The sequence below is a fragment of the Triticum dicoccoides genome, chromosome 7B, assembly GCF_002162155.2.
Source record: "Triticum dicoccoides isolate Atlit2015 ecotype Zavitan chromosome 7B, WEW_v2.0, whole genome shotgun sequence".
Classification (NCBI taxonomy): domain Eukaryota; kingdom Viridiplantae; phylum Streptophyta; class Magnoliopsida; order Poales; family Poaceae; genus Triticum; species Triticum dicoccoides.
This window is the reverse complement of record NC_041393.1, coordinates 400,144,072-400,216,160: the sequence shown is the minus strand read 5'-3', so window position 1 is coordinate 400,216,160 and position 72,089 is coordinate 400,144,072. Positions and strand designations below refer to the sequence as shown.

Here is a 72,089-nt window from a genome sequence, read left to right as displayed (position 1 = left end):
CCTCAGAAGGAACGAGATGAAGCACACCCTCTCCCCTTGGTTGGGATTGGGGAAATTCTCTGCCAATGCACCATTGCCCATAGAAGTTAATCATGCCCGTACGGAGACTAGATCCACGGGGGAAGATATCCTTGTGTCTGGCGACGATTGAGCTGAAGATGGGATACAGAACAACTTTGCCAATGCCCCTCTTGAGGGCCATGAGGACGTGAGGAGGAGCCATTGACACTAGCCATGGTTTGAGATTTTTTCATGGTTTGCTCTATTGCTCTTGGGACGAAGTGGGATGGCGTTTTGGAGATCTAACCTCGTTATATAAGCACAGCCCGTGCCTACTAAAAATATTAAAATATAAAGGTATGGACCGTTTGCATTCGCTCAGACGCGTGGAAATCGAGGCGATGGCAGGAAGGAATCATAAAGACTGGACGCAGAAGCTGATGTTGGACTATCGTCAAGCCGGAGTATGCTCAAGAACCCCTTGCAAAGCCAAAGACATATATCCGCATACTACATCGTCATTTAAGGCAAGTTCGGGGGCTACTGAGGGGGTCCTGGATTCGGGGGTCCTCATGTGTCCGGCCCAAGAGTATGGGCCGGGGTGGATGGGCCGTACAAGATCAAGCTGAAGATTATTCCGTGTCCGGATGGGACTTCTCCATACGTAAACGGCAAGATTAGAGTCCGGATGTTTCCTTCCCTTATGAACCGACCTTTTACAAACCCTAGGCCTCTCCGATGTGTATATAAACTGGAGGGGTTAGTCCGTATATGCTATCTTCATTACCGTCATCGGAATACTCATAGGCTAGACATCTAGGGTTTAGCCATTATGATCTCTAGGTAGATCAACTCTCGTAATCTTCATACTCTTCGAATATAATCAAGCAGGAGTAGGGTTTTACCTCCTTTAAGAGGGCCCGAACCTGGGTAAACACTGTGTCCCATGGTCCCCTATTACCATTGATCCTTAGACGCACAGCTTGGGCCCCCCTACCCAAGATCTACTGGTTTTGACACCGAAAGTTCCCAAGCGTAAAGTAAAGGTTATGACTCCATTTGGAGTTTTTGTATGATTACTTGTAAGCTTTTTCTTTTTGCAGTTTGGGACTGGGCATCCCTATTACTGCCCTTTTCTCGTGCGATGGTGAGTGAATAAACACTCATCCCGAGAATAACCCGCTTAGCATGGAAGATACCGACTACCTCTTGTCGTTTCATGAACGATCCAGGCACACAAAAAGGATATTTATTTGAAGTTTTTAGAGATGGTACATGCAAATTTACTTAGGACGACAGGGTAATACCGCATATAGGTAGGTATGCTGGACTCATCTGGAATAACTTGGGTTTATGGTTTTTGATGCACAAGCAGAATTCCCACTTAGTACAGGTGAAGGCTAGCAAATAGGTTGACAATCGGCCAGCTAGAGAGCAACAACGGTCATGAACATGCATTATGCATAAGTAACATTTGACACTAGCATGAGTAGGATATGAACAACATGAACATAAATATTATAGAGGCTATGTTGGTTTTGATTCAATTACATGCATGAACATGTGACAAGTCAGGCCACTCGAACATTCAGAGGAGGATACCATATCATCATACTACATCACAATCATTTTAACGCGATGTTGATATCCAAGATAAATCATTATCCACCCCTAGCTACTTATGCATGGCATGAGAAACTATAATCTCTAACTGTCATTGCAAACATGTTTAATCATAATGGGCTTAATCATGGATACTAGGTTAAAAATATTTACAAAAATAGAACAAGTTGAGTTCATACCCGTTTCTCTCTACCATGGCCAGTTCATCAAATATCGTCATTATTGACATTCACTTGCGCGACCGAACGATGTGAAAATAATAAAAGTGCAAGAGTGCCATGGAGTAAGCTGGAATCTGCAAACATTTTATTCAACATGAGAAGTCAAGGCAATATGGGCTCTTTGTTAGATCAACAATAATGCAAATGAGAACCACTCAACATTTTCATCGTGGTCTTCTCCTCGGTATGACTCAATAAGAAGAAAAGAAATGCAGAGAAACACACTGAAATATTTTTGGAGTTTTTGGTTTTCTTGAACAAGCAAATAAAAGGGAAAAGCAAAAACGACAAAAACTATTTACACGGGAAAGCTCCCAACAAGCAAAAGAAGAACAGGGAAATCTTTTGGGGTTTTCTTTTTAGTGCTACAACTAACTATCTAGAAAGAAAATCAAAAAGAAGCAGGAGATATTTTTATATTTTCTCAAGTTTTTCAAACACACAAGAAGAAAGCGAGAAAATAAATTTAACATGGATAATACAATGAAAACGTGCGAACACAAACAACTGGAATGAAATGTGAGAACATGAATATAATGTCGGTGGAAATACGTGCTCCCCCAAGCTTAGGCTTTTGGCCTAACTTGGTAATAAGCCAGTAGTCAAAGAAACCATGGGGTCCCATGTCGAACTGCTAAGGAGCGGGCACCTGTGGATACCACATTTGAGGCTCCTCCTCTACTGCAGCCGGGTATTCCGGTAGGCGATGATCTCCACGGGCATAATCTTGTATCCACCCCTGGCAATAGGATCAAACAAAGCAGGTGCAGGCATTGGAATAATATCACGAGTTCTCACACTGAAAACCAGGTTATACGGAATAGGATGTTAGGGTAATCGGCAGCAATAAACTAGTGGTGTTCCATAGCATCTCGATCTAGGTAAACCTTGGGCAAAGGATAATCATGCAGGCGTATCTGAACGTTAAAGCGAGCAGCCAAGTGAGTAGCGTAAATACCACCATGAATTTTATGCTTTGATTTATTAATGTGAAGGCGACGTGCCACAATAGCTCCCAAGCTATAAGTGTTGTCGCCTTCAAGTGCACGACATAAAACAGCAAGGTCTGGGGCACTAAGTGCAACCACCTTCTCTCTAGCAAGCAAGCATTTTGCAAGGAAAAGAGTAAAATAATGAACAACGGGAAAATGCAAGCCAGCGACGGTGATACTCGACACCCCTCTCTCATCACCCACTGTCAGAGTATGATAAAAGCCTTCAAACTCTATCGGCCTAGGCTCCACCAAACCACCGTCAAAAGGAAGCAGGCAGATTTCACAAAATTCAGTAAGTGGTATCTGATGGGGTTCAACATATATATTAAAATGCGCTTTAGGGGGATTATTCCTAGGAAGGAAAGTAAAACTTTGCACAAAGGAGATTCCGAGGAGATGATGCTATTCACATTCAGCTGCGATGAAGTCGGTGAGGCCGGCATTAGCAGCATATTGTGCAAACTCTTGAAGGATTTCGGCCCCTTCCATGAACGGGGTATGCGGCCATTCGCACGGCCGTACTTCCACTCTTCTCCGGGTATGGAGATCACTGTCATATGACTCCCCAATCACTCCCTTGGAGTTCTTCTTGGAAGCAAACGTCATAAAGATACTCATGTTTTTTCTATGAACAAAAATTCTGAAATTTTTAGTCCACAAAATTTTCTCAATAGAACTTTACAAAATTGGCAGCAAATACTCATAGGGATACATAGAGGCCATAGCAATCATTCAAAGTACTTAGAACTCTAAGAACTTAAAATGCAAGCTCATCTACAACAGCACCAAAAGTAGCTAATTATTCAAAATATAAGCCATTGATAACCCACAAGTATAGGGGATCGCAACAATTTTCGAGGGTAGAGTACTCAACCCAAATTTATAGATTCAATAAAAGGGGAGCCAAAGAATATTTGCAATTATTAGCAGCTAAGTTATCAGTTCAACCACACCTGGAGAATAATTATCTGCAACAAAGTGATTAGTAGCACAGTAATATGATAGTTTTGATGATAGTAGCAGCAGCAATAGTAACGGTAATAGTGATAGTAGTGAATTTGTAGCAGTAACGATAGCAGTAGCAGCAGTAGTAACTTAGCAAGAAAAATATAAGATAAATTTGTAGGCATTGGATCGTTAATTTTTTGGATGATATTCATCATGAGACAGTCATAACGTAGGGCGATACGGCACTAGCTCCAGTTCATAAATATAATGTATGCATGTATTCCGTAAATAGTCATACGTGCTTATGAAAAGAACGTGCATGACATCTTTTGTCCTACCCTCCCGAGGCAGCGGGGTCCTATTGGAAACCAAGGGATATGAAGGCCTCCTTTTAATAGAGATCCGGAACAAAGCATTAACACATGGTGAATACATGAACTCCTCAAACTACGGTCAGTACCGGGAGTGGTCCCGACTATTGTCACTCCGGGGTTGCCGGATCATAAAATGTAGTATGTGACTATAACTTGCAAGATCGAATCTAGAACATGGATATAATGGTGATAACATAAACGGTTCAGATCTGAAATCATGGCACCTGGACCCAAAGTGACAAGAATTAAGCATGGCAAAGTCATAGCAACATCAATCTCAGAACATAGTGAATACTAGGGATCAGGCCCTAACAAAACTAACTCGATTACATGATGAATCTGATCCAACTCCTCACCGGCCAGCGAGCCTACGAAGGAATTACTCACTCCCAGTGGGGAGCATCATGGAATTGGTGATGAAGATGTGTTGGTGATGACGAAGATCGAAGACCCCCTCTCCAAAGTCCCAAACGAACTCCACATCTGGCCTCCAGATGAAGAACAAGAAACGGCGGTGGCTCCATCTCGTGAAACGCGGTAATTCTTTCTCCCCAATTTTTTTCTGGAAATATGTGATTTTATAGCGTCGGTTTCAGGGTTATCGGGGCCACCAGATGGGGACAACCCACCTGGGCGCGCCTGGGGGTGCAGGCGCGCCCTGGTGGGTTGTGGCCACCCAGGTGCCCCCTCAGGTGGCTCTTGGCTCCAGAAATTCTCTTTACTGATATAAAAAATCCTCGCAAAGTTTCGTTCCATTCCTAGAACTTTTATTTCTGCACAAAAACAACACCATGGTAGTTCTGCTGAAAACAGCGTCAGTCCGGGTTAGTACTCAAATCATGCAAATTAGAGTCCAAAACAAGAGGAAAAGCATTAGGAAAAGTAGATACGGCGGAGATGTATCAACTCCCCCAAGCTTAAACCGTTGCTCGTCCTCAAGCATTTCAGTTGATAAACTGAAAGTGAAAAAAGAAAAACTTTTACGAACTCTTTTGCTCTTGTTTCATGAATAAGCTTAAATAGCACCCAGGTTTTCTGCAAAGATTATAACTAACCATGTCGAAAATAACTCTTAAAAATTATATTAACTCATATCAATGACATAATCAACTAGAGAGCAATAATAAGATTTCTCAAACAGCAACATGTTGTCAAAACAACCATGATATAATATGACAACAGTGGTATCTCGCTAGCCCTTTCTGAGACCGCAAAACATAAATGCAGAGCACCCCCAAAGTTCAAGCAGTGACTAAACATTGTAATTCATGGTAGAAAATATCCAGTCATGATGCACCCAACATTAGCTATACACAATGCATCAGCATGACAGCAGTGTTCTCATGTTCTGGCGCTTATTTGAGAAGGTGATGACACAACATAAAATTAAGTAGATAGTCCCTTCGTAGAGGGAAGTAGTGATTTGCAGAGGTGCCAGAGCTCAAGTTTTTAAAACAAAGGTAAATGAAATTTTGAGACGTGCACCCTTCTCATTTACTTCACGACTATCAGTTATCAATATCTCCCATGCTAAACACGCTAGTGGGGATTCCCAAGCAGAAAGGTAAAGGTTATGACTCCATTGGGAGTTTTTGTTTGATTACTTGAGAGACTGATTCTTTTGCAGTTTGGGACTAGGCATCCCTATTACCGCCCTTTTCTCATGCGATTGCGAGTGAATAAACACTCGACCTAAGAATAACACGCTTAGCATGGAAGATACCGACTCCCTCCTATCGTTCCATGAATGATCCAGGCACACAAAAAGGATATTTATTTGAAGTTTTCAGAGGTGTCACATGCAAATTTACTTAGGACGACAGGGCAATACCACATACAGGTAAGTATGGTGGACTCATCTGGAATAACTTGGGTTTCATGTTTTTGATGTACAAGCAGAGTTCCCACTTAGTACAGGCGAAGGCTGGCAAATAGGTTGAGAAGCGGCCAGCTAGAGAGCAACAACGGTCATGAACATGCGTTATGCATAAGTAACATTGGATACTATCATGAGTAGGATATTAACACCATGAACATAAATATTATAGAGGCTATGTTGGTTTTGATTCTACTACATGCATGAGCATGTGCCAAGTCAAGCCACTCGAACATTCAGAGGAGGATACCATATCATCATACTACATCACAATCATTTTAATGCAATGTTAACACCCAAGATAAATCATTATCCACTCCTAGCTACTTAAGCATGGCATGAAACTATAATCTCTAATTGTCATTGCCAACATGTTTGATCATAATAGGCTGAATCATGGATACTAGATTAAACATATTTACAAAAATAGAACAAGTCGACTTCATACCCGTTTCTCTCTGGCACGACCAGTTCATCTAATATCGTCATTATTGCCTTTCACTTTCACAACCGAATGATTTAAAAATAATAATAGTGCAAGAGTGTCGTGGACTAAGATGGAATCTGCAAACATTTTATTCAACAGGAGAAGACAAAGTAATATGGACTCTTTATTAGATCAACATAATGCAAATGAGAGCCACTCAACATTTTCATCGTGGTCTTCTCCTCGGTACGACTCAATAAAAAGAACAGAAATTCAGAGAAACATACTGAAATATTTTCGGAGTTTTTTTGTTTTTTCATAAACAAGCAAATGAAAAGAGAAAAGCAAAAATGAGAAAAACTATTTACACGGGAAAGCTCCCAACAAGTAAAATAAGAACAAGGAAATCTTTTTAGGTTTTCTTTTTAGTGCTAAAACAATTTAAACTAGGAATAAAAATCAAAAATAAGCAAGAAACATATTTTTGGATTTTCTCAAAGTTTTTCAAACACACAAGAAGAAAGCGAGAGAGAAAAATTAACATGGATGATACAATGAAAAAGTGTGGACACCGACAACTGGAATGAAATGTGTGAACATGAATGTAATGTCGGTGGAATACGTACTCCCCCAAACTTAGGCTTCTGGCCTAACTTGGTAATCACCAGTAAAAACCGTGAGGTCCAATGTTGAAGTGCTGGGGAGTGACACCAGAGGGGCCCACTGCTGAGGCTCCTCCTATGCTGCAGCCAGGTTGTACCGGTAAGCGACAATGTCCTCAGGCATAATCATGTATCCGCCCCTGGCAACATGATCAAATAAAGCAGGTGCATGCAAGGGAATAATATCACGAGTTTTCACACTGAGAACCAAGTTGTAAGGCCTATCAATATTAGGGTAATCGGTAGCAATGAACTGGTGGTCCTCCATAGCTGCTCTATCTAAGTAAGTTTTGGGCAAAGGTTTTTTTTACCAGTGAAAACAACAGGAGAGCCTCCTACTGTTGTTTTTTCCTTTATTTATTGATCATGATGGCGTATCTGCACATCAAAGTGAGTCGCCAAACGAGTAGCGTAAATGCCCCCATGTATTTTACTCTTAGATCTGTTAAGGTGAAGGTGACGTGCCACAATAGCTCCCAAGCTATAAGTGTTGTCGCCATAAAGTGTGCGATGCAAAATAGCAAAGTCTGGGGCGCTAAGTGCACCCACCTTCTCTCTAGCTAGCAAGCACTTTGCAATAAATATAGCAAAATAATACACGACAGGAAACTGCAAGCTAACAGCGATGTTGCTCGATACTCCTCTCTCATCCCGCACTGTCAGAGTATGGTAAAAACCTTCAAACTCTGAGGTCTTAGGTTCTACCAAATCACCATCAGAAGGAAGCATGCATATGTCACAAAATTTAGTAAGTGGGATCTGGCAGGTTTCAGCATATAAATTAAACTGCAGCTCAGGGGGATTATTCCTAGAATGAAAATGAAAGTTTTGCACAAAGGAATTTGTGAGGAGATATACTGTTCACATCCAACTATGGTGAAGTCGGTGATGCCGGCATTAGCGGCATATTGCGTGAACTCTTGAAGGATCCCGACCCCTTCCATGAATGGATTATGCGGCCACTCACACGACTGTAGCTCCGCCAACCTCCGTGTATGGAGATCGTTGTCAGAAGACTCCCCAATAACCCCCTTGGAGTTCTTCTTGGAAGAAAACTTCCTAAAGAAACTCATCTTTTTCCTATGAACAAAATTCTGAGATCTTTAATCCACAAAAAATTTCTCAACAAAACTTCACAAAAATGATAGCAACTACGCATAGGGTTGGATAGAGGCCATAGCAAGCATTCAAACTAGTTAGAACTCTAAGAATTCAACATGCGAGCTCATCTATAGCGGCACCAAGAGTAGCTAATTATTCAAAATATAAACCACTAGAGCAAAAACTAATTGGACACATGGAGGAGTCACATACCAACCAACAAATCCCGAAAACAGTTTCGAAAATGGAGCTTCGAGCAAAGAGATTGAAATCCGCGGTTTTGGGAGCAAGAACACGAGAGAGAGTGCAATGGTGATTTTTTTGGGTGAATGGAGTAATGGGGGAAGAAGAAGTAAGTGAGGGGGGCCACATGGGGACCACAACCCACCAGGGCGTGTCTGGGGGTCCTAGTGCGCCCATGTGGGTTGGGCCCACCTGGTGCACCTCCCTCTGATATTATTTGCACCAGAAAATCAGAAATATTCAGAAACAAATTGTGTTAAATTTTCAAGGCATTATGAGAACTTTTATTTTTGGGTCATTTTTATTGCACGAAAAACTCAGAAAGCAGACAAAGCATGGCATTTTATTTTATTTAACTAAGAAAAATAGAAAACAAAAGTAGGGACAGAAGGTAGTGCTCACTAAATTCATTAACTTCATACCTCTCAAAAATGATCCATTAATAAGGTTGATCAAGTCTTATTAACAACCACTTTCGATTGTCATGAAACTGAAGAACTTTCATAAATCACTAAGTTACCTCAATTGGGATATGGATGTCCCCAACTATAAGCATTTTATATTTCTTTTTGATAGTAGGTAGATGTGGCTGAAAACTTCCAATAGTGATTGTCGGAGATTTTTCAATAACATTAATACCATTCACTTGGAATTGTTTCTTCGGAAAGTGCACCGTATGCTCATTACCATTGATATGAAAAGTGACCTTGCTTTTATTGCAATCAATACAAACCCTGCAGTATTCAAGAAGGGTCTAACAAGGATAATCGACATGTTGTCGTCCTTGGGCAGCTCAAGTATAACAAAGTCAGTCAAAATAGTAACATTAGCATCAACAACGGGCACATCCTCACAAATACCGATAGGTATGGTAGTTGATTTGTCAACCATTTGCAAATATATTTCAATAGGAGTGAGTTTATTCAAATCAAGTCTTTTATATAAAGAGAAAGGCATAACACTAACACCAGCTCCCAAATCACATAAAGAAGTTTTCACATAGTTTCTTTTAACGGAGCAAGGTATAGCTGGTATTCCCGGATCTCCAAGTTTTTTAGGTACTCCATCTTTAAAAGTATAATTAGCAAGAATAGTGGAGATTTCAGCTTTGGGTATTTTACTCTTATTGGTGATGATGTCTTTCATGTACTTTGCATAAGGAGGCATTTTTAAGATATCAGTCAAGCGAGTTCGCAGAAAGACTGACCTCAGCATTTCAGCAAAGCGCTCAAATTCTTCATCATCTTTCTTTTTAGTTCACTTAGGTAGAAAGGGCATAGGCTTTTGAACCCATGGTTCTCTTTCCTTACCATGTTTTCTAGCAACAAAGTCTCTTTTCTCATATCTTTTACTCTTGGGTTGTGGGTTATCAAGATCAACAGCTAGTTCTATCTCAACATCATTATCTGGTTCTTTATCATTAGTTTGAGTGTCTTCATGAACCTCATCATTATCTTTTTCATTATCAGAAGGTAAATGTTCATTACCAGATTGAGTTTCAGCATCAGAGATAGAAACTTCATTATCATTATCAGGAGGTTTTTCTATTTCAGGTTCACTAGAGACATGCAAAGTCCTATTATTTTTCTTCTTTTTTTTAGAAGGACTAGGTGCATTAGTGTTAACTCTTTGAGAGTCTTGTTCAATTCTCTTTGGATGTCCCTGGGGATAAAGTGGTTCCTGAGTCATTTTACCTCCTCTAGTTGCTACTCTAACAACAAAGTCACTTATATTATTGTTCATTTCATCAAGTAACTCCCTTTGAGATTTAGCAACTTGTTCTAATTGAGTTTGAACCATAGATGCATGCTTTCCTACACCTCTGACATCATTTGAGATTCTAAATAACAAGTCACTCAAGCGAGCAATCATATCAGAATTGTATTTCAATGGTTGCATAACATTTGCATTGAAGTGATCTTGCTTTCTAATGTAATTATCAAACTCATAAAGCATTGACTAGGATGTTTATTATGAGGACCATCACTATCATTGAATTTCATTAAACATTTTACCTCTACCACCTTAGGCGGTGGTGGTGCTTCAAGCCCATGTATTCTTTCGATAGGTGGTAAATTTTTACATCCTCGGCTTTAATACCTTTTTCCTTCATAGATTTCTTTGCCTCTTGCATATCTTCAGGACTGAGATATAAGATACCCCTCTTCTTCGGAGTGGTTTTAATAGGTTCTTCAGGAGGAGTCCAATCATCATAATTTTTCAATATGTTATTCAATAATTCTTCAGCTTGCCCAATAGTCCGTTCCCTCAAAACACAACCAGCACAACTATCTAGGAAATCCCTAGAAGCATCAGTTAGTCCATTATAGAAGATATCAAGTATTTCATTTTTCTTAAGAGGATGATCAGGCAAAGCATTAAGAAATTGGAGAAGCCTCCCCAAGCTTGTGGGAGACTCTCTTCTTCAATTTGCACAAAGTTAAATATTTCCTGCAAGGCAGCCTGTTTCTTATGAGCAGTGAAATATTTTTCAGAGAAGTAATAAATCATATCCTGGGGACTACGCACACAACCAGGAGTAAGAGTATTGTACCAAGCTTTAGCATCACCCTTTAATGAGAACAGAAATAACTTGAGAATATAGTAATAGCAAATCTTCTCATCATGAGCAAAAAGGATGGCTATGTCATTCAACTTAGTAAGATGTGCCACAACAATTTCAGTTTCATAACCATGGAAAGGATCAGATTCAACCAAAGTAATTAACTCTGGGTCGACAGAGAATTCATAATCCTTATCATCAATAAAGATAGGTGAAGTAGCAAACTCAGGATCACATTTCATTTTAGCATTCAGAGATCTTTCTTTATACTTGCATAGTAATTTCTCTAGATCATCTCTATCCTTACAAGCAAGAATATCTCTAGTTGCCTCCTCACTCACTGTATAACCTTCCGGTACCTTTGGCAATTATATATAGGAGGACTAGTTCTAGTAGGTGTTTCAAGATCTTCAGCTTCAAGTTCATCATCAGATTCAACAATATTATGTTGTGTTACTCTAGCAATTTGTTTATCAAGAAATTCACCTAGTGGCACATCATCATCAAGCAAGGTACTAGCATCATCATGAGTAGCATTCATAACAGAAGTAGCATCATCAATAACTTGCGACATATCAGAATTAATAGCATGTGGTGGTGTTTCAAGTATACTTATAACAAAATGTGAATCTAAACCGGAGCTGGATAGCAGTTCCTTACCTCCCCTCATCTTTGAGGGAAAAATCTTAGTCTTAGCATCCTTGAGATTCTTCATAGTGACAATATGATAATAATCCCAAGTGACTCAACAAATATAGCTATGCTCCCCGGCAATGGCGCCAGAAAAAGGTCTTGATAACCCACAAGTATAGGGGATCGCAATAGTTTTTGAGGGTAGAGTATTCAACCCAAATTTATAGATTCGACACAAGGGGAGACAAACAATATTTGTAAGTATTAGCAGCTGAGTTGTCAATTCAACGGGACCTGGAGATTAATTATCTGCAGCAAAGTTATTAGTAGCACAGTAATATGATAGTTTTGATGATAGTACCAGCAACAATAGTAACGGTAACAGTGATAGTAGTGATTTTGTAGCAGTAGCAGCAGTAGTAACTTAGCAAGAACAATATAAGATAAGTTCGTAGGCATTGGATCGGTAATTTGTTGGATGATATTCATCATGAGACAGTCATAACCTAGGGTGATATGGCACTAGCTCCAGTTCATAAATATAATGTAGCCATGTATTTCGTAAATAGTCATACGTGCTTATGAAAAGAACTTGCATGACATCTTTTGTCCTACCCTCCTGTGGCAGTGGGGTCCTATTGGAAACTAAGGGATATTAAGGCCTCCTTTTAATAGAGAACCAGAACAAATCATTAACACACGGTGAATACATGAACTCCTCAAACTACGGTCGTCACCGGGAGTGGTCTTGACTATTGTCACTCCGGGGTTGCCGGATCATAACACGTAGTATGTGACTATAACTTGCAAGATCGGATCTAGAACATGGATATAATTGTGATAACATAAATGGTTCAGATATAAAATCATGGCACTCGGGCCCAAAGTGACAAGCATTAAGCATGGCAAAGTCATAGCAACATCAATCTCAGAACATAGTGGATACTAGGGATCATGCCCTAACAAAACTAACTCGATTACATGATGAATCTCATCCAAGTCCTCACCGACCAGCGAGCCTACGATGGAATTACTCACTCCTGGTGGGGAGCATCATGGAATTGGCGATGGAGATGTGTTGGTGATGACGAACATCGAAGATCCCCCTCTCCGGAGCCCCAAATGGACTCCAGATCCAGCCTCCCGATGAAGAACAGGAGACGGTGGCGGCTCCATCTCGTGAAACGTGATAATTCTTTCTCCTCGATTTTTTTCTGGAAATATGTGATTTTATAGCGTCGGTTTCAGGGTCATCGGGGCCACCAAGTGGGCACAACTCACCTGGGTGCGTCGGGGGGCAGGCATTCCCTGGTGGGTTGTGCCCACCCAGGTGCCCCCCTTAGGTGGCTCTTGGCTCTAGAAATTCTCATATATTGCATAAAAAATCCTCGTAAATTTTCGTTCCATTCCGAGAACTTTTATTTCTGCACAAAAACAACACCATGTAGTTCTGCTGAAAACAGCATCAGTCCGGGGTTAGTTAGAGTCCAAAACAAGAGGAAAAGCATTAGGAAAAGTAGATACGTTGGAGACTAGTAGTGTTGATTACATCTTGTAGTTGATTACTATATGGTGGAAGATTATATGTTCAGATCCATTATGCTATTTAATACCCCTATGATCTTGAGCATGTTTATCAATTGTGAGTAGTTACTTTTGTTCTTGGGGTCACGGGATAAATCATGTTGCAAGTAATCATGTGAACTTGATATGTGTTCAATATTTTGATAGTATGTATGTTGTGATTCCCTTAGTTGTGTCATGTGAATGTCGACTACATGACACTTCACCATATTTGGGCCTAACGGAATACATTATGGAGTAGTTATTAGATGGTGGGTTGCAAGAGTGATAGAAGCTTAAACCCTAGTTTATGTGCTATTCCGTAAGGGACCGATTGGATCCAAAAGTTTAATGCTATGGTTAGAATTTATTCTTAATACTTTTCTCGTAGTTGCGGATGCTTGCGAGGGGGGTAATCATAAGTAGGAGGTTTGTTCAAGTAAGAACAAGACCTAAGCACCGGTCCACCCACATATCAAATTATCAGAGTAGCGAACATGAATCGAATCAACATGATGAAAGTGACTAGATGAAATTTCCGTGTACCCTCAAGAACGCTTTGCTTATTATAAGAGACCGTTTTGGCATGTCCTTTGCCTCAAATGGATTGGGCTGCCTTGCTGCACTTTGTTACCATTATCGTTACTTGCTCGTTACAAATTATCTTGCTATCAAACTACTCTGTTACTTACAATTTTAGCACTTGCAGACATTACCTTGCTGAAAACCACTTGTCATTTTCTTCTTCTCCTCGTTGGGTTTGAAACTCTTACTTATCGAAAAGGCTACAATTTATCCCATATAATTGTGGGTCATCAAGGCCATTTTCTGGCGTCGTTGCCGGGGAGTGAAGCGCTCTTGGTAAGTGGAAATTGGTAAGGAAAATTTATTACTACATGCTAAAATTTATTGTCAATTGTTACTATGGAGAACAATCCTTTTGAGGGGTTTGTTCGGGGTATCTTCACCTCGACCGGAACCACAATTAGTTACCCCTCAACCTACTGCACCTACCAAAAATATTCAATATGAAATTCCTTCGGGTATGATAGAACAACTGCTAGCTAATCCTTATGGAGGAGACGGAACCGAACATCCTGATATGCATTTGACATATGTGGAAGAAATTTGTGGATTATTTAAGCTTGAAGGTTTACCCGGAGATGAAGTTAAGAAGAAGGTTTTCCCTTTATCTTTGAAGGGAAAAGCATTGGCATGGTATAGGCTATGCGATGGTATTGGATCTTGGAACTGGAATTGATTGAAATTGGAGTTTCACCAAAAAAAATATCCTATGCATCTAGTTCATCATGATCGGAATTATATATATAATTTTTGGCCTTGTGAAGGAGAAAGTTTCGCTCTAGCTTGGGGAGGCTTAAGTCAATGTTATATTCATGACCCAATCATGAGCTCTCAAGAGAAATTATTATTCAGAATTTTTATGCTCGGCTTTCTCATAATGATCGTTCCATGCTTGATACTTCTCGTGCTGGTTCTTTTATAAGAAGACTATTGAATTTTGGTAGGATCGCTTAGAAAGAATTAAACGCAACTCTGAAGATTGGGAACTCGGCAAAGGTAAAGAGTCAGGTATTAAGCTTGAGTTTGATTGTGTTAATCTTTTATGAATACCGATGCTTTTCAAAAGTTTAGCACTAAATATGACTTGACTCTGAGATAGTAGCCTCCTTTTGTGAATCATTTGCTACTCATGTTGATCTCCCTAAAGAAAAGTGGTTTAAATATCACCCACCTATTAAAGAAGAAATTAAAGAACCGATACTAGTTAAAGAGGAAACTATTATTTATAATGTTGATCTAGTTGTTCCTACTGCTTATATTGAGAAACCACCTTTCCCTATTAGGATCAAGGAGCATGCTAAAGTTTCAACCGTGGTCAACAAAAGCTATATTAGAACACCTAAACTAGCTGAACAAATCAAGGTAGAACCTAGTGTTGGTATGGTTAAAGATCTCCTGGAAGAAAATGTAGATGGGCATGTTATTTACTTCTGTGAAGAAGCTGCTAGAATTGCCAAACCCAATAAAAAGGATAAACATAGACCTGTTGTTGGCATGCCCGTTGTCTCAGTTAAAATAGGAGATCACTGTTATCATGGTTTATGTGACATAGGTGCTAGTGTGAGTGTTATTCCCTTTACCTCATATCAAGAAATTATGAATGACATAACACCCACTGAAATAGAAGACATAGATGTTACTATTAAACTTGCTAATAGAGATACTATAGCACCAATTGGAATTGTTAGAGATGTTGAAGTCTTGTGTGGGAAAATAAAATATCCTACTGATTTTCTTGTTCTAGGTTCCCCACAAGATGAGTCCCATTATCTTTGTAGACCTTTCTTGAACACCATTAATGCTAAAATAGATTGTGAGAAACAAGTTGTCGGTGTTAGTTTTGGTGATGAGTCTCATGAGTTTAATTTTTTCAAGTTTAGTAGAAAACCTCATAAAAATAATTGCCTAGTAAGGATGAAATAATTGGTCTTGCTTCTATTGTTGTGCCTCCTACTGATCCACTAGAACAATATCTGCTAGACCATGAAAATGATTTACATATGCATAAAAGAAATGAAATAGATAATATTTTCTTTAAACAATGTCCTCTGCTTAAACACAATTTGCCTATTGAAACTCTAGGAGGTCCTCCTCCACCTAAAGGTGATCCTGTGTTTGAATTAAAACAATTGCCAATCACTTTGAAATATGCTTATCTAGATGAGAAGAAGATATATCCTATTATTATTAGTGCTAACCTTTCAGAACATGAAGAAGAAAGATTATTGAAAGTTCTAAGGAAGCACCGAGCTGCTATTGGATATACTCTTGATGATTTAAAGGTCATTAGTCCCACTCTATGTTAGCACAAGATTAATATGGAACCTGATGCTAAACCCGTTGTTGATCACCAACGTCGGTTAAATCTGAAGATGAAAGAAGTGGTAAGAATGGAAATATTAAAGCTTCTGGAAGCAGGTATAATCTATCCTATAGCTGACAGTAGATGGGTAAGTCATGTTCATTGTGTCCCTATGAAGGGAGGTATTACTGTTGTTCCTAATTATAAGAATGAACTTATTCCACAGAGAATTGTTACAGGCTATAGAATGGTAGTTGATTTTAGGAAATTAAACAAAGCAACTAGAAAATATCATTAACCTCTGCCTTTTATTTATCAAATGCTAGAAATATTATCTAAGCACACACATTTTTGCTTCCTTGATGGATATTCTGGTTTTTCACAAATACATGTGTCTCAACCTGATCAAGAAAATACCACTTTCACTTGTCCCTTTGGAACTTATGCTTATAGACGTATGCCTATTGGTTTATGCAATGCACCGGCTACCTTTCAAAGATGTATGACTGTTATATTCTCTGACTTTTGTGAAAAGATTGTTGAAGTTTTCATGGATGACTTTTCCGTTTATGGGAAGTCTTTTGATGATTGTTTAAGCAATCTTGATCGAGTTTTACAGAGATGCTAGCAAACAAATCTTGTCTTGAATTGGGAGAAGTGCCACTTTATGGTCAATGAAGGTATTGTCTTGGGTCATAAAATTTCTGAAAGAGGTATTGAAGTGGACAAAGCTAAGGTTGGTGAAATTGAGAAAATGCCATGTCCTAAAGATATCAAAGGTATTCGTAGTTTCTTAGGTCATGCTGGTTTCTATAGGAGATTTATCAAAGACTTTTCTAAAATTTCTAGGCCTCTTACAAATCTTTTGCAAAAGGATGTTCCTTTTATTTTTGATGATGATTGTTTAGAAGCCTTTGAAACACTCAAGAAAGCCTTAATTTCTGCACCTATTGTTCAACCACCTGATTGGAACTTGCCTTTTGAAATTATGTGTGATGCTAGTGACTATGCTGCTGGTGTTGTTCTAGGACAAAGAGTTGATAAGAAACTAAATGTTATTCATTATGCTTGTAGAACTCTAGATAGTGCTCAAAGAAATTATGCTACTACTGAAAAATAATTCCTAGCAGTGGTGCTTGCTTGTGATAAATTTAGATCTTACATTGTTGATTCAAAAGTAATTGTTCACACCGACCATGCAGCTATAAAATATCTTATGGAAAAGAAAGATGCTAAACCTAGATTCATTTGTTGGGTTCTCTTGCTACAAGAATTTGATTTACATATCACTGATAGAAAGGGAGCAGAGAACCCCATAGCTGATAACTTGTCTAGGTCGGAGAATGTCCTTGATGACCCACTACCTATTGATGATAGTTTTCCTAATGAGCAGTTAGATGCAATAAATGTTTCGCATAACACTCCTTGGTATGTGGACTATGCTAATTACATTGTTGCTAAATATTTACCACCTAGCTTTACATATCAACAAAAGAAAAAATTCTTCTATGATTTAAGACATTACTTCTGGGATGACCCACATATTTATAAAGGAGTAGATGGTATTATTAGACGTTGTGTACCAGAGCATGAACAGGGACAAATCCTACGAAAATGTCGCTCCCAAGCTTACGGAGGGCATCATGCGGGAGACATAATTGCTCACAAGGTATTGCAGTCTGAGTTTTATTGGCCTACTCTTTTCAAGGATGCTCGTAAGCTTGTCTTATGTTGTGATGAATGTCAAAGAATAGGTAATATCGGTAAGCATCAAGAAATGCCTATGAATTATTCACTTGTTGTTGAACCATTTGATGTTTGAGGTTTTGATTACATGGGACCTTTTCCTTCCTTTAACGGGTATACACATATTTTGGTTGTTGTTGATTATGTTACTAAGTGGGTAGAAGCTATTCCAACTAGTAGTGTTGATCACAACACCTCTATTAAAATGCTTAAGGAAGTTATTTTCCCAAGGTTTGGAGTCCCTAGATATTTAATGGTTGATGGTGGTTCACACTTTATTGATGGTGCTTTCTGTCAAATGCTTGCCAAGTATGATGTTAACCATAGAATTGCATCACCCTATCATCCTCAGTCTAGTTGTCAAGTTGAACTTAGCAATAGAGAAATAAAATTAATTTTGCAAAAGACTGTCAATAAGTCCCGGAAGAATTGGTCTAAGAAATTAGATGATGCACTTTGGGCTTATAGAACAGCATATAAAAATCCTATGGGTATGTCTCCTTATAAAATGGTTTATGGAAAAGCTTGTCCTTCGCCTCTTGAGTTAGAACATAAAGATTATTGGGCAATCAAAGAACTAAACTATGATTTTAAACTTGCCGGTGAAAAGAGGTTATTTGATATTAGCTCATTAGATGAATGGAGAGCCCAAGCTTATGGAAATGCCAAGTTATTTAAAGAAAAAGTTAAAAGATGACATGATAAAAGAATCCAAAAGCGTGAGTTCGAAGTTGGAGAATATGTTCTTTTGTATAACTCTCGTTTCAGATTCTTTGTAGAAAAACTCCTCTCCAAATGGGAAGGACCCTATGTTCAAGGAGGTTTATCGGTCTGGAGCTATCAAAATAAATAATGCCGAAGGTACTAACCCGAAGGTTGTTAATGGGCAACGAATAAAACATTATATCTCAGGTACGCCCATTAATGTTAAAAGAAATATTATCCAACTATGATACCGGAAGAACACATAAAGGAAATCTTTTGGAACACTCCAGAATCGTGAAAAAGAGTAGGTACATGATACGGTAAGTAAACGGACTCCAAAAAATCCGCATAAATATTTTTTGTCAGTTTTGGAATATTTAAAAAATTAGGAAAGTAAGAAACAACCAAGAAGGTCACCCTGGTGGGACAAGACACCAGGGCGCGCCTGGCTTGCCAGGCGCGCCTAGGTGGGTTGTGCCCACCTCGGGTACCTTCCGGACTCCGTTTTTCTTCTGTTTGCTTATTTCCCAAGATAAAAAAGATCTTTATATACCCCCCGAACCTATTGACCACCGTATCGCAGAGAAATCTTTTGTTTTCTTTTCCTTGTTGTTTCCTGACAGATCCCATCTACCATGGCCGCTTCAAGCTCCTCCAAGGACAAGTCTTCAAGAACGTCATCAACCCATATTTGCGGGAGGTGGTGCAACACCCTCAGGTCATCCAGATGCACGACGGGGTGCTTCACATCCGGGATGTGCAAGGTCCCAACGGGGCAAGAACCGTGGAGGCCAGGCTTGAAGCTATGGACCAGGAGGTCTTCCGGTGCAAGGGGATGGTGGAGCGTGGACTCAATGCCAATCACCTCATGATCACGGACCTTACCCGTGATCTCAAGGTGGATGGCAAGTCCATGAAGGATATCGTCTTCACCCTCAACGAGCAAATCAACTTCCTCCAAAGCCAGATCTACGATCTCCAAAACCAAGTCTTTGAATATGAGGCGAGGTTTAAAGGTATGAGTTTTGCTGCCAGTTGCAGGACACGCGAGACTCATTCTTCCTCTTATGATGGTGGACCTCTGCCATGGAAACCCGAAGATAGGATCGCCTCTACTTCACCACCACCACCTTATTCATCACCAAAGGAAAATTGAGTATCGAGTATGGGCACTCCCCTTGGCTTTCGCCGAGCTTGGGGGACGTGCCCCGGTATTGTATCACCCCCACTATCTTTTTCCTTTACTTATCTTAGTTCGATCCATAGTTATATTTTGCTTTAGATGAATAAAAGTTTAGTTCAATCCTTTCTTTTCGAGAGTTTGCTTAGCGATATATCCTTGTAATCATGTGCGAGATATATAATAAAGTTTAGTTTGAGTTTTTGCTTTCTTTACTTTCATGTTCCAATAAAAAGAAAGGAAATAAATGAAAAAGATCATATGCTAATCTTATGGTGGGTAACGACACCACATAAGGAGAAGTATAAGTAAAAAATTTATTAGAGGTTGACAAACATAGCATTGGTTAATGATGCAACTCATGAAAGAATTAATAAGGGAAGAGAAGATTCACATGCAAATACACTATCCTATAAATCTTCTGTGATTGTGAGCCCCCATCAAAATATTATATGCCAAAACTATTGACGTTGGACAAGGAAGACAACGTAATGATTTATGTTTGTTCATATTCACATAGAAGTTATATTGTCATAGATCCTTCAACATGTGGTGCTTGCCCCTCATCTTTGCTAGCCAAAAATTCCGCACTAAGTAGAGATACTACTTGTGCATCCAAAAACCCTTAAACCCAAATCTTATTTTTGAGAGTCCACCATACCTACCTAAGGATTGAGTAAGATTCTTCAAGTAAGTTGTCATTGGTGCAATTAGGCAATAAAAATTGCTTCTAAAAGTGTAAGAGAAAATTGAGCATTGTAAGGACTTGTGATAGTAAAGAATAAAAGTGATAGACTGCATAATAAAGGTTGCTATCACAAGGGGCAATATAACATGACATTCTTTTACGTTAAGGGGTTGAGCATACAAACAAATAAGGGCATGGCAACCTCTGCTTCCCTCTGCGAAGGGCCTATCTTTTACTTTTATGTATTTACTTTTATGCAAGAGTCAAAGTTTTTCTCTCTGTTCCTTTTTATTTTTTCTCCTTTGGCAAGCATCATGCGGTGAGGAAAGATCTAGGCACATATGTCCAGTTGAATATGAGTAGCATAAGTTATTATTGTTGACATCACCCTTGAGGTGAATACGTTGGAAGGCGAAACTATAAGCCCCTATCTTTTTCTATATGTCCGGTTGAAACATTTTGCTCATGTGTATGCGATGAGTGTTAGTAATCATAGAAGACTATATGATGGTTGAGTATGTGGACTTGCCTAAAGGCTCCGATACGTGATCCTTCCTAAAAAGACGATGAAATTGCAGTTTCAATGTTGACTAAGAACATAGTTTCTTGGTTTCCAATAGAGTTTATGCTTTATACTTCAATAGTGTGATGAATTGTTACTTATTCATGAGAAGTTTATGATAGAAGTTCTATGATAAAGGTTTTATGTTAAAGTTTGTTGATGTTATAATAATTCACATGATGCTTCTATGTCCGTATTTTGTTTTTATCGACACCTCTCTCTCTACGCATGTGGACATGTTTTTTGATTTCGGTTTTCGCTTGAGGACAAGCGAGGTCAAACTTGGGGAGTTGATACGTCCATTTTGCATCATGTTTACCTACTGTTATTTATAATGTTTTTATGCATAATAATGTTTTTTGGAGTAATTCTAATGCCTTTTCTCTCATAATTTGCAAGGTACACGCAAAGAGGGGGAATTTCAGCAGCTGGAAATCTGGAGCTGGAAAAGCTACATCAGGCCACCTATTCTGCACAACTCCAAATGGGCTGAAACTTCACAAGGATTTTTTATGGAATAAATAAGAAATATTAGAGCAAATAACCACCGGAGGGGGGCCAGCTGGTGAGCACAAGACACCAGGGCGCGCCTGACCCCCCAGGCGCGCCCTTGTGGGTTGTGCTCAGCCTGGCCCACCTCCGGCGTCCATCTTCTGGTATATAAGTCATTGACCTAGAAAAATAAGGAGAGGACTTTCAGGACGAGCGTTGCTGTCTCGAGGCGGAACTTGGACAGGAGCACTTTTGCCCTCCGGCGGAGCGATTCCGCCGGGGGAACTTCCCTCCCGGAGGGGGAAATCATCGTCATCATCATCAACAACAACTCTCCCATCTTGGGAGGGCAATCTCCATCAACATCTTCAACATCACCATCTCCTCTCAAACCCTAGTTCATCTCTTGTGTTCAATCTTTGTACCGAAACTATAGATTGGTGCTTGTGGGGTGACTAGTAGTGTTGATTACATCTTGTAGTTGATTACTATATGGTGGAAGATTATATGTTCAGATCCATTATGCTATTTAATACCCCTCTGATCTTGAGCATGTTTATCACTTGTGAGTAGTTACTTTTGTTCTTGAGGTCACGGGAGAAATCATGTTGCAAGTAATCATGTGAACTTGATATGTGTTCGATATTTTGATAGTATGTATGTTGTGATTCTCTTAGTGGTGTCACGTGAACGTCGACTACATGACACTTCACCATATTTGGGCCTAAGGGAATGCATTGTGGAGTAGTTATTAGATGATGGGTTGCGAGAGTGACAGAATCTTAAACCCTAGTTTATGCGATATTCCGTAAGGGACCGATTGGATCTAAAAGTTTAATGCTATGGTTAAAATTTATTCTTAATACTTTTCTCGTAGTTGTGGATGCTTGTGAGGGGGTTAATCATAAGTAGGAGATTTGTTCAAGTAAGAACAACACCTAAGCACCGGTCCACCCACATATCAAATTATCAAAGTAGCGAACACGAACCGAATCAACATGATGAAGGTGACTAGATGAAATTCCCGTGTACCCTCAAGAACGCTTTGCTTATTATAAGAGACCGTTTTGGCCTGTCCTTTGCCTCAAAAGGATCGGGCTACCTTGCTGCACTTTTGTTACCATTATCGTTACTTGCTCGTTACGAATTATCTTGCTATCAAACTACTTTGTTACTTACAATTTTAGCACTTGCAGACATTACCTTCCTAAAAACCACTTGTCATTTTCTTCTGCTCCTTGTTGGGTTTGACACTCTTACTTGTCGAAAAGGCTACAATTGATCCCATATACTTGTGGGTCATCAGACGCCCAGGACGAAGAGCATCTCATGGTCCTCGCCGCCCTGGCTAGCCTGCTCGCGAGCAATGCAAAGCCGCGGCGAGTTGGCTCGGTGTTGGGCCCACTGAAGGCAAAGCAGAGGCATCTACTGGAAGGCTATTGCTTGCTCTACTCTGACTACTTCACCAACGCTCCATTGCACGACGACAAAGTATTTCGGCGCTGTTATCAGATGAGCCGAAAGCTCTTCCTCAGGATTGTGAATTCCATCTGTGAGTTCGACAGCTACTTCAAGTGCAAGGATTGCACCGACACACTTGGATTCACCTCACTCTGGAACTGCACAACTACTATGAGGATGCTTGCATACAAAGCTCCTGGTGATTAACTGGAAGACTATAGACGCATGGCCGAGTCCACAACCATTGAGTGTTTCTACAAGTTCTGCAGGGTAGTGGTGGCAGTGTTTGGACCGCAATACTTGCGATCACCCAATGCTGAAGACACTGCTCGGATCCTAGCACGGAATGTAGGAAGAGGATTTCCTATTGGAAATGGAAAAACTGTCAATTTGCTTGGCAGGGGATGTACAAAGGAGTCAAAGGTGGTTGCGGTGTGGTACTTGAGGCAGTGGACACACACGACCTCTGGATTTGGCACTCCTTCTTCAGTATGCCAGGAACTCACAATGACATCAACGTACTGCACTGCTCCCTTGTCTTTGCCAAACTTGTTGAAGATCATTCCCCTCCAGTGAACTTCGAGGTCAGTGGACCACACTACAACAAGGGATACTACCTAGCAGATGACATCAATCCAAGATGATCCACATTTGTGAAGACTATCTCGAGCCCTGTGTCAGGAGGCAAGAACTCCCACTTTGCCAAGTGTCAGGAGGCTTGCAGGAAGGATGTCGAGCGGGCATTTGGTATGCTCCAATCTTGATTTGTTGTTGTCCGGCACCCTGCTCAGACCTGATCGAAAGATCAAATGTGGAGATCATGACTTGATGTGTCATCTTGCACAACATGATCATTGAGAGCGAGCAGGAAGAGCCAGTGTTTGACACCGAACCATATTACAGGCAGGGTCCTCTTGCAAAGTTGATCACCAGCTACCGGCAATCTGGACTGCTTTCCTCAATATGCATCAGGAGATCTGAGACCCACAGGTGCATCAACAACTGCAGCAGGATCTGGTGGAGCACCTATGGAGGCTCAAGGGCAATGCCTAGCTCGACGTGTGATGAAATATGTGTTTTTATTTGTTGAACTATTTAGTTTGTATTAAAATATTTGTTGAACTATTTGATTTCTATTGATTTTTTATGATGAATTATGTGATAAAAAATAGCTTCTGTTGAATTTGCGTCGAAGCACGCAAAATATAGACTGAAATAGGTCAATTTGTGTCGATAGTAGGCCAATTTCCGCTGAAAATGGGCTGAAAAGTGAGTCAATTTGCGTGGATAATGAGCCGAAATCGGCGCCTGAGGGCGGCCACTGGGAACCCGATTACCCCTGATTTTTCAGTCGGGGCGCCCCCATACCGGAGCTATTTCAAGCCCCTGATGACCGAACTAACAGGAGATGCTGTTACCGAAAAAGGCTTTCGCCCCGCTTTATAAATAAAGCAAACCGCCACAAGACATACAACCAAAGCAGGTTCACACACACACACCACCCAAGTCTCACCACAAAGTACATAGGCTCTGCTGAGGGCACAACTCAACAAGCCCAAAAGAAAGAGAAAAAACAAATCCCTCCAAGCGCAGGGAGTCTAGTCAGGCTCCGGCGGAGGCGGCGGGGGCGGCGGCGATAGGCGGACGGCCATCGAGCGGAGGTCGGCGATGAAGGCTGAGATGGCGTCCCGATCCGGGGGGCAGCTAAGCGGCCGCCAAAGCTGCAAGAAACCCGAGAGTTTGTAGAGAGCGTCAGTAGCGCGACGAAGAGGAGTACGCTGGATCACAAGCTTATTGCGAACGGTCCAAAGAGTCCAGGCAAGAACCCCAACCTCCAGCCACCTAATGTGGCGAGAGGACGTGGGGGACAATTGGAGTTTAGCAAATAAGTCCGGGAAATTGGTGTGGCACCAACTTCCACCGACAATCTCGCGAAAGCAGCTCCAGAGAAACTGTGCGGAGACGCAAGTGAAGAAGATGTGGTTGGAGTCTTCCGGGACATCACAGAGGGGGCAGATACCAGTGCCCGGGCCATTGCGCTTGCAAACCTCCACACCAGACGGGACCCGTCCACGAATCCACTACCACATGAAGATGCGAATCTTCAGGGGGACGCGGACGGACCACACCATCAATAGGGAAAGGGGGGCGGAGGAGGGGGCAATGGCCAAGTATAGCGACTTGGTTGAGAACTGGCCCGATGGTTCCAAGCGCTAGCGCACAAGGTCCTGACCCCCATCCACCAACGGCTCATGCAGAGCAACGCAGTTGAGCAACTCACGCCAGGCGGCGGATTCTGCCGGCCCAAAGGGCCGACGGAAAGCAAGGCGCCCTAAGTCAAGAAGGGCCCTATCAACAGAGATCATAGGGTCGATGAAGATAGAGAAGAGGGCGGGGAAGCGGGCCGCAAATGGGGAGTCGTCGGCCCAGCGATCAAACCAGAATAGCGTCGAGAGGCCGGACCCCACCGAGATGGAGGTACCAATGCGGAGTACCGGGAGAAGCTGGAGGAGAGACTGCCAGAACTGAGATCCGCCTGATTTCTGGCAGAAGGCTAGGGGTTGACCTCGCAGGTATTTATTCCGGATAATGTCCAGCCAGAGGCCACCATGACCCTGCGCGATGTGCCACAGCCACCGGGATAGAAGGGCAATATTCATCCGTTTAGAGCACATGATGCCCAAGCCACCCTGCTCCCTAGGCTTGCAGATGTCAGGCCAGCTGACCATGTGATACTTCTGCTTGCCATGCTCGCCAGCCCAGTAGAATCGGGACTGAATTTTGGCGATCTCCTTATGGAGAGATTCATGGAGGCTGTAGAAACTCATAAGAAACAAGAGGAGGCTGGAGAGAGATGAGTTGATAAGAATAGTCCGGGCTGCCTTAGAAAGCCACCTCCCCTGCCAGGGCTCGCACCGGGACTGGAGCTTGGACACGGAGGGCCGCAGGTCCGCGGCAGAGAGACGCAGTCACTAATGGGCGTCCCAAGGTAGGTAGTGGGGAAAGAGCCCAGGCGGCAATTAAGTCTGTTGGCAATGGCCATAGACTCAGAGGGGGAATATCCCATCACCATAACGTCGCTCTTGTCGAAGTTGATCTTGAGGCCCGACATCTGTTGGAAGCAAAGAAGGAGGAACTTGAGGTTGGCGTTGTCCATCTCCGAGCCTTCGATCATGATGATCGTGTCATCAGCATACTGGAGGATGGAGATCCCCGAGCCCCCAGAGAGGTGGGGGGTAATCCCTCGGATGTGGCCAGCGGCTTTTGCCTTATCCAGAATGGAGGCCAAAGCGTCCACAACCATATTGAAGAGAAACGGGGAGAAGGGGTCGCCTTGGCGCACCCCACATAGGGTAGGGAAGAAGGGGCCGATCTCGCCGTTGATGTTGACCGCCGTGCGACCGCAAGAGACCATTTGCATGACTCTTGTGATCCATCGGTCGTCAAAGCCCTTCCGAAGAAGGACTTCCCTAAGGAAGGTCCAGCTAACCGTGTCGTAGGCTTTATGGAAATCGATCTTCAGAAAAACCGCCTTTAGGCGTTTGACTCGGACCTCATGAAGAACCTCATGAAGCACCAGGACACCATCCAGGATGTACCGCCCCTTAATGAAGGCCGACTGGTTAGGGTGGGTAATCCGATCAGCAAGCAGGGTCACCCTATTGGCGTACCCCTTGGCCAGGATCCGGAAGATCACGTTAATGACCGTGATCGGGCGGAACTGGCGGATGTCAGCCGCCCCAGGCACCTTGGGGATGAGGGAGATGGTCCCGAAGTTGAGGCGACCTAGGTCGATAGATCCCACAAAGAATTCATCAAAGATGGCCATGACCTCTGGTTTAATCACGTTCCAGAAGGTCTAGAAGAAAATGACCGGAAGACCGTCCGGGCCCGACGCGGAGGAGGGATTCATACCCTTGATGGCCTCCCAGACCTCCTGCTCAGAGAAGGGAGCCGTCAGGGACACGTTCTCCGCGTCAGAAACTAGTTGGGCGCCAGCCCAACAATCGGGGGCGAGAGATATGCCGCTCCTAGGGGCGGGAGAGAAGAGGGACCGATAGAAACCGTCGACATGGGACCGGATGTCACGGGGATCCTGAAGGAGGGTTTCCCCATCCCACAGGCAGGGGATGGTGTTGCGTCTACGGCGGCCGTTGGCAATCGCCTGGAAGTAAGCAGTATTCGCGTCCCCCTTCAGGACCCAACGCTAGGCGCCCCGAAGGCGCCAATATGCTTCCTCATCGGTGTAAATCACAGAGAGCTGGTCCTCGAGGTCATAGGCGGGAAAGCCACTCGTCCGGGGAGAGACCCACCGCGTCAGCCCGAAAGTCGAGGGCCTGGATCGCGGTAAGCACCGCCTTCTTACGCTCCCTGGCGTCACGGCCCAGGTTGGCCCCCCAACCCTTCATAAATTGCCTGCCACGTTTCACACAAAAGTGCCATGTGTCAATAGCAGAAGGGGGCGAGGGTGGGGGTGGGCCCGAGCCTCGGTCCACCGTGCGCAAACGGCGTCGGTAAAACCCGCCTGGGATAGCCAGAAAGTCTCGAAGCGGAAACAAGGGGGGATCGGCGGATGTTCGTCCGCGGAGGAGAGAAGCAGGGGGACATGGTCCGAACCAATCCGGGTGATGGCACGGAGAGAGGCTAGGGGGCAACGGAGGTTCCATTCCGGGGAAACTAGGACCCTGTCCAAGACGGACTGGGTCGGGGAGGCTTGTCGGTTGGTCCAGGTAAACCGGGCCCCAATCCGATCAATCTCCCGGAGGGCGAGGTCGGCAATGAAGTCATTAAACAATTGCATCCGGGCAAAGCATACATTGCCATTGCTCTTGTCTTCCGCAACGCGCAGCAGGTTGAAGTCGCCACCTACTACCACGGGGAGGGAGGCTGCCGAGATCTTCCGGTGGAGCTCCTCCAGGAAGGAGGCCGACCTATTATGGTCGGCCGGCCCATAGACAATGATGATCTCCCACTTGAAGTTGAGCGACCTCTCGAATAACTCCATGCTGACGAAGAATTCGCCCCTATCCATGCTGCCCACCTCAAAGGTGGCATCCTTCACACCTAAGAGGATGCCACCCGAGTGGCACGCGCTCCCACTAGAAGGGAGCCAGTGCCACGCAAAGAGGTGAGAGCTCAACCGGTCAAGCTCAGGAAGCGCGAAATCGCGACGCATGGTCTCTTGCACAGCCACAATGTCGATGTGCTCATCCCGCATGTACTCCACTAACTGGCGGCGACGGCCATCATGGCCGAAGCCGCGGATGTTCCAGAAGAGGGCCCGCATTAAGGAGCCATGGGGGGGCTGCTTGACCCAGAACACGAGAAGCGCTTAGCGCGTGAAGGGCCGCCGTACGGGAGCGGGTGCGGCCCCGAATCTCCGGCACGGCCACAGGGGGAGGAGGGACCGTCGGCTGCGGCAAGGGCGGAGAAGGGGATCCCCCAGCCGGAGAGGCGACTGGGGGGACGAGGAGGGCCGCCCGGGCCTCCGCGAGCTTACCATCGAGAACCTCACGAGCTCTGATGGCCGCGATCTGGGCAAGAGGGGGACCAACTTCCCCTCGAAAAATGATCGCGGAGTCGGAGGCCACTTTGACGAGGTGGCCCAGCGACACAGACTCAAGCGCAGAGAAAAAACAAGACGAAGCAGAGGGGGGAAATGGAGGGCGCACCTGGCTCCAAGTTACGGGCGGCCGCGCGAAGCTCCGCCCGCTCGGGGATGGGCAACGCCGGGCTGCCCTCAGGGTGAGCAGCATCCAGCCGAGCACTCCGGCGGGATGCCATCACCGGAGAGGAGGACGACCGACCACGACGGGAGTAGGCGGCGGAGCGGGAAGGGGGGGCTGGGCCGCCAAAGGCGTGATGATCCGAGCCGCCCCCACCCCAGGAGATGGCGAAGGAGAGGACAACAGACCCGGCCCAGCACAGCCGAGGAAGAGCTGGGCAGGGTGTGACGGCGCGGCCGGGGGGGGGAGGGGCGATGGGACGGCAACCGGGGCGACCCGAGGAGACGACGGGGCCCGACCCGAGGAGATGTGTTAGAGTTGCCGAAACCGTGGGGCTCACCCGCCCACGCTCCGGCGGCCGCCCACGATTTCCCCCTCCTCCCACACCGGGCAGCGTCTCTCGCTCCGACCGCCTTTATTTCGCCAATGACGCCGGCTCTCCCCTCCTACACGCCGATTCCTTTCCACCATGGCTGCGCCGGCGCCGCCAACCACAAGCTCCAAGCCGCCCCTCCCCCCGCGCCTCGCCGTGCCGCTCGCCCTCGCGCTCCTCCTCGCTCTCGCATTCGTTGTCGACTTCCTCTCCTATTCCTCCGCCATCAGCCCGCCCGTTTCCTCCTCTTCCAAGACGGTAGCTGACCACCCTCCTTGCCCAACGCTACTTGCGTTCTCATCGACGTTGCCTTGACATGGACGCGCGCCACCGTTCTCTCTCGTGTGCAGGTAAAGGAGGGTAATAATAATGACGATACGAAGCTTCGCAATGGATCACCGACGGTGAGGCACCTCAACGCGACGTTCTCAGACCTGCCGGCGCCGCACTGGGACTGGGAGGAGATGCCGCCGGCGCCCGTGCCCCGGCTTGACGGGGCGTCCGTGCAGATCGGGGACCTCCTCTACGTCGTCGCAGGGTACGGGAGCCTCGACCATGTGAGTAACTCAACTCACTCACTTCGTGCAGACTGCAGAGTTGTTGCCTCGTTGTTCCTTAACCTTTGTTCTTATATATAGCGAGTAGGATTTCACACTTGAGAACTGAGATGAGATGATTATTCGTACTCCTAGCCGCCGCTGGTAAATTCTCAGCACTGCCCTGTTATGGATGAAGCAAGCAAATCATATAGCTGAGCAATCTCATATCCTGCGACCGCACTACTCTGGAGTAGAATTCTAACGCAGGATATTACGAAGGACTGTTAACAACTTACCATTGCAAGTATTAGCTGTAAATTAATTTGATCTACTTTAGACTTTTGCTGAAAACTGCTACTACCAGTAGTGTAAAGGTTAAAATAGTAGCTGACTAACTGTATGTTTGGATTTGAATCACAAGTTTACAACTGATGCTTCAGCAGAAGTAAAGCAAGTCTGATTATTTTTTGTTTGGCAAATGGTTACCACGGCCACAGGCTGCACGAACCCCATTTTGTGATATTTTGCTTTGCTTCACGCCATTTCAGGTCCATTCTCATGTGGATGTGTACAATTTCACTTCTAACACATGGACTGGAAGGTTTGTTATGCCCAAGAAGATGTCAAATTCACATTTAGGGATGGCCTCAGATGGGAGATACATCTATGCAGTGTCTGGACAATTTGGTCCACAGTGTCGGCCAGCTGTGAGCCGTAATTTTGTTCTAGACACAAAGTTAAGGAAGTGGGACGAATTGCCTCATTTACCTGTTCCTAGGTATGCATTTCAGCCTATAATTACCTGTTCAGTAGACTCAAAATCGGTGCATATGCGTTGCTGTAATATTCGTTTTGGCTGCTATCAATATCTATATGTTCCTTCTGACTTTATTCTGTTCAAGCATTGCTTATCCAGTTTACTGTTTATCACACACAAGAGGCAAGACAGTTGCATAATCCAATAGTGGCAATCATGTTCGTTTGTAATTTAGTGCCATGCTAATGTCACAACTGATATTGGCTCATATCCCGTGAGTCAAATTGTACTACTGTATTCTTAGCTTGATATTGTTAACAGTTTGTTCAGACATACTCCAAGAACCTCATTCAATATGCTCCATTGGCCCTGTTTTGACTGCAGCTATAATGCTGGAGCTATGAAATGGTCCATGCTTATACTATATGCTGCTATAACTATCAAGATCCAAAGCTTACTCTATAACATGCTGTAGGTATGCACCAGCTACTCAACTTTGGCGTGGGCGGCTTCATGTGATGGGTGGTGGCAAAGAAGACCGCCATGAACCTGGATTAGAGCACTAGAGCCTTGCTGTGAAGGATGGCAAAGCATTGGAGAATGAGTGGCGAGCTGAAATACCGATACCACGTGGTAGACCTCATAGGTGAATTTGTGTGGCTATTGTGATGCGTTATTTATATGCAATTGCCCATTGAGATATTCACCTCTTTCTAAGATTTCTAAGAATAAAAATAGGTGTCCTGTGCTTGAAGACTAAATATCCATTGATTTGTAGTACTATTGGCACCCTCTCCGTGGATAGGGGATACTTCTTAGAATTATTTTCAGATGAACAAATATGTCGATAATTTCTTACATCCATCTTTTGGCAGGGCATGTGTTGTTGCTAATGACAAACTCTTTGTAATTGGTGGTCAAGAGGGAGACTTCATGCCTAAACCAGGGTCACCTATTTTTAAATGCGCAAGGAGGCATGAGGTATGTATGTGCATGCAATAAACATCAAACCTTGAAATATAAGAGTGCTTCCTGTACACGACATTTCTCTATTTTGCAACCAAGATATGCATTTGTCCATGCTTAGTAACGTATAATATAAAGCATACACAGGAAAGTTAAATACTCATACGTTTTCTCTAACAAAAAAGTTGCTGCACCTAGTAAATGTGCTTTCTTGCATTCAGGCTTTAACCTATAACTGATAAAGTCTTGATTCACGGTCTGTCGGTAAAGTTTTTACCAGAAGCATGATTATGTTAGATATTGTTTTGCAGGTTGTTTATGGTGATGTGTATATGCTAGACAATGAAGCTAAATGGAAGCAGCTGTCTCCAATGCCAAAGCCAGATTCCCACATAGAATTTGCATGGGTCGTTGTTAATAACTCCATAGTAATTGTTGGTGGAACTACCGAGAAGCACCCTATCACCAAAAAGATGATTCTTGTTGGTGAAGTCTTCCGGTTTGATTTGGAAACATTGGTGTGTTCTACTATCTTATATGTAAATTATTTTGCTTGTTCATATTAGCTATGTTATGATTATTTTCCTCTGAATATTAGGACATTACTAAGTGGCTTAACATATGCTGTGCCATTTTTGCAGAAATGGTCAGTCATTGGTCGTATGCCTTTCCGGATCAAGACAGCCCTAGCTGGTTACTGGGATGGGTGGCTCTATTTCACTTCTGGGCAGAGGGATAGGGGACCTGATAATCCAACTCCTAAGAAAGTTGTTGGTTCTGTGTGGAGAACGAAACTGCACGTCTAATGTCCAATGTTTGAACAGAGGTTTCTGTATATTCTTAACCGGTATGTGCTGCCGTTTTCGAGCAGCTAGAGTTCCTACCAGCTACTTTTCTCGTGTATTTCCTTTGCCTAACTTGTATTCTGCTTCACCATTGCGAATACTGTAATCCTATCTTGAGTATGACTACAAATCTAAATTTCTAGGAAACTGGCTTCAAATTTGGCAGAGGATTTTAGCCTTGTAAGCAGTGCTGCCCTATGCAGAAGTTCCTTGTAGATCATATATGTGTACCTGTCTCCATTTTCTAATTGCTATGGCGTTCCAGCAGTCCTTGCAAACTTTCTGCTGTTCAGTTCTTAATGTTGTTTACTTGTTGTAGTTCTCACGTTTGGAATTGGAAGCTGGATTTTGGAGATGTGTTTCATTCAAACAACCGAAAGCAGCCTTTGGCAACAATCTTGCCGTTCGATAGAGGTTATCAACTAGCAACTTTTGTGGAGGATATGTTTTTCGCTGGAAATATTTAATATTGAATGGATGAAAGCTATTATATGACCAAATTTCTTCCTAGCTGTACAAACAGAATGGTGTTGAATTTGCTTCTCCCCTTTGTTTTTTGGCTAATCTGTAAACGTTATGATGCACTTTGACCTAAATACCTCAAGGCCACCGATTTGAATAGCACGCTATAGCGTTCTGACTTCTGAGCAATGTCCCGCTAAATGAAATTAGTGTACAATCATCCTCTATAGCATGATATGGCTTCGCTATAGCGGATTTTAAGGGCTGCGCTATTTTGTCATAGCATGCTATTTTTTTTCATTGCTCAAGACACATCCATTACTGTTGTTCATACATGGCTGTGGGCTGTGGTTGCGTACTTGCCTTTAACAATTGAGATAGCTAGCTGCCTTTTACAATTTGCTATTGAAAATGAATCATCTTTTGCTGATATTTTCCTCGCATGTTTGCCTCGAGACAATTATTACAATTGATATGGCAAAGATCCTTTTTTTGTCTTACTGCCTTTTACTACAAATTATGAAGACTCTTCCCATTTTCTGACCATGTCATATATCTCTCTTTTGGAATTTAATTCTTCAAGCACACATAAGCAATGATCGTTGATTTCAATCTTTCTGTAAAGATAATGATTTGAAAAAGGTAACCATGACAATTTTTTTGCATATTTAATTATTTGTTTAGGGCGGCAGTAGCCTTGACAACACAATTCCAGCACCAACCATTGCTGCACCTTTTCTTCAAGAACCAGTTTGCCCACTAGAACAATTATTGGACCAATAATAACATTTACTAATTTTTTGTTAATTCTACTTTTCCTAGTGCAGCTGGCGGATGACGCTCTGGTTGGATGACAGTGACCGAGGCATTCTGGCCTAAACTTTGACAGCATTCGCAGGGCACTGGCAAGCGCTTAACAATGACTCATCACATGGTGAGACCGACTGGGCTTATCGCCTTCATTAGTAAAATCTGGCCTCCTTTGTGCCCTAGACGCCCGGCCGGTCTGGCGGTGGCGCGCGTCTGGCCGACGACGAGCCGTCGTTGTCGTCTCTGGGCAACTTGCATGGCCACCAAACCACAGAGATATGTCGACTTCATTTTGCAAGTACAGGTACAAGTATGATCGTGGTTCCATTTGAATGGTCGAAATTCCCATTTGAGACCAAGTTGATCTTCAAGACGGACACGAGGGGCAACTGTTACCCGCAGCACAGGCCAATTACTTTGTTCATTAAATTAGGGGATTTTACTGGCAGCACAGGTCTACATCGAAATCATACGTGATCAGGGCTAAATGCTGACGTGCTGTGGTTCATTGCTGGCTGCTCCTTTTCTGAACACTTTTCCTTGGCAGTTTCTTCAGGTGGCGGAACCAATCAAACATGGTTGATCCCCAGTGGGTATTCTTTTCAGTTCATATATTTCTGTTTTGTCAAAATGGGCTCTGCTTTGACTCAGCGACCCCGTCACCCGATACACTCGTCATGGGAGCACATGACCCAAACGCAACCATTGAGAAAATAATTAACTGGTTATTTGGATAATGTTGACAAAGGAAGAAATGTTTATTTTAAGACACGTCTAGGCCAGACGCTACTAGTGTCTCTGTATCTCGGCACAAAGTTGGGAGTGATCACTGAAGGATCAGACAACGGTAGTTGTTTGTGACGTGGCACATGCTAACACGCAGCCATATTTTGTTGGAAGAAGCCTCTACGGCTCTACAAGTCACTTGCATGTCAAGTACTAGCTCAAAGAGATTGTTGAGGTCATATACGATAAGCACAAGTCTTTTGTACGAACTTTTTTTGAAGTATCATATGACATATCTATTATAAAAGTTTATCGGAGATACAAAGTATCTTAAACATAATAAAAATTGCATCGAGATTCTAAGACCATCGAATGACCACTACTACCGCGAGAACGAGTTGTCGACGCGCTACTATCGCCGCTCTCCTATTGGAGCTGGCTTGACCTTGTCTATGACAACGTGCATGTGCCCCTAAGGACCAACGCCCTAGAGTTGCACTCGTCGCCGTTGAACTCTTTCATTTGAAGCACATGAACCAAATCTCGTCGCATGACGAAAAACCCTAACCTCCCGTCCCAAGGAGACGGCATGAATGTACGTCGGAGCTGCGGTTGACAACATCCAAAAGGATGAACTCGAGGAGGATCGGAGCTCGATTGACAAACTCAAAGAAGAAGTGTCGCCATCCTTCCGAGCGCCGCACCAGCGATGACTAAAAAAGCCCTAACCTAAACTACTAATCGAAGCGGAGGCACCGGGATTCCCCTCCCCATCACCAACCGCCGGAGCGACAAATAGAGGGAAGGCGAATCCACAAGTTGACCAATGAAGTTTGGAGGAGAAGAGTTTGCCCTAGCTGTAATGGCCTCATGGGTTAGGGAAGGAAAATGAGAATGCAACAAAAATTTATGATTTATATGTCACAAAAATTACATGGTTAGAATCTTCTTTCGAATAAAATTCAATAATAAAGAAACATAAGATCGTTTATGTTGAGTATAAGGATTATTAGGAAGTATATGATAGACTAGGATTTGGTCCTGCCTTATCTTGTACTTCAAGTTGATCTTTGTACTCCTATATATATATGCCCACGAGGCTCAAGCAATATATCAGCTATTCCATCAAATCTCTCTCTCCCTTCTAACATGGTATCAACCTTATCTCGATCGTAAACCCTAGCCGTCGCCGCTTCCGCACCCCCGCGCCGCCCCCGGGGCGGTCGGCTTCCATGACCGTCGCTGGGGGCCGCGCCGCCCGTACCTAGAGTTCGTCCGCCGGCCGTGTTGGTTCGCTACCCTAGAGAGTATTTTTCCCGAGCCCTTGCTCCGGGTTTTTTCGCTCTCTCGCCGGTCGTTTTGATCGGCATTTTTCTTTTTGGTTTTTCGATCTATGCTTGATCGGTTTGCGTCATTCGCCGCCGCCGCCATCGACACCCCGCGCCTCTACTTCGACACCGCGCGACCAGCCGGCTACTTCACCGACCCAACGGCCTCGCGCGACAGGCAGCCCTCAAGGCCGTCGTCCGCGCGCCGGCCCGCCCGTCGCCCTGCTCCGACCAGGACACCTGCATCGCCTACACCCGGCGGCCTCGCGCCATGCGGCGGTCAATCATAGCCGCCGCTCGCGCGTCGACCCGCCAATCAATCCACGCCACCCGCCTCCGCCGCGTCAGCATGGCGGCCCGGCGGTCTACCTCGACGGCCTCGTCCTCGGCTGCGTCGGGACGGCTGCGTCAGGACCGCTGCGTCAGACTCGTCGTCTGCCTCAACTCGGGTGCCGCTGCTCTGTTGGTCGCTCGAGCCTCGCAGCCCGGGCACCGGTGCTGACATGCTCGTCTGCACGACGTCCCATGCCGTCCGTCGGTGGCGGCCTCATCTCGGACTCCTCCGCCATCCCGCCTCCACCGAGCGGCGTCCCCGACCTCGTGCGCGATCGACTTGATCACCCACTCTCCGCCGCGATCCACCTGATCTACGCCGCGCGATCCACCTGATCTACGCCGCGCGACCAACCTGATCTGTCGGTTACGCGCGGCTTCGCAGGACCCGTGAAGATCGTCCCCGAGTTCAGCGTGCCCCTCCATCGACCGAGCAACAGGCTGCCATTGCATTGCCCTGTCGGGCCGCAGCGCCACCGCCCCGTGGTTCTCCTCGTGGCTGCATCGACTCGCGCATCGCCGTTGCGTCGCCCTACGGGCCGTAGTGCTGCGATACGCGGTCCCAGCCGCCGCCCCGAGGCCGTCCCCGCGGTTGCACCGACCTGCGCTCCGCCGCTGCACCGCCCCTTCGGGCCGTAGCGCCGCGGCCCACTGTCCTCGCCGCCGCCCCGAGGTCTTCCTGCCGTCGCCCCGACCTGCCCGCCGCCGTCGCGTCGCCCCTTCGGGTCGTAGTGCCGCGGCCCGCGGTCCACTTCATCGTCCCCGCGCGTTGACTTCCTGTGGTATGCATCGCGTCGTCTCCCTTGGCGCGTGAGCGCCACCGTCCGCACCGGTCTTTGTCACGCTGTCAAGGTTCTTTGCCTACTTCGAGCATCTCCGCCGCGCTCCTAACCTAGCCGCCGCCGCTGCCGTCAGACCGCCGCTGATAGAGGCAAAGGTGTCCCATCTTTCAATCAGATGGTGGCTATTGTTTCGGAGGAAGTCGACTTTGACGATCCGACTACGAACGTGCGAGGACGTTGCGCCTTAGCAATCGCTAAACCAACTCTGAGAGGTTATTGACCACGCCGGAGCATGATCAACCTGACCACAAAGGTCTGTTTCCTGCAGGCAAACGAAGAACAAGCAATAAACTAAGATTGCAATATGGATATTGTGAATATAAGAGAAAAGCTTTATTCATCAAGGTGGGGTTCTGTGACGCCTTTGTCTGGTCGTTGAACACAAACGAAGTACGCGAAGTTGCAACTATGGCGAACTTTAATCTAAACAAAACCCAAAGTCTAAATGGTGCCCTAAGGGCTGTATATATGGAGGAAGAGGAGGGGAATTTCGTGGCCCTTGGTGGAGGGGTCCGAAATCAACCCTATCTCTTGTTTCCCCACACATACGGACTCTAAAAATAGCCTATACTTATGTATTTTGAAATTACATGGGCCTGGCCCAATAATAAGGTGATGCAGCACCTAGAATAGCCTCGGGACGAAATTTATGAAGTGGCATCTTGTATATTTCGTCCAAGGCTTCATGCACCCATTATGGTGGCTTCAAAGTCCTGAAATCATCACTTGTAACTCCGTTCTTGTTCCCCTTGCGCATGCCATCATCTCCATGCTTGTTCTTGCTCCAATGTTCATCCTTCTCCAAGCTAGGCCCTTCATTTGTAAGCAAAACAAATGTATCCAATTTAGGCAGCATTATATTCTCATGAATATTAGAATCATTACCAAGAAACGGAAGTACCTAATAATTCAATTGGCGTGCGTGAGCTCTAGTAACTGGTCCAGTATATGTAGCAGTACGTGTTGGAAATATGCCCTAGAGGCAATAATAAAATGGTTATTATTATATTTCCTTGTTTATGATGATTGTTTATTATCTATGCTAGAATTGTATGGATAGGAAACTCAGATACATGTGTGGATACATAGACAACACCATGTCCCTAGTAAGCCTCTAGTTGACTAGCTCGTTGATCAACAGATGGTCATGGTTTCCTGACCATGGACATTGGATGTCATTGATAACGGGATCACATCATTAGGAGAATGATGTGATGGACAAGACCCAATCCTAAGCCTAGCACAAGATCGTGTAGTTCGTATGCTAAAGCTTTTCTAAATGTCAGGTATCTTTTCCTTAGACCATGAGATTGTGCAACTCCTGGATACCGTAGGAATGCTTTGGGTGTACCAAACGTCACAACGTAACTGGGTGGCTGTAAAGGTGCACTACGGGTATCTCCGAAAGTGTCTGTTGGGTTGGCACGAATCGAGACTGGGATTTGTCACTCCGTGTGACGGAGAGGTATCTCTGGGCCCACTCGGTAGGACATCATCATAATGTGCACAATGTGATCAAGGAGTTGATCGTGGGATGATGTGTTGCGGAACGAGTAAGGAGACTTGCCGGTAGCGAGATTGAACAAGGTATCGGGATACCGACGATCGAATCTCGGGCAAGTACTATACCGCTAGACAAAGGGAATTGTATACGGGATTGATTGAATCCTTGACATCATGGTTCATCCGATGAGATCATCGTGGAACATGTGGGGGCCAACATGGGTATCCAGATCCCGTTGTTGGTTATTGACCGGAGAGTTGTCTCGGTCATGTCTGCATGGTTCCCGAACCCGTAGGGTCTACACACTTAAGGTTCGATGACGCTAGGGTTATAGGGAATAGATATACGTGGTTACCGAATGTTGTTCGGAGTCCCGGATGAGATCCCGGACGTCATGAGGAGTTCCGGGATGGTCCGGAGGTAAAGATTTATATATGGGAAGTCCTGTTTTGGTCACCGGAAAAATTTCGGGTGCTATCAGTAACGTACCGGGACCGCCGGGAGGGTCCCGGGGGTCCACCTGGTGGGGCCACCGGCCCCAGAGGGCTGCGTAGGCCAAGTGTGGGAGGGGACCAGCCCCAGGTGGGCTGGTGCGGCCCCCCACCAGGGCCCAAGGCGAAGAGAGAAGAAAAAAGGGGAAACCCTAGGCTCAGATGGGCCTAAGGCCCACCTAGTGGTGCGCCCCCCCCCTCTCTCCCCCTTGGCCACCCCCCTAGATGGGATCTAGGGCTGGCCGCCACCCCTAGGGGTGGAAACCTAGATGGGGGCACAGCCCCTCCCTTTCCCCTATATATAGTGGGGGTTTGGGGCTGCCATAGACATGAGAACACCTCCCTCTTGGCGCAGCCCTACCCCTCTCCCTCCTCGTCTCTTGCGGTGCTTGGCGAAGCCCTGCTGGAGTGCCACGCTCCTCCACCACCACCACACCATCGTGCTACTGCTGGACGGAGTCTTCCCCAACCTCTCCATCTCCCCTTGCTGGTTCAAGGCACGGGAGACGTCATCGGGCTGCACGTGTGTTGAACGCGGAGGCGTCGTTGTTTGGCGCTTAGATCGGAATCAACTGCGATCTGAATCGCTACAAGTACGACTCCTTCATCCACGTTCTTGTAACGCTTCCGCTTAGCAATCTACAAGGGTATGTAGATGCACTCCCCTTTCCCTCGTTGCTAGATTACTCCATAGATTGATCTTGGTGATGCGTAGAAAATTTTAAATTTCTGCTACGATCCCCAACAGTGGCATCATGAGCTAGGTCTATGCGTAGTTTCTATGCACGAGTAGAACACAAGTTGTTGTGGGCATTGATTTTGTTCAATATGCTTACCGTTACTAGTCCAACTTGTTTCGACGGTATTGTGGGATGAAGCGGCCCGGACCGACCTTACACGTACACTTACGTGAGACTGGTTCCACCGACTGACATGCACCTGTTGCATAAGGTGGCTAGCGGGTGCCAGTCTCTCCCACTTTAGTCGGATCGGATTCGATGGAAAGGGTCCTTATGAAGGGTAAATAGCAATTGACATATCACGTTGTGGTTTTGCGTAGGTAAGAAGCGTTCTTGCTAGAAACCCATAGCAGCCATGTAAAACATGCAAACAACAATTAGAGGACGTCTAACTTGTTTTTGCAGGGTATGCTATGTGATGTGATATGGCCAAAAGAATGTCATGAATGATATGTGATGTATGAGATTGATCATGTTCTTGTAATAGGAATCACGACTTGTATGTCGATGATTATGACAACCGGCAGGAGCCATAGGAGTTGTCTTAATTTATTGTATGACCTGCGTGTCATTGAACAACGCCATGTAATTACTTTACTTTATTGCTAAACCGTTAGCCATAGTAGTAGAAGTAATAGTTGGCGAGACAACTTCATGGAGACACGGTGATGGAGATCATGATGATGGAGATCATGGTGTCATGCCGGTGACGATGATGATCATGGAGCCCCAAAGATGGAGATCAAAAGGAGCAAAATGATATTGGCCATATCATGTCACTTTTTGATTGCATGTGATGTTTATCATGTTTATGCATCTTATTTGCTTAGAACGACGGTAGTAAATAATATGATCCCTCATTAAAATTTCAAGAAAGTGTTCCCCCTAACTGTGCACCATTGCGAAAGTTCATTGTTTCGAAGCACCACGTGATGATCGGGTGTGATAGATTCTAACGTTCACATACAACGGGTGTAAGCCAGATTTACACACACGAAACACTTAGGTTGACTTGACGAGCCTAGCATGTACAGACATGGCCTCGGAACACAAGAGACCGAAAGGTCGAGCATGAGTCGTATGGTGGATACGATCAACATGAAGATGTTCACCGATGATGAATAGTCCGTCTCACGTGATGATCGGACACAGCCTAGTTGACTTGGATCATGTAATCACTTAGATGACTAGAGGGATGTCTATCTGAGTGGGAGTTCATAAGATGAACTTAATTATCCTGAACATAGTCAAAAGGTTTTTGCAAATTATGTCGTAGCTCCCGTTTTAGTTCTACTATATTAGATATGTTCCTAGAGAAAATTTAGTTGAAAGTTGATAGTAGCAATTATGCGGACTGGGTCCATAAACTGAGGATTGTCCTCATTGCTGCGCAGAAGGCTTGTGTCCTTAATGCACCGCTCGGTGTGCTGAACCTCGAACGTCGTCTGTGGATGTTGTGAACATTTGACATACACGTTTTGATAACTACGTGATAGTTCAGTAATGTTAAATGGTTTAGAATTGAGGCACCGAAGACGATTTCGAAACGTCGCGGAACATATGAAATGTTTTGAGGGCTGAAATTGGGATTTCAGGCTCGTGCCCACGTCAAGAGGTATAAGACCTCCGACGATTTTCTTAGCCTGCAAACTAAGGGAGAAAAGCTCAATCGTTGAGCTTGTGCTCAGATTGTCTGAGTACAACAATCACTTGAATCGAGTGGGAGTTGATCTTCCAAATGAGATAGTGATGTTTCTCCAAAGTCATTGCCACCAAGCTGCTAGAGCTTCGTGATGAACTATAACATATCAGGGATAGATATGATGATCCTTGAAATATTCGCGATGTTTGACACCACGAAAGTAGAAATCAAGAAGGAGCATCAATTGTTGATGGTTAGTGAAACCACTAGTTTCAAGAAGGGAAAGGGCAAGAAGGGATACTTCATGAAACGGCAAATCAGCTGCTGCTCTAGTGAAGAAACCCAAGGTTGAACCCAAACCCGAGACTAAGTGCTTCTGTAATAAGGGGAACGGTCACTGGAGCAGAATTACCCTAGATACTTGGTAGATAAGAAGGCAGGCATGGTCGACAGAAGTATAATGGATATACATTATATTAATGTGTACTCTACTAGTACTCCTAGTAGCACCATGGTAATAGATACCGGTTCGGTTGCTAAGTGTTAGTAACTCGAAATAAAAGGCTACAGAATAAACGGAGACTAGCTAAAGGCGAGGTGACGATATGTGTTGGAAGTATTTCCAAGGTTGATGTGATCAAACATCGCACGCTCCCTCTACCATCGGGATCGGTGTTAAACCTAAATAATTGTTATTTGGTGTTTGCGTTAAGCATAGACATAATTGGATTATGTCTATCGCAATACGGTTATTCATTTAAGGAGAATAATGGTCACTCTGTTTATTTGAATAATACCTTCAATGGTCTTGCACCTAAAATGAATGGTTTATTGAATCTCGATCGTAGTGATACACATGTTCATGCCAAAAGATATAAGATAGTACCACCTACTTGTGGCACTTACATGTAAGTCATATTGGTATAAAACGCATGAAGAAGCTCCATGTTGATGGATCTTTGGACTCACTCGTTTTTGAAAAGATTGAGACATGCGAACCATGTCTATTGGTGTATATGCATGAAGAAACTCCATGCAGATGGATCATTTGGACTCACTTGATTTTGAATCACTTGAGACATGCAAATCATACCACATGGGCAAGATGACTGAAAAGCCTCGGTTTCAGTAAGATGGAACAAGAAAGCAACTTGTTGGAAGTAATACATTTTGATGTGTGCAGTCTAATGAGTGTTGAGGAATGCAGTGGATATCGTTATGTTCTTACTTCACAGATGATTTGAGTAGATTCTGAGTATGTTTACTTGATGAAACACAAATCTGAATTGTTGAAAGGTTCAAGTAATTTCAGAGTGAAGTTGAAGATCGTCGTGACAAGAGGATAAAATGTCTATGATATGATCATAGAGATGAATATCTGAGTTACGAGTTTGGCACGCAATTAAGACATTGTGGAAATTGTTTCACAATTAATACCGCCTGGAACACCATAGTGTGATGGTGTGTCCGAACATCATAGATGCACCCTATTGGATATGGGGCATACCATGATGTCTCTTATCGAATTACCACTATCATTTATGGGTTAGGCATTAGAGACAACCGCATTCACTTTAAATAGGGAAGCACGCAATTCCGTTGAGACGACACCGTATGAACTATGGTTTGGAGAAACCTAAGCTGTCGTTCCTTAAAAGTTTGGGGCTGCGACACTTATATGGAAAAAGTTTCAGGTTGATAAGCTCGAACCCAAAGTGGATAAATGCATCTTCATAGGACACCCAAAAATAGTTGGGTATACCTCCTGTCTCAGTTCCGAAAGCAAAAGTGATTGTTTCTAGAAACGGGTCCTTTCTCGAGGAAAATTTTCTCTCGAAAGAATTGAGTGGGAGGATGGTGGAGACTTGATAAGGTTATTGAACCATCACTTCAATTAGTGTGTAGCAGGGCACAAGAAGTTGTTCCTGTGGCGCCTACACCAATTGAAGTAGAAGCTTATGATACTGATCATGAAACTTCGGATCAAGTCACTACCAAACCTCGTAGGTCGACAAGGATGCGTACTACTTCAAAGTGGTATGGTAATCCTGTCTTGGAAGTCATGTTGCTAGACAACAATGAACCTACGAGCCATGGAGAAGCGATGGTGGGCCCGGATTCCGACGAATGGCTCGAGGCCATAAAATCCGAGAGAGGATCCATGTATGAAAACAAAGTGTAGACTTTGGAAGAACTACTCGATGGTCGTAAGGCTGTTGAGTACAGATGGATTCTAAAAGGAAGACGGACAATAATGGTAAGTGTCACCATTAAGAAAGCTCGACTTGTCGCTAAGATGTTTTCCGACAAGTTCAAGGAGTTGACTACGATGAGACTTTCTCACTCGTAGCGATGCTAAGAGTCTGTTGGAATTATATTAGCAGTTACTGCATTATTTATGAAATCTTGCAGATAGGATGTAAAAAACATTGTTTCCTCGACAATTTTCTTGAGGAAAGGTTGTATGTGATACAACCAGAAGGTTTTGTCAATCCTGAAAGATGCTAACAAGTATGCAAAGCTCCAGCAATCCTTCTAAGGATTGGAGTAAGCATCTCAGAATTGGAATATACACTTTGATGAAGACGATCAAAGATTTTGGGTTTATACAAAGTTTATGAGAAACTTGTATTTCCAAAGAAGTGAGTGGGAGCACTATGGCATTTCTGATGAGTATATGTTGTTGACATATTGTTGATCAGAAATGATGTAGAATTTCTGGAAGCATATAGGGTTATTTGAAAAGTGTTTTTCAATGGAAAACCTGGATTAAGCTACTTGAACATTGAGCATTAAGATCTATAAGGATAGATCAAAAATCGCTTGATAGTACTTTCAAATGAATACACACCGTGACAAGATTTTGAAGGAGTTCAAAATAGATCGGCAAAGAAGGAGTTCTTGGCTGTGTTATAAGGTGTGAGTATTGAGTAAGACTCAAGACCTGACCACGGCAGAAGAGAGAGAAAGGACGAAGGCCGTCCCCTATGCTTTATACGTAGGCTCTACAGTATGCTATGTTTTGTACCGCACCTTAAGTGTGCCTTGCCATGAGTCAGTCAAGGGGTACAAGAGTGATCCAGGAATGGATCACAGGACAATGGTCAAAGTTATCCTTAGTAACTAGTGGACTAAGGAATTTTCTCGATTATGGAGGTGGTAAAAGAGTTCGTCATAAAGGGTTATGCCGATGCAAACTTTGACACTAATCCGGATTATTCTGAGTAGTAAACCGGATTCGTATAGTAGAACAGTTATTTGGAATAGCTCCAAATAGAGCATGGTAGATGCATCTAGGAGATGACATACAGATTTCAAAGCACACACGGATCTGAAAGGTTCAGATCCGTTGACTAATAACCTCTCTCACAAGCGAGATATGATCAAACCCCATGGGCGTTGATTCATTACAATCACATAGTGATGTGAACTAGATTATTGACTCTAGTGCAAGTGGGAGACTGTTGGAAATATGCCCTAGAGGAAATAATAAAATGGTTATTATTATATTTCCTTGTTTATGATGATTGTTTATTATCCATGCTAGAATTGTATTGATAGGAAACTCAGATACATGTGTGGATACATAGACAACACCATGTCCCTAGTAAGCCTCTAGTTGACTAGCTCGTTGATCAACAGATGGTCATGGTTTCCTGACCATGGACATTGGATGTCATTGATAACGGGATCACATCATTAGGAGAATGATGTGATGGACAAGACCCAATCCTAAGCCTAGCACAAGATCGTGTAGTTCGTATGCTAAAGCTTTTCTAAATGTCAGGTATCTTTTCCTTAGACCATGAGATTGTGCAACTCCTGGATACCGTAGGAATGCTTTGGGTGTACCAAACGTCACAACGTAACTGGGTGGCTGTAAAGGTGCACTACGGGTATCTCCGAAAGTGTCTGTTGGGTTGGCACGAATCGAGACTGGGATTTGTCACTCCGTGTGACGGAGAGGTATCTCTAGGCCCACTCGGTAGGAAATCATCATAATGTGCACAATGTGATCAAGGAGTTGATCGCGGGATGATGTGTTACGGAACGAGTAAAGAGACTTGCCGGTAGCGAGATTGAACAAGGTATCGGGATACCGACGATCGAATCTCGGGCAAGTACTATACCGCTAGACAAAGGGAATTGTATACGGGATTAATTGAATCCTTGACATCGTGGTTCATCCGATGAGATCATCGTGGAACATGTGGGGGCCAACATGGGTATCCAGATCCCGTTGTTGGTTATTGACCGGAGAGTTGTCTCGGTCATGTCTGCATGGTTCCCGAACCCGTAGGGTCTACACACTTAAGGTTCGATGACGCTAGGGTTATAGGGAATAGATATACATGGTTACCGAATGTTGTTTGGAGTCCCGGATGAGATCCCGGACGTCACGAGGAGTTCCGGAATGGTCCAGAGGTAAAGATTTATATATGGGAAGTCCAGTTTTGGTCACCGGAAAAGTTTCGGGTGCTATCAGTAACGTACCGGGACCACCGGGAGGGTCCCGGGGGTCCACCAGGTGGGGCCACCGGCCCCAGAGGGCTGCGTAGGCCAAGTGTGGGAGGGGACCAGCCCCAGGTGGGCTGGTGCGCCCCCCTACCAGGGCCAAAGGCGAAGAGAGAAGAAAAAAGGGGAAACCCTAGGCTCAGATGGGCCTAAGGCCCACCTAGTGGTGCGCCCCCCTCTCTCCCCCTTGGCCGCTCCCCTAGATGGGATCTAGGGCTGGCCGCCACCCCTAGGGGTGGAAACCTAGATGGGGGCTCAGCCCCTCCCTTTCCCCTATATATAGTGGGGGTTTGGGGCTGCCATAGACATGAGAACACCTCCCTCTTGGCGCAGCCCTACCCCTCTTCCTCCTCGTCTCTTGCGGTGCTTGGCGAAGCTCTGCTGGAGTGCCATGCTCCTCCACCACCACCACGCTATCGTGCTGCTGCTGGACGGAGTCTTCCCCAACCTCTCCCTCTGCCCTTGCTAGATCAAGGCACGGGAGACGTCATCGGGCTGCACGTGTGCTGAACACGGAGGCGCCGTTGTTCGGTGCTTAGATCGGAATCAACCGCGATCTGAATCGCTACAAGTACGACTCCTTCATCCGCGTTCTTGTAACGCTTCCGCTTAGCGATCTACCAGGGTATGTAGATGCACTCCCCTTTTTCTTGTTGCTAGATTACTCCATAAATTGATCTTGGTGATGCGTAAAAAAATTTAAATTTCTGCTACGATCCCAACAGTAGGGGCTATGGGTGTAACAATGGTATTGATGTCCTCATCATCCTCCCCTTCTTAAAATGAAGTCGTCCTCGACGAAAGCTCATCTTCCTCACCCAAATAAGGCTTCAAATCTACAATGTTAAAAGTGGGACTAACCCCAAAATCTGCAGGCAGCTCAAGTTTATATGCATTATCATTTATTTTCTCCAACACCTTAAAAGGACCATCAGCATGAGGCACTAGCTTTGATTTGCGCAAATAAGGAAATCTATCCTTATGCAAATATAACCAAACAAGATCTCCAGGTGCAAACACAACATGTTTTCTACCCTTATCTCCAGCAAGTTTATATTTAGCATTCATACGCTCAATGTTTTCCTTAGTTAACTCATGCATTTTTAAAATCAATTCAACACGTTGTTTAGCATCAAAATTAACCTTCTTTGAAGATGGAAGAGGCAACAAATCAATAGGTGCACGAGGTAGGAAACCATACACAATTTCAAAAAGGCACATCTTAGTAGTAGAATGCAATGAACGATTATAAGCAAATTCAATATGAGGCAAGCATTCTTCCCACATTTTCTTATTATTCTTCAAAACATCCCTAAGCATAGTAGACAAAGTTCTATTGACTACTTCAGTTTGTCCATCACTTTGGGGGTGACAAGTAGTACTAAAAAGCAGTTTAGTCCCCAACTTAGCTCATAAACATCTCCAAAAGTGGCTAAGAAATTTAGTATCACGATCTGAAACAATAGTATTTGGCACACCATGCAAGCGAATAATTTCACGAAAGAACAAATCAGTAACATTAACAGCAATCATCGCTTTTATGACATGGTATAAAGTGTATCATTTTCGAGAATCTATCCACGACAACAAATATGTTATCCCTCCCCTTCTTTGTTTGAGGTAAACCTAAAACAAAGTCCATAGATATATCCTCCCAAGGAACACTAGGTACATGCAAAGGCATATATAAACCATGAGGATTGAGTCGTGACTTAGCTTTTTGACATGTAGTGCAGCGAGCAACAAAGCGCTCAACATTCCGTCTCATCTTTGGTCAAAAGAAATGTGTAGCAAGTACGTCCTCCGTCTTCTTCACGCCAAAGTGTCCCATTAATCCTCCTTCATGCGCCTCCAGCAAGAACAAAAGATGAACGGAGCTAGCTGGAATGCATAGCTTGTTAGCACGGAACACAAAGCCATCATTAACGACGAACTTGTTCCATGTTCTACCTTCGTTACAATTCTGCAATACATCTTTAAAATCAGCATCATGCACATATTGATCTTTGATGGTCTCCAAACCAATTATTTTGAAGTCAAGTTGTGAAAGCATAGTATAGCGACGAGACAATGCATCAGCAATAATATTTTCTTTACCCTTCTTGTGTTTAATGACATAAGGGAAAGTCTCAATGAATTCAACCCATTTATCATGTCTACAATTCAGTTTAGCTTGACTTTTAATATGTTTCAAAGATTCATGATCAGAGTGTATAACAAATTCTTTGGGCCATAAATAATGTTGCCATGTTTCTATAGTCCAAACAAGAACATATAATTCTTTATCATAAGTAGAATAATTCAGACTAGGCCCACTCAATTTTTCAGAAAAGTATGCAACAGGTTTGCCATCTTGTAATAACACACCTCCTAATCCAATTCCACTAGCATCACATTCAAGCTCAAAAGTCTTTTTAAAATCAGGAAGTTGGAGTAAAGGAGCATGTGTCAACTTATCTTTCAATACCGTGAAGGCTTCTTCCTGTGCGGTACCCCAAAGAAAAGGCACATCTTTCTTTGTAAGCTCATTGAGAGGTGCAGCAATGGTGCTGAAATCTCTCACAAAACGCCTATAGAATCCAGCAAGGCCAAGAAAACTCCTCACTTGTGTGACCGTTTTGGGCTGCGGCCAACTCTCAATAGCTTCAATCTTGGCTTTATCAACTTCAATTCCCTGTGGAGTAACAACATAGCCAAGAAAAGATACTCGGTCGGTGAAAAAGGTGCACTTCCCAAGGTTACCAAACAAACGTGCATCACGTAAAGCAATAAAAACAACACGTAAATGTTCCAAATGTTCCTCCAAAGATCTGCTATAAATCAGTATATCATCAAAATAGACTACCACAAATCATCCAATAAAAGCACGTAAAACTTCGTTCATTAATCTCATGAAAGTACTAGGTGCATTAGTTAACCCAAAAGGCATGACTAACCACTCATATAATCCAAACTTAGTTTTAAATGACGTTTTCCATTCATCTCCCAATTTCATACGAATTTGATGGTATTCACTACGCAAATCAACTTTGGAGAATATTGTAGAGCCACTCAATTCATCAAGCATATCATCTAGCCTAGGAATAGGATGACGATAACGAATAGTAATATTATTAATGCCTCTACAATAAACACACATACATGATGTACCATCCTTTTTCGGCACTAGAATAATAGGAACAGCACAAGGACTAAGGGACTCGCGTATATAACCTTTGTCGAGCAGCTCCTGTACTTGACGCATAATTTCCTTCGTCTCCTCTAGATTGGTACGGTATGGTGCACGGTTGGGTAATGATGCACTGGGAATTAAGTCAATCTCATGATCAATCCCTCGAATGGGAGGTAATCCCGGTGGCACATCTTGTGGAAAGACGTCAGCAAACTCCTGCAAAATGTTAGTGACAGCAGGAGGCAAAGAGGAAGGCACGTCCTCAAATGAAAATAATGCCTCTTTGCACACAAAAGCATAGTAAACATATTTGCTGAAATCTAGCTCATCAATATCAGATTTAGTGGCAAGTAAACATGCACTTTTCAATTTAATTTCAGAAGCAACACTAGATGGTTTACTATTAGGCTTTATTTGTTGCTCAAATTCTTTTGCCACAATCTGATTTTCACTCTTATTTTTCTCCTGTTTTGCTTTATTAGCTCTATTAATATCATCTTTCAAAATGGAATCAGGAGTCATAGGAAGCAAAGTAATATTTTTATCCTTATGAACCAAAGTATAATGATTGTTTCTACCATGGTGTACATAATTTTTATCAAATTGCCATGGTCGACCAAGTAATAAGGAACATGCTTGCATATGTACCACATCAGAATCAACATAATCAGCATATGTAGAGATACTAAAATGCACACGAACAGTACATGCTACCTTAACCTTGCCACTGTTGTTGAACCATTGGATGTAGTAAGGATGTGGATGTGGTCTTGTGGTGAGAGATAGCTTCTCCATCATCTCCATGCTAGCCAAGTTGTTGCAGCTTCCTCCGTCTATGATGACGCGCACAGAACATTCCTTCACAACTCCCTTTGTATGGAACAAATTGTGCCTCTAATTTTGCTCAGCTTGTGTGACCTGCACACTCAAAACACGTTGAGCAACTAAACATTCATACCTGTCAGCGTCTTTAGGAGCCATGTATTGCGTCTCATGATCAGAATCAGCTCCACCATGTTCTTCACTTGTAATAAGTGCCAAAGTCTCCTCATCATAGTCACTAGCGGACGCATACCCACCATCCTCAGTAGAAATCATCACACGCTGAGATTTGCATTCTCTCGCATAATGACCTCTTCCTTACAACGACGACAAATAATATCACTTGTGTGCCCTGTTGATGCCATGGAAGAAGAAGAGCTCTATGCAGGCCCGGCAGGTGCGCTCTTGGCAGATAGTGGTGGTTGTGCCTGCTTTCTTGTATCACGGCTATAGGTGGCACCTGATGGAGGTGCTGGTGCAGTGGAAGTAGAAGCTGCACGCAGTGTCCATGATGAAGGTCGACCTGCAGAAAAGTTAGTTCGCGCCAATGCCTGTCGATTCTGCACTTCACGTTCAGCTTTACAAGTAAGATGGAATAAACGAGTGATATTAGTATACTCCTTATACTCTAGAATGATCTGAATCTCTCTATTTAATCCACCCATAAAACGTGCAAGCATAGCTTCATTCTCCTCAACAATACCACATCTAATCATGCTAGTTTGTAATTCCTGATAATATTCTTCTACAGAATTTTTTCCTTAAACGCTGCAATTTTTGAATTAATTCACGTTGATAATATGGTGGAACCCAACGAGTACGCATAGCAGTTTTCAAAGCAGTCCAAGTAGCTGGAATATTATATAATCTACAATGTTCAAACCATCAAACACATGCAAAGCTAGTGAAAGCACAAACAGCAGCAGGAACACGTCTCTCCTCAGGATATTGTAAACATGTAAATCGTTGTTCAGTTTCTAACTCCCAAGTAAGATATATATCAGGAACATATCTACCCTCAAATGGTGGAATATTCAACTTCAGTTTAGGAAGATGGTCATGATCTCGTACCTGAGGGAGAGCCCTACCATTGTGATTATTTGCATGTGGACGACGTGGTGGTTGTGGTGCTGGTGGTTGCACGTAGTTCTGAATTTTGATCAACCTCATCCTCATAATCTCCCGCATAATCATCCTCCGCATCAGCAGGAGCCATAGAAGTATCAACAGCAGCACCAACAGTTTGGCCAGGCTGAAGAAGGACACGGCTCGCTCGGCGAAGGGCTGTTTCGCGACCTGGAGGTAGTAGTTGTTGTTATTGCAGAGGTGCGGCAGGTGCAGCCAGTGGTGGAAGACGTGCAAGCAGTTCATTAAATCTGTTATCGAGCTTTGTTTCGAACGTCTTCTCAAGGCCAGTGATCTTCTCAATGGCCTCTTCAAAATTGTTCAGCACATCTTGCACCTGTTCAGTCATCATTTGCTGAAACTTATCATGAAGCTCCTTGTTTATTAAGTTCTCCCAGTCAATCTCGTCGGCTTGTGATCCTGGCATGGTTAGCAGCAATAGAAACATACAAGAATATGATCCTACAGACTACTAACAAGTGGTGGTGGTGGGTGTCACAAATCCGTCAAGCAAAACTCAAATTCTTACTAGTTCTTACCCAGCAGCAGGCGGTGATCGGCAACCGTTGTAATCAAAACTCTCAAAGCTTGAATAGAGCGATTACCAGGGAGAGTCAAACGCACGACGTAGATGTATGTGGAGCTGGGAAGGCTTATAATATGGTAGTAAAAGGTTCAGCAATAATCAATTCAGATATGCAAAGTTGAATAAACGCTCAACGACGGTACTGTGTTGGTCCTAGGCTAGACCGTGTTAGAGACGCGAGCCGAGACGCGAGCTGAGAACACTAACAAAATCACGACGTTGCACGTAAATAAGGGAAAAGCACACTCTGGAAATTTTTCCCTCTGTTTTTTTTGCGCTCCTATTTTTTTGCGAAAAATCACTATAATGGCGAGTGTCTCAAAACTCTTCCCAGGTCAAACTAACAGGATAGGCATGCAATTTTTTTGACCAAATTTTTTTTTCGACTGCCCGGACCCAAAAACTGGAAACTGGTAAAAAAAAACTTTCTATAACGGCGACTGTCTCAATACGCTTGGAAGCACCTAAAAATAGGATAGCCAGAATTTTTTTGTCAAGTGCGTTTTTTGAAAATTTTGGGCCTAAACGGAGGGTGGTTTCCGGACTCTTTTTTTTGAAACCTACTCAGGCAAGGAAACACGAATCAGAAATTGGACGGATCTCGAAAACAAACCTAATATGAAAGTAACTCGGATTGATGGTGGATATATGGTGGTAGGATATGACAGCGGTGGTGGTATATGGTAGCGGTGGTGGTATATGGATACGGATCGGTGGTGGTATATGGATACGGATTGGTGGTGGTATATGGATATGGATTCAGAGCGGTGGCGGATCAGCGGTGGTGGTAGATGGCAGGAGTGATGACGATGGTGCGGCGGCGGCGTGACAACTTGTGAACAGAACTCGAAATTCTAAGGGAAACTAGACGCTAAGACCAGCAACTTGACACGACGATGCAACCGCAAATTCAACAAAGCAAATACAGAAGAGATTATGCAAAGGCCCAGATTGGTTCGGATAGGATGAACTAACCCTAATTTTTTTTGGCTTTTTCGTGGACTATAGGTATGAAGAAAAGACTCAATCTAAACTACGAAAAACTGTAAAATCTCACCGAGCAACCTGAAAATCTGATACCACTTGATAGAGGCAAAGGTGTCCCATCTTTCGATGAGATGGTGGCTATCATTTCGGAGGAAGTCGACTTTGACGATCCGACTACGAACATGCAAGGACGTCGCGCCTTAGCAATCGCTAAACCAACTCCGAAAGGTTATTGACCACGTCGGAGCACGATCAACCTGACCACGAAGGTCTGTTTCTTGCAGGCAAACGAAGAACAAGCAAGAAACTAAGATTGCAATCTGGATATTGCGAATATAAGAGGAAAGCTTTATTGATCAAGATGGGGTTCTGTGACGCCTTTGTCTGGTCGTTGAACACAAACAAAGTACGCGAAGTTGCAGCTATGGCGAACTTTAATCTAAACAAAACCCAAAGTCTAAACGGTGCCCTAAGGGCTGTATATATGGAGGAAGAGGGGGGGGATTTTGTGGCCCTTGGTAGAGGGGTCCGAAATCAACCCTATCTCTTGTTTCCCCACACATACGGACTCTAAAAATAGCTTATACTTATGTATTTCGAAATTACATGGGCCTGGCCCAATAATAAGGTGACGCAACACCTAGGATAGCCTCGGGACGAAATTTATGAAGTGGCATCTTGTATATTTCGTCCAAGGCTTCATGCACCCATTATGGTGGCTTCAAAGTCCTTAAATCATCACTTGTAACTCCATTCTTGTTCCCCTTGCGCATGCCATCATCTCCATGCTTGTTCTTGCTCCAATGTTCATCCTTCTCCAAGCTAGGCCCTTCATTTGTAAGCAAAACAAATGTATCCAATTTAGACAACATCATATTCTCATGAACATTAGAATCATTACCAAGAAACGAAAGTACCTGATAATTCAATTGGCGTGCGCGAGCTCTAATAACTGGTCCAGTATATGTAGCAGTAGGGGCTGTGGGTGTAACAATGGTATTGATGTCCTCATCAGCCGCCGCCGCTCTTCTTCGGTCGCTGCCGCCGCTACCCCCGTAGCCGCCGCAACCGCCCGTCCACCCCCTTCGTCTTCGTCCAGCACCAGCCCGTCGCCAGCGTCGTCGTCATCTACCCCGACCGCTTCATCTACTCCGACAAACGCGGGCGACATTGGCCCCACGCCGATTGGCGCCGCAACCGTCGTCGAGTCCTTCTCTGCTGGCCTCTCCGACTTCTTCGACATGGCGTACAGCTCGTGCAGGTCCCAGTCTACTCATGCCCGATGTTGGCAACACCGCCGCGTGCCTTCGTCCACGACGTGTCCCCGGGCCTGGCAAGCCTGGTGCGGTGCTTCGTCAACTTCGTCTTCGTCCGTCTACGCATGCCCGATGCTGGCAACACCGACGCGTGCCTTCGTCTATGATGTGTCCCCGGGGTTGGCAACCCGGCGCGACGCGTCGTCAACATCATCTACTAACTCGACGCCTCCTTGCGCCCGCGGTTCCACGGCGACTTACTCGACACCGGCCACCCCGACTCGACATCGACCAAGGCATTCTTCGCACAGCTACCTCGACCACGGCTACACCACCCACGCTCTCGGCTACATTGACAAATGGCGCAAAGGGATATCGCCTGGTTGAGCAACCTCGTCGGTTTTCACTCCAGCCACGACTTTCGCAATGCATCGACTGTTACGACTGTGGGAGGGTGTCCGTCGGCTTGCCTTCGGATTCTTCTCCAGTCTCACCGTCTGTCTCGCTACCGTTGTGACTGCGGGGAGATGTTGAGTATAAGGATTATTAAAAAGTATATGATAGACTAGGATTTGGTCCTGCCTTATCTTGTACTTCAAGTTGGCCTTTGTACTCCTACATATATGCCCACGAGGCTCAAGCAATATATCAACTATTTCACCAAAAATCTCTCTCCCTTCTAACAGTTTAGATCACGGACACTATGATCTAGATGATCTTTATGGAGGAAGTAGTTTTCATAGCATACTATAAATCATATGCTATTGTAGTTATATAAATAATTAAATTTGATCCAAATACGAAGGAGTCTAATAAACCCGGGCGGCGAAAGTATAATGTAAAAAAAGATGCGTATTCCTCTAAGTTTTTAGGGCTCCTTTGATTCAAAGGAATTCCGTGGGACTTTTGGAGGGTTGAAATCCTAAGGATTTTTTCCTACATTTGTCGTTTGATTCACAGGATTGAACCCTATAGAATTTTTTCCTATGGAATCAAGTGTACTACATTTCATTAAAAATCTAGTATCTACTCCAACCTCTTTTTTCAATTCCTTCGTTTTTCCTGTAGCATCAAACACTCTATGCTAATCTTATAGGATTCAAGTGGACATGCCACTCAAATCCTGTATTTCCTCTATTCTCATGTTTTGAAAATCCTGCAAATCAAAGAGGGCCTTAATCTGTAAAATAAAATTCGATTTGCCTCCCTGTCTGTGAGGCTACGAACCGTAGCCAGCCATGTGAACCTTTCTGGCATCCTTCACACGCAAATCGAAAGGGGCACTTTGCAAAGGCACCTAAACCTTCCTGGGATCCCGCCACGTGTCCCTGACCTTGCCGGCGTCGCACGCAACACCACAACACCGGAGATACCCAAAGCACAGATCTCTTCGCTCCCTCGCCACTCCAACTCTCTCCCCACCGACGTGGGCCCATCAACGGGGCCCACGTGCCCGCGAACAGAATAAAAGGGCCCACTTCCTCGTCCCCTCCCAACCGCCGGCATTTTACACCTGTGCAGCGTGCCCCTTCCCGCCTCATGGCCAACGGCGACCGCCTCGCCGGAGCACCGTCCCCGCCGCCCATGCCGCCGCCGCTGCCCCCTTCACTAAGCAGGCCGTCGAATCGGCCACCGTCGGAGAACCACCTGGCAATCTCCGTGCCGCTGCTCTCGCTCGCCGGCTCCGCCGCCGATGCAGACGCGCCGCTGGCGCGGTGGCTCCGGCGGCTCGAGGCGTTCCTCGCGGTGTCGGGCCTCTCTGCCTCGACCCCTCTCGGCGTGGCCTTCGCGGCGTCCGCGCTGGCGGTGGTGGGCGTAGCGCTGCCCGCGGTGGCCGTGAGCCTCTCCCCGTGCCGTAAGCACGAGCGGGTCTGCGACGACTTCGAGGTTGAGATGTTCGAGGTGTGCGTCATGATGTCGCAGGCGGCGGCGGCGGCCGTCGCCGTCGCCTGCGTGTCGAGGAAGATGGCCATGTACGGCCTCCGCAAGTTCCTCTTCGTTGACCCGGATCTTGGCATGCGGATCCGCTTCCAGAAGGAGTACGTCGTCAGGATCCAGGTGCTGTCTCGCAGAGCTCAATTTTGGCGTATTCTTCCATGACTTGCGGACGAGTGCCTAGTAACTTTTCCATATGGCCCGTTGATTGGGGGGATTTTTGTGTGAGCTTTGGTATATCCTGATTTAGCTGTGAAATGAGGCAAGGAACTTGTCTGGATTCATCTTCAAAGCAAGCAGCCGGATGAATTTCTTGTTATACTGACTAGTAGATGAACAAATGCAACCGTGCTCCGCGCCATTTTGTCGAAACATAGTGCAACTGAATGATTAATTAAGTGAAATCAGGGAGCATATGATTGCTTTGCGTTGTGCGTGGATTTAGGAGGAAACAATACATTGGAAGTCTTGAGACTGTGGATGTAAGATGGTTCTTAGATTCAGGAGGTTTCCTTGTTTCAGCCCATCTGAAAGACTGAAACCTCCTGTCTGGATACTTTTTTTAATATATATTTCTGCCGCCCTGGATTCATGGGCCTGTCCTTACTTGAGGGCGGGTCGAGGTGATCGATTCTCGGTTATATATGTTGTATATGCATGTCAGCATGTGCCTGCTTGTGTCCGCATGTGAGCGGGGCCATGGGTGTGTACTAGCAGGTTTGTGTTTGTGCCAAATGTTTGTTCGATTAGTCTCTACTAGTCATAGGTTTAGTTATTTCTATTGGAAATTTGAATTACGAAATTCCGTGACTAGGACTGGAAACATTATTCATTCATGACTCATAATGTGTATGAGTTTTGTCATTCGATTTTTGTGTTGACACGTGCTGCGACCCCAATGACAGGACTTCTTCCGAACACTTATGTGGTGGATATTGCCATGCCTTGCTGTGAAGGTCACCCGAGAGATGTTCCGCTTTTCCCACATGTTCCATCAGTCAATTTGGAGATCATGCATTGTGCTATTTGCTTCCATCATGTCATGGATGTATTTGACGACAATTGTGTTGTCTTCCTGCATGCTTTTCAACTTGGTTTGCAATCTACAAGTTATACACTTTGATGATTACGGCAAAGTTCTAGAGCAAGACGCGGATCCTCTAGTCTATCTGAAAGAGCACCTGCAACTCCGCCATAATCTCTCCAAAATCAGTCACAGGTTCCGCATGTTCCTTTTGCTGCTCTTCTTTTCTGTTACAGCAAGCCAGTTCGCCATTCTTTACAAGACAACAGCATACAACGGGCCAATCAATTTCACTAATGGTGGTGATATAGCTGTGAGTATCATGTGTTTGTTTATTCCAAAAACATCATAAACTTCGCCTTCTGCGTATGGCGTAAAAAATATCAGATCATAAACATATTTATTTTCTGCTGCAGGTATCTTCAGTTGTTCAAGTTGTAGGCCTTGTCCTTTGTTTACACGGAGCTGCTAAAATTTCTCACAGAGCTCAAAACATTGCCGCAATAGCTAGTCGATGGCATGCTTTAGCGACATGCTCTAGTGATTCTACATATGTAAGCACCCCGAATGATTCTGGGAACCTAGTGCCCTTTTCAGCACATATGTTTTTGAGAGATTGCTCGGAAAGTGACTTGGAGTCTATGGAAAGTGGCTCAATGCAAGGCAATTCTCATAACACAGCTCAACTGGCATCTTACATGTCTTCATACCACAAGAGAGAATCGCTTGGTTAGTAAGCTAATGCTTCGTTTAAATTTTGCATTGACAAACCTTACTTTAAAGCTTCCTGCAAGTTGTGTTGCTAAATCTTTATTATATTGTTTATGCTTGCAGTGCATGCACAATTATTTTGTTTTGTTTCCTACCGTGCTCATGCATTTTATTCTACTCTGGTGCACTGCAGTGCTCTATCTGCTAACCAACCCTGGGGGCATCACGCTATACGGTTGGATTGTCGACCGGACATTCCTCAACACGATCCTGATGCTCGAGCTAACCCTTGTGCTGTTCGTGCTCAGCAAGACCATTGTGATCCCAGCGAAAACGCTAGTCAACAGTTACATGAGTTTCCCGTGAATGGAGTTTGGCGCAAGCTTTAACATTCCGATTTTGGTTTGAAGAGCGTGACACCCAGACACGTAGTAGGGTTTGTACACCACATTGGCGAAGACTGGTGCCGACATCGGCAAAGTTGATCCTTGAAGACTAAAATGAACCCGGATCTGAGAAGCAAGGTTGGTGTTTCTTGATGTCCCTGTTTGGAGGTTGATCTTTGGGGGCAATGTCTCTTGAACGCAAGATTCTGGCTAACGCGAAGCATGCAATTGTTAGACATAGGTTCCCTTTGATCACTGGACTGTATGCAGGATGTTGGGCTCGGTTGTGTTGTGTACAGTTTTTGGACCAAAGCCAGCATCATATGGCTGTGCATATGTACATGTGCTCTTGTATTACCACTTGATATCTACGAGGATGAAGTTTTGTCAATGCTACTGGATTGTGTTGCTGCAGACTTTTCTTGGCGTAAAGTGGAAAACAATCGAACAAATAATCTACTCGTATATGTTATTGAAGCAAACTTTAGGGGCACCGGTCGCTCTGAAAGCACATGAATTCCCACGTTAGTGACAAGAAAAGGGGATTGATGAAACATTTATGCCTACAGATATACTTCTTCTTTTTTGGCATCATCGATCAGAGATTCCAAAGGCGCACAATGTTTCAGCAGAGCACGCAGAACGACAGGCATCATGGAAATTAAACAAGATAACCAGCGAACATTAGAACATTTCTCAAAAGGCACCACCTTACGTAGCATCTTACTACAGGCAGAATATCAGAGAGGTCATTAAAAATCACAAGTTGGCAGGCAGCATCGAGAGTTCGAAATCAGCAAGAGATCACGACCCTAAGATGTAGCTCCCCAGGTTTTGGATTTCAGGCTCTTGTGCTTCAGTACTGGCCATCCGTTCTACCCCAGCTCTTAGCTAATGTTGGATCCATCTGAATAGCCACCATTCACAACATCCAAAGGTTATCCAGGACAGATTAACCTAAAGAAGAAGTCAACAAAACTGTCTGTCATGTGTGTTAGGTTGGCACTTGATTTAGATAGATCATTTAATACTTGCTGAAGTAGAACAGAGAAATTGAATATTAACATCAGTAGCAACCCGCTTTGCTGGCAACTTCTAAACAGAATTTCTTACCAGCAAAAGGCTAGAGGCTGGAGAGATCCTTCGTTTTTTTCCTAGTAGACATTCTGTGCAACGAACCATTATTATCAGTAGCCATCTTCCCCCTTTTCCTCTTTTGCTTCCTGCTGGAGAGGGTGCAGTTCTTCTTCAATTCCAAAACCCCGATTGGCTTGTCAAGGACATCCTCACTTGATTTCCCTTTGCATATCATACCAATCACAGCCCTAGATGGTGTGGGGAGATCACATTCATCTTTTTCGTCCAGTGAAGTCAAGGATGCACTCCCGGGGTTTTTCAGCCAATCCATGATAGGGTTTTCTTTATCATATAGTGCAACATCCATCATCAATCTGCAAAGATCGAGCTCTTTTTTCCCCTTGCCATCCTTTTCTTCCTTATCTGTTTTAGATTGTTCGAACCGCAGGTTAAGATTGTATCGGACACAGACCAACTTGTGAAGCTTTTCAGAAGCAAGCTGATTTGTCGCTTGTGCATGCATCAATGCATATGTGCTCCAGTTTCGCTCACACCTGCTAGAGGACATACATCGGGATACAATTCGAGTCGCATAGCCCTGAAGGAGTTTTACTTCTCCTCCAAAATACGACCACCAAGAAGCTGGGTCCAATGTGCTAGCACAACGCCGAGCAATATCTTTGTCAAACCTCCCGCTAGAAGAACGGAAAGTTTCGAACTGGTCCAGTGCCGCCACTGCATTTGCAGGTGAGTCTGCAACCTTCTCAATTGCCATCGTGAATGCTTGCATGTAATCTGCATTGCTTGCAAGATCATGCTTGTAGTGGGCGTCAGGATCAAGCACACCAGCTGTAGAAGAAAGAGAGTTAGATAAATTCACAATGGATGAAAGCCATTAAAAATAAGACACACAGCAACTTAGTCCTTACCTGCAATCATAAGAGTGCCATCATATATATCTGCAACCCTCCTGTCAACCACATCCATGAAATCATTCAAATCTTCTGACCCCTCCTGGAAAAGAGATTGTAATTCATCCCTAGCAGCAATCATTCTAGGCATAAATCCAGAAATTGACCTAGTCTTAGGTGAATCTGCGTGCTGAAGTATGGCATAAAGTGGTCGGATTCTATCTAGTACCCATTTGACATCTTCCCACCAGGAGCAGCTTGTCAAGCAGTCATACGTGTAATCATAATCTGCCTCCCTACTCCAAGGGCCATCTTCCCACTCATTCGAGATCATCCACTGCCTGAGCTTGTCTTTATTATCCCAGTAACTTTGTAGGCACATAAAGTCAGTTCCGAACCTTGCGGCATTGGGTGGGATCAACTCTCCACCAATCTTGGTTTTCATTTGAGCGTGCAGAGGTTCAGAATAACTGTAGAAAAACCTACATATCTGCTTGGCACTGGAGAGCACCGCATCAACCTTGGGGATATTTCCAATTTCCATCAGCATGAGATTAACAGTATGAGCTGCACATGGCTGCCAAACAATGTGCGGATACTCCTTGATGAGTTGCCCGCACGCTTCCTTGAAGTTTGATTCATTCTGTGTCACAATTTGAACTACGAAGCCTTGCCCAATCTCCTCCACAACCACCTTCCTAATCAATTCATAGAGATATGGAATACTCTGCATGCTTCCGGTAGCATCAACAGACTTGTGAAAGTACATGCGCCTATTGCAGGAGATCATGAAGTTTACGATGGTTGTCCCAGTAGGTCCTATCCATGAGTCACACATCACAGTAACACCATACAGATCCCACCAACCTTTCCATTCGGCCACACGCTCCATCAATTCGTCATACTCGGACTGCAGGCATGGCCCATCAATTTCTGAACCTGTAGGAACGTGCTGAACCACCGGACCAAGTTGTTGCGTCAATCTCATGGCCTCTTGGAAATGCGGGCAGTCGGCTTTCTCCCCAGGAATCCCATTGGCATGGAAAAACTTGGCCCAAGCCTGCCCAAGCTCCTTAGCTGAATCCTTTTGGAGAACCCCCTGGAGCCGAGGTGGGGCGGGTGCCCTGCGGCAGGAAAGGTCTGAATATATGCTTAAATCAGTAGTCACTCTCTGTCTACGACTTGGTGCAGACTTGTTCTTTCCACCAGCAACAGTACGACCTGCAATCGGTGTAGGTAAAATTTTCTTAGACCGCCGTATTCCACCATAGCAACAATCTGTTAGGGGGAAGAGGGGTATATCCCATCATATGAACATCCTATCGGAGACAGGAGGCATGTTGCATCAAAGATAATGTTCTTGGAGAAACATTCCACATTCCACCACAGATCAGGAACCATACAAGTGGTACGTATCACAACCTAGTACATTTCGTAGACTGAACCAAACAATGCGGCGATCTACAAGTAGGAGTAGGGAGGAAAGCAAAAGGTGTTGGCACTGCCGCAACCCTAACGCCGTTTGAACCCCGACCCAACAACAGATGGATGAGCTCTACAGATCGTTCGGAGACGAGTTCGAGTAGAAGGCTGTTGATTATCAGTACCTGAGCGCAATGCCGCGATGCCGGGGGCGCAGCTGCTGCTGCTGCTGTTGCTCCCGTCATCAGAGCCCGACTCCATGCGGCGATTGGAGCTCTGGTCTGGTTTTGGGGAAGACGAAGAAGCCGCCGCCGGATTGTTGGGGGATGTTCTGTTTCTGAGGGTATTATTGGGCCGTTAGGGGATGTTGGGGGCAGGAGCAAGCAGCAATAATACGGCCCAAGTGAATCTCCAACCCCTTGTCTCCCGGATTTCCTATTTGACGCATTCTGCGTCGAATTGAGGCGAGCGACGCGAAGAGCTCTGTAGGCCGAGGCCCATTTAGCTGATAGCATAGCGCGGGCGGGAGGTTTTCTCCCGGTTTTGGGAACCTTCCAGAAGGTTCCCCGAACCGGTTTTTTTTCCTGTTGTTTTTCGAAACTAGTTTTCTTTTTGGTTTTTCCTTTATGTTTCTTTTTTATTTTCTTTTTTATCTTTTATCTTTCTGTCTTGTTTCTTCTTTTTTATTTCCTTTCCTTTTTCTGTTTCTTTTTCAAAAATTTGCAAATTTAAAAAAATTCGAAATTCAAATTTGTTCTTAAATTTTTTTTTGAACATCAGTACAGACACAAGCGCTCATATACACGCGCATACACTCACCCCTATGAACGCACACACGGACACCCTACCCCTATGAGCACCTTCGAAAAACTGAGCCGGCATATCATCTTGAAATTTACGAAGTCGCCGTAGGCACCTCGTCGTCGACGGGAACGTCTCCTCCCACTGAATGCGCATTGCCGGAAATCCTGAAATAAATCCAGAAATAATGCGAGCACCAGGATTTGAACCCTGGTGGGTTGGGGATACCACTGTCCACCTAACCATCTCAACCCTGGTGTTCTTAAATTTTAAAATATGTTTCGGTATTTAAAAAAATGTTCACAAATTTGAACAAAATATTCGTGTTGTCATAAATGTTCCCAATTTTTTTTGCGTTTTCAAAATGTTCGTAGAGTTGAAAATGTGCGTGTTTTCAAAAAATGTTTGTAAATTTCAGAAACAACTCACGTTTTTCAAGATAATGTTCACATTTGAAAAAAGGTTCGCCTTTATGAAAAATGTCCGCGCTTTCAAAACAATGTTCGCGCTTTCAAAACAATGTTCGTCTTTCTGAAAAATATTTGCACTTTCAAAATAGGTTCGTCTTTCCAAAAAATATTCGCACAATCAAAACCATGTTTGCAATTTTAAAAATGTTCACAAATTTGGACAAAGATGTTCACACAAACCAAAAAATGTCCAAATTTTTCAAAAAAGTCCGTTTCTTCAGAAAACCATTCATTTTTTGAAATGTTTCATTTTTTTCAAATGAAGATGGACCTGGACGGAGTGGCTAGCATCTCCCGTCCACCTCCATCTCGTGGTAAGTTGTAGGGGCGTCTCCTACTTGGCTATTCGAGTGTTTTTTTTTTCTTCTTCATTTTTTTTGGTTTTTTTTCAGAAGACCATTTTTTTAGGTTATTCCTTGCATTTTGTTTCTTTGTTTTTTTATTTTCATGTTTCTTTTGTTTATTTTACCTTTCCTTTAGTTTACTTTGTTATTTTGAATATTACTTTATATTTGTTCTACATGCTAACAACATTTTTCCAATACAAATTAAACATATTTTAATACATGATTAACATTTTTCTATAATATTATTAACATTTTTTAAATACAATATTAATATTTTTTAATACATGATCAACATTTTTTATATATTTTAAACATATTTTTAAATGCTTGATACAGTTTCAAATTAAAAGATTAACAGTTTTCTCAATAAATGTACGACATTTTTTCTTTATACGCACAACGTTTTTAACTACAGATGGGCCGGCCCATTTTAATTTGTCTGAAGGTTTCCGTCCGTCCGTATAGTAATAGGCCGGCCCATTTTCAGCGCTCATACGAACGCTGATTGTGTGTTCGCTGCGTTTTTTTTTCGTTCTCTTATTTTCTTCAGTTTCCTTCGTTTTCTCATCTAATTTATTCGTTTCTTTATTGATTTTAACTTGTTTTTTCTTATTTATTTTTTCTTTGTTTTTTATTTTAACTGGTATTTCTTCTCTTTCTTATTTTCTCTGTTTTTTTCTTGGTTTCGATTTTTCTTTGTTTCTTTCTCGGTTTATTATTTTCATTCTTTTGCACTGCTTTTCTTCAAGGTTTTTTATATCATTTTATTTGTTTCTTTTTCCATTTTATTATTTTGATTAATTTTTCTTCTTTTCTTTCTTTGATTACCTATTATCTTTTGTCCCTTTTTGTATAGAACATGAACATTTTTTATACACATTTAACAATTCTCCGTTGAACTTTTTTTAGTTACATAATTTATTAAATTTAAAGCATATACCTTTATATCAACTTTTTTTATATATTTACAGTGTTTACACATCAGGAGCATTTTTATGCATATCTTTAACATTTTTTAAATACATGATTAATATTTTCTAAACATATTGGTTTATGTACATTTTTTGCATACACATTGTATATTTTTTATACATACATTTAACATTTATAAAATACATGATTAGCAGTTTTAAGAATATATTTGTAGACTACTTTTTTGCTTAAACAATTGTACATTTTTACCATTTGGCATGAATGGTGAGCTATATCGGAAACAATGAACAATTTTTTTATTTCTTGTATACATCATTGGCATTTTTATAATGTTTAATATTTTTCCAATACGTGAGTAACATTTTTCATATATATGTTTTGATGTCTACTTTATTTCTACACACATTGTAAATATTTTATATACATTTGGAACATTTTTTATGCAAATTTAACTTTTTAAAATTCATGACTAACATTTTTTTCATATATATGTTGATGTCTACTTATTTTCATACGCACTGTACAATTTTCGTATAGATTAGAAACATTTTTCTCTATATGTTTACATCTTTTAATTGTGTGATTAACAATTTTCAATCTATGTGTTAAGTGATTTTTATAATTAATATATTTAGAATAAGAATAAGTTGGCTCCCCACAAGGATGTGAATGTGGATCATGTGCTCCTCAATTCACACTTGTACCAAGGAGTTTTCCGGTCATTTGTTGACATGGAGATCATTCCATTTCTAGTATTTAATCATCCAGAGCTTGTGTGTTGTGCTATGCCATCATTTGGTTTGGGCATGCCGATGCCAGAACTATGTATTGGATTCGCTTTTGGTCCCATCATTGGTTACAACTTACAACTTCTTCAGGCATCCTAATAAGGACCATGGTCGCGTTAGGGAGCGAGATTTCTCACAAACCAGGGACTTCCTTCACCGCAGGTTTGATATGTGAAACGTATCTATTTTTATGAACACTTTTGCTATGTTTCTATCCTTCAACTTGTATATTTTGATAAAAACTAACCGGGCCGACATTGTTTTCAAGAGTATATGCAATGATATGTTTGCCATGTAGGAAAAGTCCCCTAAGAAAAACCACATAGCCAATAGGGACAGGCAAGTGGGTGCCCACAGCCCCCACGCGGCATAAATCCTAGCTGTAGGAGGGGTACATGGGGCCCACATGCATCACATCATGTCCTTCCTTCGCTAATAAGGACCTCCTCACCCCGAAACATCCAGATGGGTTTTACCTGATTGTTCTGCAAGATGAAGCCACCGCCATCTCTTATCTTCTACTGGAGGGCTTTTTTAGAGACTAGTCTGGCCTTGGAAGAGGGGGATTCTTTGTCATCAACACCACCAACTCCTTTTCCATCATAATTCCATGATCTCTCCACTCATGTGTGGGTAATTTCTCTATAGTCTCATGAGGTGGATGATAATTTAATGAAATCACATGTGTTTGTGCGTGCTTTCATAGGGGTGAATATATGTGCGAATGTATGAGCGTCTATGTTGTACTATGTTAAAAAAAGTAACTAGCTACAAAGGTTGGTAATAAATGACATTTTTTTAGAGTACACCTAGGCGTACCATATTTTTATAGAAGGTGAAAATCTTGTACTGGGAACAAACTACGAACAATAAGTGTAGCAAGAACTCCACACCCCACCGCAACGCAAAAGGGCCTGTTCTAGACCAATCATCTAGCCCCATCACGCCGATCTCCTAGAAGCGCAACAACTCCAAACGGAATCTCCTTACCAACACACTACCCACCCTTGGATGCCTAAGAGGAGACAGTGAGTGGATAATAGGACTCAGCCGGTCCTCAAAAATCCATCGTCTTGGATTCGCCGGCGGTTGCGTACATAGCACCACGAAGATCAACCCGAACAACAACAAGCATCGGAGAACCACCAACAAAATGCAAGCCAAGTCTCAACCTGCGATGCTCTCAGCAGAGTAACGACGACAGCGCCGCCATAGCTGGTCCTGTAATGGACCAAGGCTTTCGCCTGGAGACCACAACACGATCAAGGAGGGGAGATGCTCATACACCTCGGTGACATCTCAAAGGAGGGAAACAACACCCACGGGGGTCATCAGCGCCAACTCCGACCGAAGACGAGCAGGATTTTTCATCTGAACCATCGCACACGTCCCACCTTGCTACTTGTAAACTGCGTTGGAATTTTCCCTGAAGAGGAGGGGTGAAGCAGTACAGTAGAGATAAGTATTTCCCTCAGTGAGAACCAAGGTTATTGAACCAATAGGAGAACCAAGCAAATTTCCGTCTTCAGTACCTACTCACACAAAAGCAAATACTTGCACCCAACACGGGCAAGAGGGTTGTCAATCCCTTTGAACTCGTTATTTGCAAGGATTAATACTGACAGTGATAGATAGATAAGAAGAAAAGTAAAATAAAAAGTATAAAATTACGACAATGTATTTTTGGTTTTAATAATATGATAAAAGTAGACCCGGGGGGCATAGTTTTCACTAGAGGCTTCCCTCTCGAACACGTAGCATACGATGGGTAAACAAATTACTATTGGGCAATTGATAGGAAAGCGCATAGTTATGACGTATTCATGGCAATGATCATGTATATAGGCATCACGTCCGTGACAAGTAGACCGGCTCCTGCCTACATCTACTACTATTACTCCACCAATCGACTGCTATCCAGCATGCATCTATGGTATTAAGTTCATGACAAACATAGTAACGCCCTAAGCAAAATGACATGATGCACACAAATTAAACTCAAGAAATAATTAAACCATGTCATTTTACCCTTAATGGCAACAATACTATATGTGCCTTGCTACCCCTTCTGTCACTGGATGAGAACATCGCAAGATTGAACCCATTACAAAGCACCTCTCCCGCTGAAGATAAATCAATCTAGTTGGCCAAACCAAATGGATAGGTCAGAGAGAAATACAAAGTTATAACAATCATGCATAAGAAAGTTTAGAAAAGACTCAATTACTCTCAATGAATAATCCGATCATCAACCCACAATTCATCGGATCCTAACAAACACACTGCAAAAGAAGATTACATCGGATAGAACTCCAAGAATATAGAGGAGAACATTGTATTGAAGATCAAAGAGAGAGAGAGGAGGCATCTAACTATTAGCCATGGACCCGTAGGTCTGTGGTGAACTACTCACGCATCATCGGAAGGCAACAAGGATGATGTAGAAGCCCTCCGTGATCGATCCCCAAATAGAGTTCCATAAAAGGCCTCCAGATGAGATCATGGAAGAACAGAAGCTTGCAGCACCGAAAAAATTGTTTCAGGTGGCTCTCTGTTGGTTTGGGAATATTTGGGAATTTATAAAGGTGGAATTAGGTCAAACGGAGTTGCGTGGGGCTCACGAGCTCAGGGGGCGCGTCCTGTGAGCTTGTGGCTCTCTCGTACTCTTCTGGCCTCCATCCAAACCTTCTAGGGTACCTTTTGGTCCAGAAAAAATCACCATAAAGTTTCATCGTGTTTGGACTTCGTTTGCTATTGATTTTCTGAAAAGCCAAAAACAAGCAAAAAATAGGAACTGGCACTGGGCAGTGGGTTAATAGGTTAGTCCCCAAAAATGATATGAAACAGCATAAAAATGCATATAAAGCATTCAAGATTGATAATATAATAGCATGAAACAATTAAAAATTATAGATGTGTTGGAGGCGTATCAGCATCCCCAAGCTTAATTCCTGCTCCTCCTCGAGTAGGTAAATGATAAAACAGATTTTTATGTGAAATGCTACCTAACATGTGCATCATGTAATCTCTTTAGGGTATAATTATTGAGAAACGATGACGTGACAATACCAACATAATAATATCCATGAATATAAGAAACATAATCATTAATTTTTCAAAACATACGATCCTTAACTAATGTTATCCCCACTCATTTTTACCATGTTAGCATGACATGACTCCGCGTCTCTGCCTTCACCGCATAAATATAAATCATGAGCACCCGGTGTAAAACCAGGCAATGGTATCGTACTTCTAATGCGCTTCAGCATTTTCAACCCCACACAATACACGAGCGTGAGCCATGGATATAACACTATAGGTGGAATAGAATGCGATGATAGAGGTTAATAAGGGAAGTCAAAAAAGGAAGAGGGGCTCACATCAACGTGGCTAATCAACGAGTTATGGAGATGCCCATCAATCAATGTCAATGCGAGGAGTAGGGATTGCCATGCAACAGATGCACTAAGAGCTATAAGTGTATGAAAGCTCGACGGAAACTAAGTGGGTGTGCATCCAACTCGCTTGCTCATGAAGACCTCGGGCATTTGAGGAAGCCCATCATCGGAATATACAAGCCAAGTTCTATAATGAAAAAACTAGTATATGAAAATGACAACTCGGGAGATTCTCCATATGAAGAACATGGTGCTAATCTGAAGCACAAGTATGGAAAAGGATAGTAACATTCGGAAAATGTCAACGGAGGCCGAGCTCCACGGAGCTCGGTATTTTGAAAAAAAATCAAAAGTCATATTTCAAAGTTTCAAATAAATTCGAAAAAAATCCACGGGAACTTATATGTTTTCCGCATGCACGTGTGAAAAAATCTTTTGAAATTTTTATATTTTGTAGGCTGTATAAAAAGACAAAATTCCGGCCCAAAAACAACAAAAATCGGCCCATTTTAGAAATATGTTTTTGTCTTTTTTCTGTACGCCATGTGTGAAAGTATATGGTTATGAATTTTTGCACATACGCAATACACATATGTGAGAGTGTATACAAAAAATTTCAATTTTTTTCACGAAGTGGAAATTTGTATTTTGAAAACGAGCTCCATGGAGCTCGACCTCCAAAAGCCCTCACTCTAGTAACATTGCCCTTTCTCTCTTTTCTCTCATTTATTTTTTAATTTTTTTTCTTCTCTTTTTTTTCTTCTCCCTTTTTTTCTTTCTCCTTGTTTCTTTCTTTTTTTTGTCCGGAGTCTCATCCCGCTTGTGGGGGAATCATAGTCTCCAACATCCTTTCCTGACTGGGACAATGCTCTAATAATGTTGATCATCACACTTTTATTTACTTACAACTTGATATTACAACTCGATAAAACTGAAAAATATGACTCTTTATGAATGCCTCTGGCAGTGTACCAGGATGTGCAATTGTCTAGCGTAACATGTATAATAATGATGAATGGTGGTTGTGCCACAAATATCATGTCAACTTTATATGATCATGCAAAGAAATATGACAAGGAACACGTATGTCAAGAAAACGGAACGATGGAAGTTGCATGGCAATATATCTCAGAATGGCTATGGAAACGCCATAATAGGTAGGTATGGTGGCTGCTTTAGGAAGACATAAGGAGGCTTATGTGTGATAGAGTGTATCATACCACGGGGTTTAGATGCACCAGCGAAGTTTGCACCAACTTTCGAGGTGAGAAAGGGCAATGCACGGTACCGAAGAGGCTAGCAAATTGCGGAAAGGTAGGAGTGCATATAATCCATGGACTCACATTAGTTATAAAGAACTCACATACTTATTGTGAAAGCCTATTAGCCCTCAAAGCAAATACTACTCGCATGCCCCTAGAGAATTGGTTGGTAGGAGTTAACCATCATGCACATCCGATTATAACAACACTCAAGGATTTCAATCAGAAATACAAATGCTCGAACCTCCCCACCATGCCATGACCAACACTTAGATGAAAAGTTAATAACAAGCACTAATGCCGATATTTCTACTAATCAATGATCATGAACCAATATCCTTTTAAATTACGACATCAATATCATTAAACCATGCGTTTCATATTTACTAGTCTACATGAAAGTTTTTATTATATCCCCCTTGAATGCCTATCCTTCTTGGACTAGTCTTATAGCACGTGCACATTACCACTTCCTATTTATAGACTCTCACAAAGATTTAAGTGAAGCATGATAGTGCAATCATTTCTATAAAATATAACCACCATCGTGCTCTAAAAGATATAAGTGAAGCACTAGAGCAGCTGCCTAGCTCAAAAGATATAAGTGAAGCACATAGATTATTCTAACAAATCACGATAAATGCATGTCCCTCCCAAAAGGTGTGTCCAGCAAACAGTGATTGTGGCAAACTAAAAAGTAAACAAAGCAAAAACTATGGCACAAGATGCTCCAAGAAAAACTCGTATCATGTGATGTATAAAAATGTAGCTCCAAGTAACATACCAATAGATTGTAGACGAAAGAGGGGATGCCACCCAGGGCATCCCCAAGCTTAGACGCTTGGGTCTTCCTTGAATATTACCTTGGGATGCCTTGGGCATCCAAAGCTTAGGGTCTTGCCACTCCTTATTCCTTCATCCATCATGATCTCATCCAAAACTTGAAAACTTCAGCACACAAAACTCAAGGAAACCTCGTGAGATCCATTAGTATAGACAAATCATAAAATTTACGTACTGTTATAACTCATTCAGAATTTATTCTTGCATATTAAAAAAATACATATTACCCCCTCCGGTCCTTTTTACTCCGCGTATTAGATTTTTGTCAAGTCAAACATTGTAAAGTTTGACCAAATTAATATTAAAAATATAAATATCTACACTACCAAATACATATACTATGAAACTACATTTCATAACAAATCTAACCATATTTATTTGGCATTGTGAATGTTGATAGCTTTTTCTATATGTTTGATAAAAGTAGACATACTTTGACTTTGGACAAAACTTATATGCAGACTAAAAAGGACCAGAGGGAGTATATTATAACTTCTCCATGATTTATCCCCCCCCCCCGGGATATAATCCATAGCATCCTTAAAACAAGTAAACTATGCAATAAAAATAGAATCTGTCTAAAACAGAACAATCTGTAATGATCTGAACAAAAACTATACTTCTGTAATTCCAAAAAATATGAAAAATTGGGAAAACATGGGAAATTTGTATATTAATCATGTGTAAACATTTCAGAATTTTATCATGTTCTAGTGAATTATACTAATTCCAGCACTGGGTGCCAAAGTTTTTTGTTTTTCACAGAATCAAGTCAACTACCAACCAAATCATCCCAAAGGCTTTACTTGGAACAAACACTAATTAAAACATAAAAACAAAATCATAATAGTAGCAATAATTGTGTCAATACACCAAAATAGAAAGTAAAAAAGGTAACATAACTATTGGGTTGCCTCCCAACAAGCGCTATTGTTTTACGCCCCTAGCTAGGTGTAAGGTAATATTTCAAGTATCATAATAAAGGTAAGGGAGGTCATCCATGTTCATCTCATACTCCCTTCTTTCAGCAGCAAGCTTCCTAAGAGGTAAGCAAAAATAATCAAAAGGGCTAAATTTAATAGGGTAAGGATCCGTGAGATCAAGTTTAGGAGGAGGAGGTTCCTCCTTTGGCCCTTTGTAAGTAATGACTATTTATTCATTATATATGTTTCTATGAAGATATTCCTTTAGCCTTTTCTTAAGCGCACACCCCAATCCATTATTTTGTATAGCAAAATTATTATTATGTTCGGAAAGTTTATCAAGCAACACAAATGGGGGAACCTTTTTCCTAAGATTCTCATTGTAAGCAACATAGTCTGTAGATTGTAATTTTCTTATCTCCTCTTGGTTGTGAAGAATTGTCTACTTTATAATAAGCAAATATCTCTCATGCCTCCTTCATGATGTGGCTAAATTTGTAAGCTAGAAATATAGTGGCCAAGCGCTTAATAGAAGGATCATAAATGTTTGAGAATTCTAGAAGTATCCTTTGAATAGCAGGATGCATATGCACAAATTGTCTTTCAAATTCAACTATAAGCAAAGATATGGCATCCGCATGACTAGTAGTTTTATTAAGAGATCCTCCTAACATAGGTAACGTGCCAACACAAGTAAAGAAATCATGAGTAATGTCGTTTCCAATACTATTGCCACTACCTATACAAAGCTTTTCAGTATGCATAATAGTGGGTTCTTCTTTATCAGGATCATCATCAGCAAGATTATCTAACTTTTCTTTAGCAAATTCATCAAAACTTCCTTTAATATTTTCATTTCCCATAAGTTTAGTGATGATCAAAAGGTTCCGCACTAGTGACAGGAACATCATTGACTTTCTCAAATTCAGACATGATAGCAACTTCAAGCAAGCAAACAAAGTAAATTATTTTTTGTTTTTGATTTTATGAGAAGTGCGGGGAGATGAAAAAGAGAGGAAAATAAAAAGGAAAACAAAAAGTAGAGCAACTAGATGATAGTTTGTATGTAGGAACTTGATAAGAATTTGATGATGTCTCCTCGGCAATGGTGCCAGAAATTCTTCCTGCTACTTGTAAACTGTGTTGGGATTTCCCCCGAAGAGGAGGGGTGAAGTAGTACAGTAGAGATAAGTATTTCCCTCGGTGAGAACCAAGGTTATCGTCCCAATAGGAGAACCACGCAAATTCCCATCTTCAGTACCTACACACACAAAAGCAAATATTTGCACCCAACGCGGGCAAGAGGGTTGTCAATCCCCTTGAACTCGTTATTTGCAAGGATTAATTCTGATAGTGAT

The 72,089-nt window shown here is 43.3% G+C and overlaps 2 protein-coding genes and 1 pseudogene across 2 annotated transcripts; 2 read left to right on the top strand and 1 right to left on the bottom strand.

Moving 5' to 3' along the window:
* The first annotated feature begins 28,980 nt into the window (after positions 1-28,980).
* On the top strand, positions 28,981-32,433 carry LOC119335156 (annotated as a pseudogene).
* A 22,566-nt stretch (positions 32,434-54,999) lies between these two features.
* On the top strand, positions 55,000-57,949 carry LOC119336157. Its single transcript, XM_037608171.1, has 4 exons — positions 55,000-55,555; positions 56,338-56,769; positions 56,873-57,185; positions 57,361-57,949. Exons 1-4 carry the CDS (start codon positions 55,037-55,039, stop codon positions 57,531-57,533), a joined length of 1,437 nt encoding a protein of 478 aa, XP_037464068.1. The 5' UTR covers positions 55,000-55,036; the 3' UTR covers positions 57,534-57,949.
* A 259-nt stretch (positions 57,950-58,208) lies between these two features.
* Positions 58,209-61,297, bottom strand: LOC119336156. The gene is made up of 4 exons (XM_037608170.1): positions 61,149-61,297; positions 59,560-60,762; positions 58,667-59,479; positions 58,209-58,510 (listed from the first exon to the last, which is right to left on the bottom strand). Exons 1-3 carry the CDS (start codon positions 61,222-61,224, stop codon positions 58,677-58,679), a joined length of 2,082 nt encoding a protein of 693 aa, XP_037464067.1. The 5' UTR covers positions 61,225-61,297; the 3' UTR covers positions 58,209-58,510; positions 58,667-58,676.
* Positions 61,298-72,089: the final 10,792 nt, after the last annotated feature.

Coding starts and splice junctions, on each gene's coding strand:
- LOC119336157 (XM_037608171.1), top strand. CDS start 55,037: ATGGCCAACGGCGACCGCCTCGCCGGAGCACCGTCCCCGCCGCCCATG. Junction 55,556..56,337: donor AGTACGTCGTCAGGATCCAG/GTGCTGTCTCGC, acceptor CCCCAATGACAG/GACTTCTTCCGAACACTTAT. Junction 56,770..56,872: donor CTAATGGTGGTGATATAGCT/GTGAGTATCATG, acceptor TTTCTGCTGCAG/GTATCTTCAGTTGTTCAAGT.
- LOC119336156 (XM_037608170.1), bottom strand. CDS start 61,224: ATGGAGTCGGGCTCTGATGACGGGAGCAACAGCAGCAGCAGCAGCTGC. Junction 60,763..61,148: donor CATCGCGGCATTGCGCTCAG/GTACTGATAATC, acceptor CACCGATTGCAG/GTCGTACTGTTGCTGGTGGA. Junction 59,480..59,559: donor TGGCACTCTTATGATTGCAG/GTAAGGACTAAG, acceptor TTTCTTCTACAG/CTGGTGTGCTTGATCCTGAC.